At 45.3% G+C, this 56,446-nt stretch overlaps 1 protein-coding gene across 1 annotated transcript; it reads right to left on the reverse strand.

Annotated features, from left to right (window-relative positions):
* Nucleotides 1–4,353: 4,353 nt before the first annotated feature.
* reck (reversion-inducing-cysteine-rich protein with kazal motifs) lies at nt 4,354–55,020 on the reverse strand. Its single transcript, XM_068343852.1, has 21 exons — nt 54,296–55,020; nt 37,160–37,218; nt 32,277–32,351; nt 31,151–31,187; nt 30,069–30,154; nt 29,945–29,992; nt 29,347–29,380; nt 28,441–28,638; nt 27,529–27,793; nt 27,276–27,449; nt 19,644–19,856; nt 17,296–17,432; nt 16,777–16,920; nt 16,470–16,658; nt 15,176–15,298; nt 14,915–15,086; nt 12,345–12,534; nt 12,025–12,235; nt 11,835–11,908; nt 6,712–6,867; nt 4,354–4,843 (listed from the first exon to the last, which is right to left on the reverse strand). The coding sequence occupies exons 1-21, from the start codon at nt 54,366–54,368 to the stop codon at nt 4,634–4,636; spliced, it is 2,868 nt and encodes a 955-aa protein (XP_068199953.1). The 5' UTR covers nt 54,369–55,020; the 3' UTR covers nt 4,354–4,633.
* Nucleotides 55,021–56,446: the final 1,426 nt, after the last annotated feature.

Below are 56,446 nucleotides of genomic sequence, written 5' to 3' on the forward strand. Positions count from 1 at the left end.
TTCCTGCTGACCTTGAACGCTGCAAAAACACAACACAGTTCATATAAAGAAGCGCTGCTGCTGATTGGCCACCGAAATCTAAATTATCTTCTGACCGACCGCAGAAAGATAAAGTTGCACTTCACAGATAAGAGGTAGAGTCTGGAGCTCGGTGGAGATCAACACGTCCTTGAGGACTTTATCAAAAGATGAGCAATGTTTTCCTCACGCTGGAGGAAATGACGATGAGGAACGCAGCGTTTCACCGCCCGCCATTCCTCCGGATGGAGCAGCAAATATCAACGCTGCTGCATTCCAACATGTCGCCCACACAAAAAGGAAATAGTTTGTGTGAGCTATGCTAAGCTAAACGATATCGATCTTCTCATCTCATTCAGAGAAAACAAGCTGGACTGCTCACCTTCATGCTGGTGAAAACTATCTTGGAGTTTCTTAAAGAGTAAAATAAACTGTAAAAGACGTTGGAGACACAAGCTGGATCTAGAATCCTTTATGTGGCTCCAGAACGTCTCCAGAAGATCCAAAATGACATGGAGACATCTGGAACTGAAAGGGTTAATATGAGGCGACAGTGGAGATAAAACAAGACGCGAATAACATCTTCTAAAGTTCGTCTGAAATCATTTCATTTTTACATTTTAAAAGAAATCTCCGTCTGTTTGCTTTCTTTCTTTCTTTATTTCTCCTCTCTCAATTTTTTTTCTTGAATGCGTTGGTTTAGAAAGAATTAATCACTCTTTCCTGTAAATGTGCGAATTCTTACATCGTAACGTGACATAAAAAATAATTTATTACAACTAATAGCACTAATAATGATAATATATGGAGGAGCTGTGGAGGGCTCCCTGCTACAGAGCTGCCTAGCACAGTAATACTGTTAGACTGGAACACGTTGTGCTGTCGAGGCAGGAGGACACACACTATAATACATTCTGGAGTAAAAAACAACAAAAGACTTCATGATTGTAATAATGCCAGTTTGAAAACACGGCACAACTCATAATCAGATACATATCAAATATAGAGACATTTCTTAACAAATATAAAGTTATTGCATTTATATTATTACTTCATATAAGACACCAAACGCGAGGCGGAGGTGTGGAAACCTTCTCTGCCCACAGTGGGCAGCGAGCTGATTGTCCTTTCATGGCTTCTAGTTCATATGTACAGACAGGAAACGTCCCTTTTAGTCTTTAATCTACTGGCCTGGCGGCAGACGCAGCGGTGATCGAGGCTCTGGATCGAGGCTCTGGATCGAGGCTCTGGATCGAGGCCCTGGATCGAGGCTCTGGATCAAGGCCTTGGATCGAGGCTCTGGATCGAGGCTCTGGATCGAAGCTCTGGATCGAGGCTCTGGATCGAGGCTCTGGATCGAAGCTCTGGATCGAGGCTCTGGATCGAGGCTCTGGATCAAGGCCCTGGATCGAGGCTCTGGATCAAGGCCTTGGATCGAGGCTCTGGATCGAGGCTCTGGATCGAAGCTCTGGATCGAGGCTCTGGATCGAGGCTCTGGATCAAGGCCCTGGATCGAGGCTCTGGATCAAGGCCTTGGATCGAGGCTCTGGATCGAGGCTCTGGATCGAGGCTCTGGATCGAGGCTCTGGATCGAGGCTCTGGATCGAGGCTCTGGATCAAAGCTCTGGATCGAGGCCCTGGATCGAGGCCCTGGATCGAGGCTCTGGATCGAGGCCTTGGATCGAGGCTCTGGATCGAGGCTCTGGATCGAGGCTCTGGATCGAGGCCCTGAATCGAGGCTCTGGATCGAGGCCCTGAATCGAGGCCCTGGATCGAGGCTCTGGATCGAGGCTCTGGATCGAGGCTCTGGATCGAGGCTCTGGATCGAGGCTCTGGATCGAGGCTCTGGATCGAGGCTCTGGATCGAGGCTCTGATGGTACTTCATCTGGAGTGGTGCTCATTAGACACTCCTGTGGAGTGTTTCCCCAACCCACCAACACAGCAGGAAATGTCACCGCCAGGACTCTACTGATCACCGGACGGCATAACGGTTCAGCTAGCAGGAAGAAATGTGGCGTTATGGTCTGTTCCAGCCATTACAGAAAGCACTCTCCTCATTCTCTACGCACAATCAATGAGCGTCAGTCAGGCTGTGAACACAGGATCCCGTTTGTGGCTCTTAGGAAACAACCCTCATGACTTCAGGACGATTTATCGGACCAGAAGAACCCCAAAAAGGTTCTAATCGCGCACATTTATGGATCCGTGTCACAATAAGTCGGTTTATCCTTCACTTTTACAGCTCATTCTGAAGTTATTAATAAATCTTTGCGTCGGTGTCACAGGAAGTAGCGTCCGTCAGCGTCGTTAGAGCAGGTATCTGATTGGTCAAAGCAGCGCCGTATGAAACCTATTCTATCTAGCATTATTTCATGATGTGGGAATAAAAATCGGTGACAGTAGGCTGAGAATAGGAAGAGAACACCGACCAACCAGCAGCTGGTCGGCGTCCCTTCTGTGTTCCTATTGGCTGTGTGAGCGTCAGCTCCTCCCAGAACAGCCTGGCCTGAAAGCGTTCTCTGTTATCTATGAAACAGCTCCAGAGCGTCAGGTAGACGCACGCGTCACGGATCTGGGGAGTCGTGATGACACGCGGGGCGTGTGGCCTTCAAATGCATCACACGTTATGAGGAGCCTTTCACAATAAAGGCACGGGGAACAGAAGCCATGTATTTTTTATCTACATCTATCTTCTGACGCTCTGCGGCTCCCTGATGAAAAACTACTCTCCACTACCACTGCATATATTGAATTAGTAAACTGAAGAATAAAGATTAAAAGTGCTATTTTATACACTTATATACACTGATAACAGACTAATACTTCATGAACACCACAGCAGATGAAGTGCCACCAGGTTGGTACCACAGAACGGTTAAACGTCAGGAGAGCCTACGGAACATTATTCTGTAAACAGGAGTGACCGGAGAAAAGATGTGACTGATTAGGGTCTGATGAGGACAGCAGCTTTAACTTTGATCAGATTGTTTAAGATCTCATGTTCATGTTCAGGGGAAGCTGGGACACTGGGAAGCAGGTTTTGGGGTTTGTGTGCCTTGCTCAAGGGCACATCAGCAGTCCTCAAAAGCTGAACTGACAAGGATTAGGGATCCAGTCAGGGATCTAGTGAAGGATTAGGGATCCAGTCAGGGATCTAGTGAAGGATTAGGGATCCAGTCAGGGATCTAGTGAAGGATTAGGGATCCACTCAGGGATCTAGTGAAGGATTAGGGATCCAGTCAGGGATCTAGTGAAGGATTAGGGATCCAGTCAGGGATCTAGTGAAGGATTAGGGATCCAGTCAGGGATCTAGTGAAGGATTAGGGATCCAGTCAGGGATCTAGTCACAAAGGTGACCAGTCGGTCTCATACAGAGGAGGTCTGTTCTCATGACTATAAACTGTTTACGACAGACTTTACGACAGGCGTCCTCTTTTGGTTTCGTTCCATAAAACCTGACGTTTAATGAACCGTTTTGATCCTCCATCACCGTTTCCGCCGTCTGCTCGATCACTCCTCTGTACACACACACACACACACACACACACACACACACACACACACACACACACACACACACCACCTGTCTCCCTTCATATTTGGACTGTTGGACATGAGTTTGGTCAGTAGTTACAACCGACTTTGGAGGCTGGGTGGGTTTGGTCTGAGCGCGCTCAGTCCAGCAGCACAGAGTTAACACTGTTGAGGTCAGAGGTCAAACACCAGGTCCGTGCCCCTCACATGTCTGACAGCATGCTGGGGTACACTGGGGTACACCATGTGCAGTCTTTAACTACAGGCTTGACACGCGTCACAGAAATGCTGAGGCCTGTCTAGAACACGTCTAATACACACCGTTCACACGGCAACAAGAACTCTGGATCTAGTGACACCGAAGGTGTGAAAGTGTGTGTGTGTGTGTGTGTGTGTGTGTGTGTGTGTGTGTGAGAGAGAGAGAGAGTTAGGGGACGCGTCAGAGATAGATGCTTTGTCCTTGACTGTCTCCAAAATCCAAATGGACACACACACACTCACACACACACACACACACAGACACACACACACAGACACACACACACACACACACACACACACACACACACACACACACACACACACACACACAGACACACACACACAGACACACACACACACACACACACACACACACACACACACACACACACACACACACACACACACACACACACACCCTCTAAATGAGACAGAGTGAGTCATGAAATTTACAGTTTCACTAAACCGCTTTCAGAGGACGGCCTCATGGATGAACACTGTTGATACGAAGTCAAATGCTTCTTAAAGGTCAAACACACACACACACACACACACACACACACACACACACACACACACACACACACACACACACACACACACACACACACACACACACACAAAGCTTTCCATAGTAATGGCTTTTCCGCTGCCTTGATTGTTTACACGCAGGTGAGTCTTGGAATGATTGTCGGCCGCCGCCGCCGCCGCCGCCGCCGCTCCCTGACGAACTCACTCACCTCGTGACCCTCAGGACGAGGAGAGGACACTTTGGAACTCTAGGTTTGGTGAGGGAGAGGCTGGGTGAGGAAAGAACAGTTAGAGCTGGGTGAAGAAGATGATGAAGACCAGGATGAAGCTGAGGCCGGGGGGCAGAGGCGAGGGCGGGCCCCCGGCGGACGAACGGACGGAGGAGGTCTTGATCTCAGAGACGAGGAAGGCGGACAGCGGGACGTGAGACACCAGCGTGGGGCTGGCGTAGTTGATGAGGGAATCGATTTTCTCGGCCTCCTTACTGCAGGCTTCAATCTGAAAGCACAAGAGGACCCCAGCATGAGGCTGCCCTGTGAGCGCCTGACGGCTTGCCACAGACTCCTGTGTGGATCAACTTTATTAGCAGCGTCCTCGTAACGTCGCGCCGACATCAATCTGATCAGTACCAGATCTTATCTGGGACTGACGCTGTTTGTAACGGCTACACCTGGTTTCCTGGTTGTGAGACCTTCTCCTCGTCACTCTGAGGTCTTTCCTTCTAATCTCTACAAACGTTTCCTCTAAACCATGACAGAATATTCCACTCCTCCCAACACAAACGCTTCAGGTGGAGGTTTTTTTTCTTCAGGATGTCTGGTGTGGACGTGGGATGAATTCTAATCTGTCCTGATTCTCACCTAAAGAGCTTCTCCATGACAGGATGAAGACCAGAGAGGATGAGGTGTCACGGATTATCAGTAAAGGGGAAACATTTGGAATATCTGAATAACAATTCTTTATTTTATGTGATATTTGCACACATTAGTCACAGTAATGGCTTGAAAATATATATTTTTTAAAGTATAAATGTTGTATTTGATTAAAAAAAACCCAATAAATAATTAGAAGTGTGAATAATCCAGGTGGAAACGAGAGACAGCAGAGAAACAAACGAGTTCTCCAACTCTGTTTGGCACCGCGCTCACCTTCATCATGAATATTTACCACCACAAGGTGTGAGGCTGGCAATTAGCAGAGCAACTCAGTGTGTGTGTGTGTGTGTGTGTGTGTGTGTGTGTGTGTGTGTGTGTGTGTGTGCGTGCGAAGTGGGAGGTTAAAAGTGCTCCCATTGTGAGGCAGAAACTGTGCAACCTGGAAAATCAGCTCTGTGATGATAAAAAGAATAGTGAATTAACATTTATGCTGATGACACATTAATCACAGTTTAAACGTCGTCACCAGGCTGGGGGGGGCCGGCTGTGACTGGGAGCTGATTTTCACACAGATTTATTTATTCATGTCATCTGGTGTCAAATATGTGAACACACCTAAGATGGAAGATGAAAATCTCAGTAATCGCCCATTAATAAGAGGCTGGGGCCCCCGGGGGCCACTTGAGAACGGATGAGGAGAATCGTCCAGAAGCAGGAAGTGACTCGGAGCTGAAATGAGTGAAGGAACAACTTTGAACCACAACGGAGCTCCGTGCAGGAAGGACGCCGCCTTCTGATTGGTTTGTCTGCGGTCCCCAACACCCAGGACCACCGGGGGCTGCAGACGCTTCACTGCAGACTGGAGGTCCTGCAACGTGAATCCAATGTACCGACTGACCCACAGACCCAGCCCCCGGTGGTCCTGGGGGTTGGGTCTGTGGGTCAGTCGGTACCGGGTCACACAAAAAGAACCCAGAACTTCCATTATTTCTGTTTTCTTTCTGATCTGGTTCTGAACGATGGATTCTCTCCTCCACGTCTGTCTGTGAGCCCCTCTTCACGCTTGTGGAGATGCTTGCCTCGGTCACATGACTACCTTCTTAAAGGGGCCGCTCCGGCCGCTAAAACAGAACACGTTACCGCTAAACTGAAACCAACAAGAAACAACCGTTGGTGTGACGTAACGAGGACGCTGCTAATAAAGTTGATACAAACTGGTTTCATGTTTATTATCACAGGTAGAAAGAACAGTTTTTATGCTGGTTGTTTCATTTTATTTAGTTGTATTTTCCACACTTTGAAGGCCGAATATTCTAGGGACCAGAAATGGACCCTAGGGTCAGAGCAGTTATCTTCATCAAGTTATAAACTTTAGAACAACCCAAAGCTTTTCTGTCAACCCTTAAAGCTCCTTCACAAAGCTTCCAGATGGTCCAGCCGTGGCGGTTCTGGTGTGGGTACCGGTGTGAATAATGAGTGTGTGTCCGGTACCTGCAGAGCCGTGGGCTCCTGGTCCACCGGGGCGATCAGCACCACCAGCTCGTGGTCCAGGCTCAAGTAGCCGAAGACGTCACACTGTGGGACGGAGACGTGAAGACGTAGGATCTGCAGGACGTCGTGGACCGTCACCGGCTGGTTCTTATTCAGCTGCACACAAGGGTCAAAGGTCAAACAGAGGGGAGGGGGTGTTAAACATTCCTCTCCAAATCAAAACGGATTTTTACTGATGTTTTCAAGCGAATGTAAATTCATTCTGCATACCTGCTTCATTCCAGCAGAGATGGAAATATAAATTTATTTGGATTTACATTTATTTTAAAAATCCTTCAACTTACATAAGAAAAATGAAGAACTTTTCTGAATACAATCACTAATAACAGTCAAAGAAACCATGAGAAGAGGTTATAGAAACTGAGTTCGCTGCGTTCATGACATCTGATGCTGACTCGGCCGTCAGAACGCTGTTCACTGTCGCTGCATCACATGACCGAATCAAACACGACCTCCCTGACCTGCAGACTGAAGCTAACTGGAGGTATTTATCAGTATCTCTTGAAACGTTAGCGCCACCTGACAGCCCTGTCTGAAAAACTGTTGTGCACGTTTACAGTCACATATCTTCTGAGCAAGCAGAGTTCATGTTACCTCCAGAAAGCAGTGCATCCTGGGATGCGCTTCATGAAAAATGTGTGCATCCCAACATGATGTTTATGCATCCCAAAAGTAATAACAGAATATACGGTAGAAGCGTACGCATGGATTGAGTTGAACCAATAGTACAATATAAAAACTAAACAAACTGTTAATTTAATGTTTTATTAATAACATCATAACTGTTTGAGTAAAAAGAAAAAAAAAGTTTTATCAAAATGTTAAAACCTGTTAGTCATTAAAAAAACAGCTTTAGAAATGAAGACAGATGTAATACAGGGTTTTTTTCCACTTTTTCTTTTCTCTCAATAGTTTTCTTTGCCTTTAATTCATTTTTTCTCCTGTGGACACTGAACCAAGCTGACAGAACCTTCACACACATTTAGTAATATCTGTAGTTATATCTGTAGTAATAGCTGTAGTAATATCTGTAGTAATACCTGTAGTAATATCTGTACTAATATCTGTAGTTATATCTGTAGTAATAGCTGTAGTAATATCTGTAGTAATATCTGTAGTTATATCTGTAGTAATAGCTGTAGTAATATCTGTAGTAATACCTGTAGTAATATCTGTACTAATATCTGTAGTTATATCTGTAGTAATAGCTGTAGTAATATCTGTAGTAATATCTGTAGTTATATCTGTAGTAATAGCTGTAGTAATATCTGTAGTAATACCTGTAGTAATATCTGTACTAATATCTGTAGTTATATCTGTAGTAATAGCTGTAGTAATATCTGTAGTAATATCTGTAGTTATATCTGTAGTAATAGCTGTAGTAATATCTGTAGTAATATCTGTAGTAATATCTGTAGTAATACTTTTAGTAATATCTGTCTCTTTTTCTTCATTAAGTTTTGATTGTTTTTCATTCTAGAAAACACTCATTGTCACTTGGTTTTTCTCAAACTTTTGCATCTTTTTCGGAGGCATGGTGATAATCAATCAATCAATCAATCAATCAATCAATCAATCAATCAATCAATCAATCAATCAATCAATCAATCACCCTTTATTAGTCTATCTCTTAATCCCACCGGCAGACGTTCCAAAGCGTTTTAACAGACAGACAAACCCAACAGGACTCTTCTTGTTCTCTGGAGGGTCTAACTAACTCCTCTCTCACTGCAGCGTTAAAACCAGCAGACCTGTTGCTGATTGGTCGATTTTAATCAGGTAGAATCACACAGGTGAGTCTCCTGAGGAGAAACTTGGGCGAGATCAAAACGCAATGGCGATTTCTGGGTTTGAAATTTAAGTGGAGAAATTTAAAAACGATGAACATTTCTGTTGAATAGAGTACATTTAAAGCTTGTGTCCCAGAGACACACGCTGTCTGACGATCGTGCGTCAATCAGAAACTGTGCATCAAAGACACCGAGCGAGTCTTCTCTGTAATGAAGATCAATAACACAAAGCTGTGTTCAAGGCTCACACTAACGACACGTTGAAATGGGGCGTCAGGCAGGATTCGATGTCTTTTATTGATGCGCTGCTGAAGCTAAACGGTGTCTCAGGAGTAAAATAAACATGAAATAAAATTCTGTGTCAGACCACATGAAACAGAATGTCAGCAGTGATGTACTGGACTGTCAGTAACTTCAGTCACAAGTTTGGTTTGAGAAATCTGTTCTCAAGTTACAAACGTTTGGAGATACAAACAAACACCTGCCACCATATCTAACTATCATCCTGCAGTTCTCTTTTCTGCCACAACCCCCTCTGAGCAGTATTGCTCTGTTCACGCTGCTCCAACATCGTCTCCTCTTGTTGTTTATTGTTGTCTCTGTTAGCATCTCAGAGCGTCATAGTTTTGATTTATTGTACAGTAACATGCTATTATGTGGTTAGCAATTGTCTAGTGACGTTAAGAGTCCAGATGTTTAGTCGAGAGAAATGATGTGAACAGGATTTTTATTTTGCCGTGTATTTTTTGAAAACTGAGATATAATCGAGAACGATTTACCTCTAAACGACCTGTAGCTGTATTTTATTTTATTATGTGTTGTTTTTATGTACGGTTAATGTTTCTGGTGCTCTTAGGGAATAGTACTTCAGTATTTAGAGCAGTAACGACATTAAATGACCTGAAACGGTGATTATAAATTGGAATTTAATAAATAACACCTGAAAATAATTTTACTTAAAAACAACCTCTCAGGGCCAATTGTGTTTGTATGTAGAGGACTACCTGTAGACTGAAATGAAGCCTACCTTCCAGTCACTGAGGCGTTGTGTTCTTCACATGTGTACATATCAGAATGTATTTGTAATATTTTGGACCAAACTACAACAAAGGAAACAATCTGAAATGTTTCAGTTATTATTCAGGATCATTTTACTTTGGGATTAGATGTTCCTCCACGCGGCCCCCGAGCTGAGGCCCCTGCTTTAGACGGTTCACATGGAGCATTAACTGATACTGCTTTTATTATAATGAAAAGAAGCAGAGACACAGAGTAAGTAGAAACGTGGCTGAAGTCATCATGTGGGGAATGTGGGGCCCCACGGGGCCACTCAGCCCCGCACGCACCTGCAGAGCCACTGACCTCCAAGCTCCAAGCAAACCTTCAGTCATCTCATAAAACTACTAGTTTACATTGTTAGCTTAAGATGCTAACAATGTAGTGAGCAAATAACATGGAAACAAGTTCATTCTGAGGAACCGCAGTGCATTCTGGGTGTTTCTACTAAAATGATGAAGGATTACACAAAATCCATGAGTGTGCAGCTGCTGACTTCAAGTCAGAGCTTAAATGTGATGAGAAGTTATTCCTGGAGAAGAAATAAGTTTAATTCTATGAATTACTTAAGTTAAGGAAAAAAAGAAAAACCCACAGAGAGCCAATCAGCAGGCGGCTTGTGTTCGCTCCTCACACGCTTAATGCTCACTTTGACTCTGGTGGGCTCGTGCCGGGGGGGTTGACCGACAGCAGAGAGGCTTTAGTGGTATAATTAAGCTGATCAGGACGAGATGCCGGTGGGGCTGATTATCCACCAACACGTCAGGGTGCCGGCGCCAGCAGGCTGCAGCAGCCTGCTGTTTGACAGCCTGGGCAGACGTCCAGAGGGCGCCCTGGGGACGCCCCCGCCAGAGGACGCCCCCGAGAGGACGCCCCGGTTAGACCAGCGGGTCCCGGAGTCACCATCAGCATCACTGGAAACGCTTCAGGGCGTTTGACTGACTCATTGATCCCAAGAATAAGAATTACTGCTGGATTAACGCTACAGGATGAGACGGAGGTCGTTAGGTAACAGGAAGTGGTGACATGGTCATGTGATCAATACAGGAAGCAGACGTGAACAAAACGCCGACGCTGCAGAAAAAAGCAGCAAAAAGTTGCAGGAGTCAGAATGAGGAAGTGTCATGTCATGTCATGTCATGTCATGTCATGTCATGTCATGTCATGTCATGTAAAGCTACAGGTGAGGCTCACATTATGACACCTAGCTGTATGCTAGCTAACGTTAGCCTCAGGGGACAAAATGCTTACTGTTGCCTGGAAACTCCAGGATGCTTCTCTCGTCCCATTGGCTGACGTGGAAGACTCATGATGTCATCACATTACTGAATCATGAATATTAAAACTATGAACGTCAGTGGGGACGCCTTGATGGCGATCACATCATGAGTTAACAGTTTTTACTGGTCCCTGGATTTTTTTTCACATAACAGGTGATAAATAAAAAGTTTAGATGTCTGTTATACAAGCTGTAACCTGAACCACTGTAATATTATGGGATTTGTTGTCGACAGAGGTGGAAACTGTTGAGCAGTCTGAATGTTGCTGCATTAAGGAACTCTTCGGGCTTAGCGCGCCCCCTGGTGGCCAAACTCCTGTAACTACACCTCGTTGTGAAGGGCTTCACTGCAGACCTCACCTTTCATCTCAGAAACAAGTTCACACATCCTCACACACACACACACACACACACACACACACACACACACACACACACACGTATGTCTGAGTTACAAGACATACAAAACTGTATCTCGTTCTTTACCACGTGTTGGCGGATGGATACGACATCAGTGAGACCGGATCTCGTTCTTTACCACGTGTTGGCGGATGGATACGACATCAGTGAGACCGGATCTGGTTCTCGTTGGTGGGGTAAAGACGTAACTCGTGTGTTCTCCTGACTTCTGTGTTTATTTAGATCCTTTATCATTGTTATGTAACTAATATATAAGTACTTATACACAGGTCAAATCTGCGTGACTATTGGTTAATAAAAATGTGATTTTTAAACATAACTGAGGGTTTTGTGTGGGTTTTTACCAGGCTGGAACGGATAGAAAGGATTTATTTATGTTAAATGGAGAAACACTGTTTGACCTATGAACTCACTGAACTCGCATCTCGAGCGTCTCCTTTCTGTATAACAATAATATATAATAATATAATAATACTAATATAATGCTGTAATAATCTGTCTCCTCTGGGGGGTCCTACCTTGGAGAAGGTGTTCATCTGCTCTTTGTTCCAGAGGATCTGCAGCATGCTGGCACACACGGGACAACAGGCTCCTGTAACACACACACACCATTCACCGTGGAGCCACACCCACCAGGGGCCCCCCAGTGGGTCCCCCCCAGTGCTTAAACATTACATTACAGTGGTGGCTGTTGAGTGGGGCACTGACCCGGGGGGGTGACCGGCTCACAGCCTGGGGAGGACAGAGGCGGGCAGGGGATCACACTGCACGCGGAGTCAGGGGCCACGTCCGACACGGCCCCCACGGCGTGGCAGGGGCCCCGGTAGTCCACGGCGACGCGGTCGGAGAAGGCGTCACACACCGTGTTGTAGGTCTCCCCGTTGTGTCCACACACCTGCTGGGGCTTCCTGCAGGCGTCCTGGACACGGAACACACACAGGTAACGTGTGTGTGTGTGTGTGACACACACACAGCACCAAGCAGCCGCTAGCGGCCCCGGGCCCCCCGCTGCCTGCTGTGGGACATACCTGGCAGTGGCCCATGTAGGCCAGGGTTTTCCCCGCCTGCTGCAGCTGGCACAGGTTGGGGTGAACCCCCCCCTCGGTGTCGCAGGCCGGCTCCACGCTGCTCTTGTCGCACGGCGCCGAGCGGCTCACACACTCGTACTGGGGGCAGTCGGGCGAGTCGCTCAGACACACGCGGTAGTTTGGGACGCACCTGCAGACGGAACGTCCATTCATCAGGATTAGAACCCAGAACACCTGGTCACACAACGTTTACCATGGGAACTAAAATCCCTTCACTTCCCTGGTTTAACCCTTACAGCCCCGTGACCACGCCCCCGTGATCAGATCACATGACGTCTTTAAACCATTCTGAACCAATGACGTCTGTTACATGGATTGCTGAGCTCATGTTTTCGTGACAGTCAACATGAACGCTCTTCAGCTCCTCTGAAGAGCAGCACAAGGGACACAAACTGTATATAGTTATGTTAGAAGCCTGTGGAAACCTTTTTACAGCTCAAAATCAATTAGACGAGCGTGTTTTTGGTTTCTATGTGCAATAAAATAAAAATTTTCCATTTCCGAATTTGACTGCGTGTGTGTTTTGCCCCAATATGTCAGTACAGTAAGTTATAGGGAAATAGAAACGATCTCTTCATAGAGATGAAGTTGTGCTGATGATAAACATACCAAGCATGGGTCTGTTAACTCATTTTAAGGGCCAAAACAGGTCAGGGCTGTAAGGGTTAATATAATTGAACTGCTCCTGGTATGACACGCTAACACACGTGTGCACACGGGGTCTCCCTTCAGACATGAAATCTGTTTGACACACAACACGTGTCATTGGCTCAGGCCCACAGGATGGCTTCCTCTCATTGGCTGCCCTTTGTTGTCCTCCTCCAGTCGACTTTATCTGACTTTAATCTGTTTTCTTTCTTTCTTTCTTGTCATTTTGTAGAAACCAGATTCTAGTTTTAAGCGACGTCTGATGTTACAGCAGAAAACAGGAGCTGCTTCTGGAACAGTCCTGTTTTCAGTTCTCCTCTTCTCCTCTGGTCACAGAAATTGTGAGTTTTGCCTCTCCAGAGATAAAATTTAAAAGCTGCCACTTTCTCTGATTCCATCTATTGTACCCAGCACCGTAGATGAATTTCCTGATACTAAAATTTTCACAGAACAAATTAAAAACCTTCGTTAGAAGAGAGTGAAGAGCACTGAAGTCTCCCCCACTCACTGAAAGCAGGACAGACTGTCTCCTGAAGGGGACAGAAGGGACACTGGCTGGACACCGCAGGGTTAAAAACAGAGATAAAGCATTGGAACCGATGCACCATGTAAAATCCTCCACTGGAGGTCGGCTGGTTTTGTCTTGAGGGGGGGGTTTGTACAGAAGTCTCCACTGTGGGTCAGGTCCATTTCCCATCATCCTGTTGGCCCAGGTAGTGGGTGGACCTCAGGTAAAGGGTCTTTGCTGTCTGGTACAGTCCCTGTACTATAGTCCAGGAGGAGGCTTCTCTCCTTCCCGGAGAGTCTTTGCCTCCACAGTTGTAGCCCCCTCTGAGCCCCCCTGGTGGACTGGATGTTCAGCAGGGAGCTCACAGCCTGGGGGTCCCACCAGCCCTGGGGCGTTGTCCACCAGCTGCTGGAGGGTCCTGGTCCTGCTTCTACAAAGCGCTGCAGACAGCCCAGGTGTGGCTCCACTGCAGACGTCCAGCCTGGCCCCATACACTAGTGGTTCCTTCAGGAACCAGAACAGAGTCAGAACTTTTTCCTCGGCTGCTTCTAAACAGGACCCATGATTTAAAGACACCCTGATAAAACGGAGACAAACCGTTTAACTTTAGAAACTTGGAGTCCATTAAAAACAGAGCAGCATCCAGGTCCAAGTTACTCACTCGTCTGAACACGCAGCTGTCCACCTCTCTCCACGTCAGATCCGCTGGTCCGGTCAGAAACCTCTGGATGAACTGTAATCTGAACGTGGATGTTCTGCTAGCCAGGTGGATGGGGCCCTGTCCTCCCTCCTCTCTTGATAAAAACAACACTCCTTGAGGCACCCAATGCAGCCCATCCCAGAACAAGTTAACAGGTTTGGTCTGGATCTGGGCTAGAAACCCTGATGGGGGGTCCACACAGGCCAAGCGGTGCCACAGCTGTGAGGCCACCAGGTTGTTCATCACTAACACTCGACCTCTGTACGACATTCTGGGGAGCAACCGTTTCCATCTCTTTAGTTTCCCTTCTATTTTGTCAAAGACGCCCCCCCAGTTCTTCCTGGTTCTTGTCTCATTTCCCAGGAGAACACCGAGTTTTGAGGAAGAACCAGGAGGTTGCCATGCCAACAACAAGGGCTTCCCTTTGGCTCCAGTTGACTTTTGCATCAGTTAAAACACTGAATGAGTTTGTCAGACCCACCAGAACATCAGCATCGCTCTGGTTTCTGATCAGAACATCATCAGCACCATAGGCAGATGGAAGAACGCTCTCTGACACCAGGTGAAGTAGAACCGTCGATGCTTTTGTAGATTCTACAGATTTGGTTGAAAGTTGGATTTTTTCCCCCACAATCCCCCTGACCACAGACCCACCTCTGGTTTCTCTGGCAGGGTTTGCCAGCACACGGGTTGCTATGGCGACACAAGCCGAACACAAACTGATGGTCCTTCAGTCCCAAACAGCGAGCGACACACGCGCTGGGATAGGTGCGTCCGTTCGACGCACACACCGGGACAAAACGGTCGGGACAGCTGCAGGGAAGACCTGGAACAGGAGGGTCAGAGGGGTCACGATCCACACACCCCATCCAACCCCCCTCAGGGTGTAAAACACACACACACACACACACGGACCGGTGAAGTGTTGGCGGTCGTCCTCTGACGTGCCGAAGGCGAGACACGCCCTCGTGGAGCAGATGGTGTCACCGGCGAAACAGGAACACACCTGACAGCCCATCCTGAAGGACGTCCCGTGACCTGGAGACACACACACACACACACACACACACACACACACACACACACACACACACACACACACACACACACACACACACACGTGGTCAAAGATAAGTGATTTAAACTAAATTAGAGTTGGAAGTTATAAAATGCCGTCTTCTTAGAATCCCTTGGTACATCTTAATGACCTGTTGTCATGGTAACTGAAGCCAGGAGCGCGTCGATTTTAAACACTTTTCTGAAGCTTTATCCACATTTTCAATGTGATTTGGCATTGAGAGAAAAAACGATTAGAATTTAAATTAAAAACAGGCAGTTTGTTCACTTCCTGCCCAGGGATCCGCTTCTCAGGGAAGAACTCGTCTAAAATACTGAAATAGTCTGAAGCAGCACACCCTCACTGAAAACCCTCCTACAGTCCCTCTGTGTGAACACCTGAGCTGAGCCACCAGCTTTAACCTGAGGATGAAGGTGTTTCCACCGGGACATTTTAACCTGGTTGACTTCAACCTGTTTGGTTCCATTTGGTCTTCTGTGTGGCTTTAAAGCGGTTCTGGTTTGAATTTAAATGTGTGTTACAAACATCACACTTCATGGTCGGCACTATCTGCTAATCACACATCACCAGCTGTTATCACATGATCAGTTATCTAGATTTATCCTTCATTCTGGAACTCGTCTCCCTTAAAGTAGCTTCTAGACGTGTTCCAGGTGTCTCTATACATCTGAGGGGACGGAGTGAAAACCGGCTGTTTTCTGACGTCTGACAGCTCCACGTCGAAGACGCCTCCATGAACATGATGAGTTGGATATTTGTTTGTCTGTTTCTTTCTTTATGAGTCATAAAGTTTATATATTTATTTATTCATTCATTCTTTCACGTTCCTCGCCAAAGACCGGGACGCGCTGCCCCCTGGTGGAGAACTCCAGGAGGAACGGCGTGTATTCCCACACGTCCCGGTCCTCTCTCCTGTCGTTCTCCGAGTTGTTCTGCTTTTGAACGTGATGATCAACGCACTGATGCGGATCTGTTTGGAACAGAACCTTTTTTCTATGTTTCTGTTCCAAACAGATCCGTCCCCGCGTGGGTGTCTGACTCCACTGGTCCTGTATCACCATCATTATTACTATGAAGTTCATGTGGATGGTGTTAAGTGTGTCAGGACGACACACGGGACACATGTCTTACTCTTCTTCTGCCCCTCCACCACGCAGGCCTTGTGTGTGTCCACACAGGGCATCTCCACACAGTTCTCCAGGCGTCCACTGGGACCACAGCTGCACACCTCGAAGCAGCCAGCAGGACCAGTACGAGTCGGGACCTGGATCCGAGCGTCCTGCTGCACCAGGAACTCCGAGGCCTCTCCCAGCTTACACCCTGCGCGCACACACACACACACACACACACACACACACACACACACACACACACACACACACACACACTCACACTGATGTTCTTTCAGGTGGGGGTGCCGGTCGGTTGCTGGTCCTACCTGGAACGCAGACGTACGGCAGGCAGTCCAGCTCGTCCAGACAGCCCTTCCTGTTCACCTGACACAGGTGGTTGCTGGGGCAGGGGTTGGGGTTGCAGGGGTGGATGACCTCCTCCACAATGCTTTTACCCAGGGAACTGGGGGCTGCAGGGGGTGTGATGGGGTGGCGTTGTCGGAGGAGGGGGGAGTAATAGAAAATACTGTAATTACAGGTTATTCCTCACATTTTCCCCCATGTGACCTGGAACACAGTCATGTGACCTCATCCTACAGCGGGTCAGAAGGCGTGTGTTTCTATTAGTGGGGGTGTTTAGGTAGTAAATAATGATTAGGAGTTGACCTGACATAACCTTTTTTTAACATTAGCCTCGAATCAACAGGAAGTGCTGGAGACGGGGGGGATTCAAACCAGCATCCATCACCTCGCATGTGGAGCCCTGCCCCAGCCTCTGAGCAATCTGCTCAACACTGAAGCTTCAGAGACCCTGAAGGTCCCACTGGTGTGGGGGGGCGACTCACTGAGGTATCTGTGGAGGGGGATGCAGCGTTCGGGGTCATCGATGGGCGACAGCAGCTCACAGATCCTCTCTGGAGTTTGTCCTTCATGGAAACGGTTCCTGTCGCCGCACTGGGTCAGGATGTCCACGCAGTCGGACCTGAGACAGACACAACACTGCGTCACGTACGAGGGGAGCAACGTTTGGGTCCAAAAGTACCTTCACAGGCCACTTCCTTGTCTTATAGAATTAAAGTTAAGAAAAATGTGTGCACCATCCGCAGAGTTCATGTTACCTCCAGAAAGCAGTGCATCCTAGGATGCGCTTCAAGAAAAATGTGTGCATCCCACAAGTAATAACAGAATATACAGTAGAAGGGTACGGAGGGGTTTGGTTTAGCCAATAGTACGATATAAAAATTAAACTGTTGATTTAAATGATTTTATTAATAACATCATAACTGTTTACGTAAAAAGAAAAAAAGGTAAAATCATACATTAGTTTATCAAAGTGTTAAAGCCTGGTAGTCATTAAAAAAACAGCTTTAGAAATAAATAAAGATGTAATAGGTTTTTTTTTCACTTTTTCTTTTCTCTCAATATTTTTCTTTGCCTTTAATTCATATTTTCTCCTGTGGACACTGAACCAAGCTGACAGAACCTTCTGTAGTAATATCTGTAGTAATACCTGAAGTAATATCTGTAGTAATACCTGTAGTAATACCTGTAGTAATATCTGTAGTAATACCTGTAGTAATATCTGTAGTAATACTTGTAGTAATATCTGTAGTAATACCTGTAGTAATATCTGTAGTAATACTTGTAGTAATATCTGTAGTAATACCTGTAGTAATATCTGTAGTAATACCTGTAGTAATATCTGTAGTAATACCTGTAGTAATATCTGTAATAATACCTGTAGTAATACCTGTAGTAATACCTGTAGTAACATCTGTAGTAATACCTGTAGTAACATCTGTAGTAATACCTGTAGTAATACCTGTAGTAATACCTGTAGTAATATCTGTAGTAATACCTGTAGTAATATATGTAGTAATATCTGTAGTAATACCTGTAGTAATATCTGTAGTAATACCTGTAGTAATATCTGTAGTAATACTTGTAGTAATATCTGCAGTAATACCTGTAGTAATATCTGTAGTAATACCTGTAGTAATATCTGTAGTAACACCTGTAGTAATACCTGTAGTAATACCTGTAGTAATACCTGTAGTAATACCTGTAGTAACATGTGTAGTAATACCTGTAGTAATACCTATAGTAATACCTGTATTAATACCTGTAGTAATACCTGTAGTAACATCTGTAGTAATACCTGTAGTAATACCTGTAGTAACATCTGTAGTAATACCTGTAGTAATACCTGTAGTAATACCTGTAGTAACATCTGTAGTAATACCTGTAGTAATACCTGTAGTAATACCTGTAGTAATACCTGTAGTAACATCTGTAGTAATACCTGTAGTAACATCTGTAGTAGTACCTGTAGTAATACCTGTAGTAACATCTGTAGTAATACCTGTAGTAATACCTGTGTTAACATCTGTAGTAATACCTGTAGTAATACCTGTAGTAACACCTGTAGTAACATCTGTAGTAATACCTGTAGTAATACCTGTAGTAACACCTGTAGTAACATCTGTAGTAATACCTGTAGTAATACCTGTAGTAATATCGGTAGTAATACCTGTAGTAATACCTATAGTAATACCTGTAGTAATACCTGTAGTAATACCTATAGTAATACCTGTATTAATACCTATAGTAATACCTGTATTAATACCTGTAGTAATACCTGTAGTAATACCTGTATTAATACCTGTAGTAATACCTGTAGTAATACCTGTAGTAATACCTATAGTAACATCTGTAGTAATACCTGTAGTAATACCTGTATTAATACCTGTAGTAATACCTGTAGTAATACCTGTAGTAATACCTATAGTAACATCTGTAGTAATACCTGTAGTAATACCTATATTAATACCTGTAGTAATACCTGTAGTAACATCTGTAGTAATACCTGTAGTAATACCTGTATTAATACCTGTAGTAATACCTATAGTAACATCTGTAGTAATACCTGTAGTAATACCTGTATTAATACTTGTAGTAATACCTGTAGTAACATCTCTCTTTTTCTTCATTAACTTTGATCGTTTTTTATTAAACACGTGGTTTTTCTCCAACTTTTGCCACTTTTCTTCCACGGTTTGACGACCGTCTGTCAAAAGAAGTGCATCAGAGATGCAGGGATGTAACGTGTGTGTTGTCACCATGATGAGTGGGGCTTAGAGCGGGTCGGTGTCGTTCACCACCCTGAACGCTCGCAGGACGGCAGCAGACCTACTTGCAGATGACGCTCCCTCTGGACTTGCTGTGACAGGGTTTGATCTGCAGAGAGCACGCCACCGCCTTCCACGTGTCTGGAAGACACTTCCTGATGTCCAGCACCGGGATGTTCATGAACGGCATCTTGATCGTCCCGTTGGACCACAGCTTGATGTCGTTCATGGCGCCCTGGTCCGACTGGACGTTACAGCCGCGGAACAGTTCTGTGGGCCTGTGGGCAGACAGGAGGACACCAGGTGAGTAGAAGTTAGTTTGGGCCTCAAAGGAAGGAAAATGTAGAACAAGGCAGTCAGAGACTGCAGCACCCCTGAATTCATTTTACCCTGAACTACACGTTTTTGTGCCTCCGGATCCTGAAAATGTTGATTTTTGTTTAGTGATTATATCTCATTCATTGTCAGAGACGTGTACCTAAACGCCCTCGTTCCTCACGGTTAACGCGCTGCAGGAACCACAGGTGACCAACGAATTCCGCAATAGAACAACAAACTATTTATCTTATTATTTATGGTAATTTAAACGTTTCGGACCCCCCCCCCCCATCCTGATATTAAACCACCTTCTGTCTGTATCACCTTTAAAACACTGATAGACTGTTTAAAGCACTTTAGTGTCTCACGGAAGTCTGAGACCTACAGAACGTAGAACACTTCAGGTTGCCGTCAGCCAATAGGATGTGCGTACGGTATCATGTGACTGCCTACCAAAAATCTGCAAGGAGTAGAAAAGTTGAAATTTGACCTTAACCTGGTTTTTCAAGGTCAAGGTTGTGATCTAAATTTCATCCTCCTGCCTCCCTGAATACAACACCTTCTGTTTCGTCTTTCTATCTCATCCGGTACCTGAGATATGTGCAAAACATGTACAAAAGTTGAAATTTGACCTTTACCTAGTTTTCTCAAGGTCAAGGTCATCATCTCATTTTCACCCCCTTTGCTGCCGGAGTCATGTGCTTTTTGTTCCATCTTTCTATCTGCAGCGGTTGTTTAAGATATGTGGTGGACAGACGGACGGACACAAACACTGACATTACAACACCTCACCGCTTTATGGGATGTAAAAAAAACAGAAAACGATCTTCATCCAAACTTTGACGACAGCGTGATGGTAGAACACGCTGTGCCGCTAACCGGCAGCTAGCCTGGTAGCATCTGCCGTGCAGCCTGACACCAGGAGCCGCCGCCCCTCTGGGGAGCGTCTGAGTGAGTTCTCCTCCCACCAGGAAGTGGCTCTGATGTCTGATTGGTGGGTTGGTCTCCAGAGGCTCCGCTAATCTGTTGGTTAAATACAGACGTCCCCTCTGGATGTTTGGGTGCGGTCACATCATTCCATGTGTGTGTGTGTGTGTGTGTGTGTGTGTGTGTGTGTGTGTGTGTGTGTGTGTGTGTAAAATCGTGGCTACTTAAGCCGATCTTACCAACTAATACAAATTTTACACCAAAACTAAGCGAGCCAATCAGCTGGTTTAGTGGTCACTTTTGAGTTGAAATAAAAGACAGTCTTTATGTAGGTAAGTGGCCGTAAACAACGAGAATGAACCCTGTGTTTGAAAATGAGTGTCTGAACGCTCCGTCTTTGGGTCCTTGTGTTCTCGTAATGACCCGATCGAGAGACAGATGAGAGAACTACACACTGGGTTTGGACACAGCCACCAGACACACCACTCTGGGATGTGTTTAGAAGTAGAACAGATAACTCAACCACACCAGGACCTCCAGACACCAGCTGCTCCACATCCCAGCTTTTTAGATACGACATCAGTGAGACCGGATCTCGTTCTTTACCGCGTGTTGGTGGATGGATACGACATCAGTGAGACCGGATCTCGTTCTTTACCGCGTGTTGGTGGATGGATACGACATCACCGAGACCGGATCTCGTTCTTTACCGCGTGTTGGTGGATGGATACGACATCAGTGAGACCGGATCTCGTTCTTTACCACGTGTTGGTGGATGGATACGACATCAGTGAGACCGGATCTCGTTCTTTACCACGTGTTGGTGGATGGATACGACATCAGTGAGACCGGATCTCGTTCTTTACCATGTGTTGGTGGATGGATACGACATCACCGAGACCAGATCTCGTTCTTTACCGCGTGTTGGTGGATGGATACGACATCAGTGAGACCGGATCTCGTTCTTTACCGCGTGTTGGTGGATGGATACGACATCACCGAGACCGGATCTCGTTCTTTACCGCGTGTTGGTGGATGGATACGACATCAGTGAGACCGGATCTCGTTCTTTACCGCGTGTTGGTGGATGGATACGACATCAGTGAGACCGGATCTCGTTCTTTACCGCGTGTTGGTGGATGGATACGACATCAGTGAGACCGGATCTCGTTCTTTACCGCGTGTTGGTGGATGGATACGACATCAGTGAGACCGGATCTCGTTCTTTACCGCGCGTTGGTGGATGGATACGACATCAGTGAGACCGGATCTCGTTCTTTACCGCGTGTTGGTGGATGGATACGACATCAGTGAGACCGGATCTCGTTCTTTACCATGTGTTGGTGGATGGATACGACATCACCGAGACCAGATCTCGTTCTTTACCGCATGTTGGTGGATGGATACGACATCAGTGAGACCGGATCTCGTTCTTTACCGCGTGTTGGTGGATGGATACGACATCAGTGAGACCGGATCTCGTTCTTTACCGCGTGTTGGTGGATGGATACGACATCACCGAGACCGGATCTCGTTCTTTACCGCGTGTTGGTGGATGGATACGACATCAGTGAGACCGGATCTCGTTCTTTACCGCGTGTTGGTGGATGGATACGACATCAGTGAGACCGGATCTCGTTCTTTACCACGTGTTGGTGGATGGATACGACATCAGTGAGACCGGATCTCGTTCTTTACCATGTGTTGGTGGATGGATACGACATCACCGAGACCAGATCTCGTTCTTTACCGCGTGTTGGTGGATGGATACGACATCAGTGAGACCGGATCTCGTTCTTTACCGCGTGTTGGTGGATGGATACGACATCAGTGAGACCGGATCTCGTTCTTTACCGCGTGTTGGTGGATGGATACGACATCAGTGAGACCGGATCTCGTTCTTTACCGCGTGTTGGTGGATGGATACGACATCAGTGAGACCGGATCTCGTTCTTTACCACGTGGTGGTGGATGGATACGACATCAGTGAGACCAGATCTCGTTCTTTACCGCGTGTTGGTGGATGGATACGACATCAGTGAGACCGGATCTCGTTCTTTACCGCGTGTTGGTGGATGGATACGACATCAGTGAGACCGGATCTCGTTCTTTACCGCGTGTTGGTGGATGGATACGACATCAGTGAGACCGGATCTCGTTCTTTACCGCGTGTTGGTGGATGGATACGACATCAGTGAGACCGGATCTCGTTCTTTACCGCGTGTTGGTGGATGGATACGACATCAGTGAGACCGGATCTCGTTCTTTACCGCGTGTTGGTGGATGGATACGACATCAGTGAGACCGGATCTCGTTCTTTACCACGTGGTGGTGGATGGATACGACATCAGTGAGACCAGATCTCGTTCTTTACCACGTGTTGGTGGATGGATACGACATCAGTGAGACCGGATCTCGTTCTTTACCACGTGTTGGTGGATGGATACGACATCAGTGAGACCTAATCTCGTTCTCGTTGGTGGAGTTCAGACGTAACTCGTGTGTTCTCATGACTTTTTGATTCTTTTCATTCTTTACATAATTTATATATAATTAATTATACACAGGTAAAGTCTGTGTTTCTATTGGTTGAATTTTTTTTTCTCATAATTTCGAGTAGCGGTCCCAAACCAGCGGGTCTCGACCCATTACCCTTCCGCGGGCCATTAGGGACCAGGCGGCACAGAATGTTTGAATTTTTCTTTTTTTTAATATATAATCAGTCTACAGATGTTTTATTTTGAAAGGTGACTTCTGTGCTGAATGACGCCTGTCCCTCTTGACAGATTAACAGCTGTTACCCCTAAATTAAGCGCCCACACCTGGACCAGTGTTCTGGATTAAAGATCGCCCAGAAACCTGCTCCCATTTTCTACCTCCGGTCTTTGTGAAGACCAGATTAAAATGATTTTAGTTTATTTTAAAAGGGGAAAATTTTGTTTGTTTGAAAAGTTCAGTCACAGAACGGATTAAAGTCGGACCTTGAAGTTCTACTGAATCAGAGATTATGAATACAGGGTGTTACTGTTACTTTCTGACACAGTCCAGTATTGATCACACTAAGATTAATCTTTATTCTAAGGGCGTGTCAGGTTATTACTTGAGGACCATCTGTCTTTGCACCCAGTCAGAGATCCCCCCCCCCCAGAAGTCTTTGTCTTTCATGCTGCTTGCAGCAACACAATCCAGCGTTTGAACCCCCCAGGGTAGAAGAAACACCCCCAAAGCTCCCCAGGAGCCCACCAAAGGAAACTCAAACAGCCTCACAAACACTCTGCGTGTCTGGATATCCAACCCCACAGGGCCGCTGCAGGAGCCCCCCCGCCATCCAGATCTGAAGCCGTAGTGTGAGGAATAACACACAGCTCTGGGTAAACAAGAGGTTCTTCAGCGGTTGCGTCTGATTGGACATTTATTCTCCTCTAGAACAGGAGGCTGCTGTTTGAGCAACAAACACTCAACACTGTCAGCATCACACGGGACTGCGGACTCTAAATATATTATCTGGGGAAATGTGAAGTTTGTGACGCGCTGCCTTCACACCGACTCTAAGGAGCAACTAAGGAGAAATAAAACCGTCTTTGTGAACAGTAAAGGTGCTAGAAGTGAGTTACGTGAGCAGTAAATGGATCACCATCAACGCCGTTGACGACCAGAGCCTTCGTGACCCCGGTGCAACCGAGGGGCCCGTCAGACCGGCCCCCCTGTGGCCCCACAGGTACAGAGGAGCCACTGATAGCAGCTGATGGGTGAAACTGACTGCTAACGGCTCACAGGACGCTGTTCAGGTCCGTTTGGACACTCTGAAGCTGCTCTTTGTGTGGCTGTCTCCTGTTTTAGTCTGTTACCAATTACAGACTCTTACAACGTCTCTATTTCACATTTAGGTGAACCCCACCCTGGAGGAGAAAGTACATTTTTAACATGTGACTAATCAGAATTAATCATTGGCTATTATTGTGATTCATTGAATAAAAATCAAAGAAACTCTTTTGAAGTTCTGACACTATCGTCTGAATCTGGGCTAAAAAAAAAAGAGAAACAAAGAAATTCACATGTCGCTCCTGGTGAAAACAGTAAGACGTGAGTGTGAGCTCACACTGCAGGTGATGTACAGACCACTGTGTGTGTGTGTGTGTGTGTGTGTGTGTGTGTGTGTGTGCGGTGCAGCCTTTGAAGCGGCTCCACGTGACCTTTGACCCCATCTGTAGCCGGTGTGTAAACCACGCCGCAGCTCTGACGCCTCCCGGGTCGCTCTGGGTTCAGAGGAAATCTGTCTCTGGTTTTCACTCTCTTCCTCCTCCTCGCCATGAGGCTCTTCATCGGGGGTGTCCAAACCACGGCCCGCGGGCCACCTGCAGCCCGTTCACGAAGCATTCACTTGTCTGTGCTGTTTCATCGCTGCACTAGCCGATCCCTGCTGGCTCTGGGCGAGAGGCGGACACCCACTCCCCCTCACAGCCACTGACCCACCTGCAGCTCACGAGTCTGCTGGAGTCCATCCCAGCTGGATACACCCCGGACGTGACGCCAGCTCACCATGGGGCACAAACGAAAGACCAGCAAACACACATGCTTACACTGACCCCTACAGACAGTTTTAGGAATGACCAATTCACCAACAGTATTTTCTGCACACCTTCACTGAATGGCCTATTCTAAAACGTTTTCCATATATAAGGCACACCGTCGACTTATAAGAAAATCAAAGGCTTTTAGGTGTGGAAAATACTGTCATCTGCATGATTTTGGAGGTGGAATAAAGCTGGAGAACCTGGACAGAACCCACCAAAAGAACCCAAACAGACAAGAGCAGAAAGACTCCGTTCACAGTGAACAAAAATGTGCAAGAGGTGATCAAAAATAGCAGAATGAAAGAACCGCAAAAAATAGAAAGTACGCAGAAAAGATTCAGACACGGACAGAAAATGGATATCTCTTCATAGAAGTGCGTCTGTTTGATTTGCTGGGATAGTATTTAAATATAAGACGGCATCATGAGACAAAGCATCAGACCTACAGACCTACGGACCTACAGACCTACACCTGCTCTGAGACGGCTAGTGGCAGCTAGCCTGTGAGCGCAGCAACAGGAAGAGAACACTAACATCAGCAGCACATTACTAACAAATGTTGGTTGACATGTTTATAATACAAGTAACTTATTTGCCTAACATATACCCCCCCCCCATTCTCTCTTTTAAAGTTAGTGAAGGGGGGGGTCTCCATCTTGTCTAAGAACCAATCAGAGACTGCTATTTGAAGGATGAGCTTTTAACCCTTTTTACAAAATAATACATGAAAATCCATCCATGTAAATGTTTGATGTTGGATGTTTTTATGGAAGAATATTGAATCAGGTGACCCCCGTTTGACTGATCTCAGGAACCAACCAACCGACCAACCAACCAACCAACCAACCGACCAACCAACCAACCGACCAACCAACCAACCACCCAACCAACCAATCGACCAACCAACCGACCGACCAACCAACCAACCAACCAACCAACCACCCAACTGACCAACCAACCAATCAACCAACCAATCAACCAACCAACCGACCAACCAACCAACCAACCAACCAACCACCCACCCACCTAACCAATCAACCAACCAACCAACCAACCAACCACCCACCCACCCAACCAACCAACCAATCAACCACCCACCCAACCAACCACCCACCCACCAAACCAACCAACCAACCAACCAACCAACCTGGGTAATTACACATGTAGACCTAAACTCTAAAAGCTGATTCAAGGACCTCGTCAATGTGACAGTAATATATAGTTATACATGCTCAATAAAATTCTGAATATCATCATGATGAGTATTTGATTTGACTACATCAAAATTAATTAGTGAAACTCCAACAGGAATATTTGTGTGAAATAGACACATGTAAATTAAGTTTACTTACTTAAAATAAAGTATTTTTGACTCACAGATTACATGGTTTGAGTATTTGTAATAATAAGTGTATGTTTCACCACCTTTTTGAGAATATATTAACAAATATCAGTTTTAATACGTGCAATTATTAAACAAGTCAACTCAATGGTATTGGAGACGTAACGAACAACTTAAAAACATCAAGTAAACAGAAGGAACCGATTCCGCCCTTTTAGGATTTGGGGGCGCTGGTCCCTCACTCTGGCAATGTCTTGAAGAGGGATCGCCCAGCCATCGGGGGTTCAAATCCCGCTCCCCCCAGGACATCCCTCAGAGTGTGAGCTGACGGTGGGAGGTGTCAGCTCACCTCCCAGCCACTGCTGAGGTGCCCTTGAGCAAGGTGCCATCCCCCCTTGTTTTGGGGTTTGACATTCAGACGGAAAAGCTTCAGAATAAATAAAGGGTTAGAACCCTTTAAATATCTTTTTTAATTTAAAAAGAGAGAAAGTTTACACGACAGTACCTGAGCCGTTTGGGGCCCCCGGGGGTCTGACCTGTTGTTGAAGTTGGTGCAGTAGGAGAGGTCTTTGCAGCCCAGCTGGCAGGGCTCCCTCACGTCGGCCAGGCAGTTGATGAGCTCCGTCTCCACCGGGTTGTACTCACACAGCTGGTCGAAGTCCTGCCACGTCTGGCTGCCCCAGTTGGTGCTGATCTCCTGACACATGTCCCTGTGGGGGGGCACAGACAGGTCCACCTCAGCTTCACCTCTGAACACATCACTGACCACTGACCCCCTCTAGGCTCTACCTGCAGAGGGAGGTGTTCGCCTTGGAGCAGCAGTGCAGTTTGGCACAGTCCATTTTGGCAGGATGGGGGGTCTCCTCCTCAGGTGGGGATGGGGGGTGTGCGCTACCCAAAAAGCATTGCCACATGGGTTCCTGAGGGAGGGGCTGGGAACCACACTCCTGTATCAGACCCTCCATGATTTCATGCTCTGTGCTCATGGTGCGAAGGATTCGCCGGCATGCCACCTGGCAGTGGGGGGCCTCGGCCCGGTCGCAGCAGTACAGACCTGGAAGGAACAGGGGGGGGCTGGTGAGGGCTTGAGACGGCACTGACAGTGATGGATCGCACCCACCCATTGGACAATGAAACAGTGTGCATGACAGGAGATTTTATTAATGTACTGTATTTTCCGCACTATAAGGCGCACCTTCAATGAATGGCATATTTAACATAAATAAATAAATAAGTAAGTAAATAAAATAAAACAATAACAATAGAAAATAATAATAATATAAAAAACACATAAATGAAGCACACTGGATTATAAGGCGCACCTTCAACAAATGGCCTAATCAAAATAAATAATAAATAAATTTAAATTAATTAAAAAAACAAAACAAAAAAAACTCACACAAATGAGGCGCTCTGGATTATACAGCGCATCTGATTATAAGGCGCACTTTCAATGAATGGCTTATTTTAAAACTGTGATCTACTTCTTTTGGCGTGCAGAAATAGTGGTTGTGAGGTCCGGGCTTCAACGTCAGAACGAAGGTTCAGAGAGGAGATGGAGCGTGCCCACACTTCTCTTTAACACACTTTTCTCATAATGGGACAATAACCGTCTCTCTGAGTCATGACGAGTCATGACCCCGGTGTTCCTGTGGAAGCCGGCGTTGGACGGCGTCCTGCACAGAGAGCAGACTGACTTACTGTCGATGGGGCTACGGATGGGGTAGGACTTGGTGAAGTTGCTGACGCAGCTGAGCAGCTGTGCGCTGTGACTCTGACAGTACTCTTTGACGGCGTTGATCTGTGACACGGTGGGGGTGGAGTCCGTCCTGAAGATGGCCTGGCAGTACTCCCTACAGGTGGTGTGACGCCCTGCATAACTGCAGCATGTGGAGCCCACTGAACAAACAAGAAGACATGCAGAAAGGTCAACCACGCCACTCACAGAGGGGTTTCTGGGAATAAACATTTATCTAAGCCTCAGCCGATCAATACCCTTAATCAGATGAGACATGTTAAGTATAGTTTCCTTTAGATCAATTAATAATGCATTGACCTCTTGCAGGAAATTTCTTTGTCAGTGTGGCAGCCTGCATTCATACGAGACGGTCACCATACAACAACAACGTTAAGTACTTTAAAAGGGAGATTAGGTCCGGCAACGAAATCTAGTAATCTGGGTATTCTTTAGATGGAGCATGACTAACAAACAGCAGATGGCAGTGATTTCACCACAGCTTCTAGTCTGTCTTATCCAAAGAAAACAAACGTTAGCATTTACATGTGATCACTCTTGTATCTATGCCCAGGTTTCAGGAACAGAATCGAATCTATTATTAAAAATTAATATCGTGCGACACGGTGACGCAGTAGGTAGCGCTGTCGCCGCACAGCCAGGCGGTTCCGGGTTTGAGTTTGCTGTGTCAACCTAATTCTCTATATTCTATTAAAGGACAAGATTGTCACCTGAACAGGATAACCCAGACAGTATGGACATTACTGACAGTGACGGCTCCAGTCACCAAACGCTCTAGCAGATCAGTATTCATCTGTAACCCGTGTGGACGCAGAGACGACGGGCCAACGTGTGTGCGAGTATCAACTTACTCTCATTTTTGGTGATGCAGCTGTAGAGGGAGTTCTGGAATGAGAAGGAAAAAGCTCTTTTTTAACTGAACGCACTTTATAGCATTTAAATCAATTGCTCCATTATCTTTGGCTCACGACTGCTTAGAACGTCTCAAGAGAAAAAATTCCCTGACTATGGACTGGAGTGATGAGGAATTCAAGTCTGGTTTCATGTGAGGGATTTTTACAGCTGGACAATGGTTTAGTGTATAATTCAGTGCCTTCCCTCTATTTAAAGACCACATCGGCTCTGGCAACAGAAGGGTTAATGTTACACTCACTCTTGTGTTAACTGTATGTACAGAACATACAGTTGTTTCTGGGGTGTTCTGAGATAATGCCTGCAGGAGGACAGCTGCTTGTTTCCTCCGTTCCTGGACTGTGTGTGCTATCTTTGGTTAGGCTGCCGTGCCTTGTGCGTAAATGGCACAGGCGGCAGAAAGGAGCCTTCTTTCCTCCACTGGGTTTCAGTGACAGATAACATGTAGAATGTCATTAACACTGTGTTGTTTCCCTCTCTCACGTCTATGTGCTGCACATCTGGCTTTGAAGGGAATGGCTGATGACACTGACTTACCTCTGTGACCTTTTTGCATACTTTTGTAATGTCATTTTTAGATGAAGCCTGTAATGAAAAAAGAATAGTAAATACAATATTGATTGATTGAAAATGTAGACATACTAAATTTGCAGTATGTCACCTGTCGGCATTCCCTCCGACACTCAGCTGAGATGGCCAGCTCACAGCAGCCCAGCCCCACCCAGCCATCGGACTTCCTGGACACTCCTGGGGACAAATCAAACACATCAAGATCATCTACAGTACATTCATTTTACGGTTACGTCGGCCTGAGTTACGGTGTTCTCCCTTCTATGTTGGTTTTCAAAAAGTTTATGTCATTTTTATTCAACTTTATGTCTACCTGCCACAAATATCAGACTCCTAAAATCACTAGTAAACCATTAAAAGCACATAATACCGTGTTTCTGTACAACAAATCAGAATAAAAACATGATATAATATTTTTTGCCCCTGTTAACCACAATGAGGGGGAAGCTGAAGACGAGATGGCGACATTTTTTTGTACTACAGTATTTAACTGTTTGTCAGCTTCAAATAGATTCACATTAACCAAATATTATTAAAAAATGCATTCATATACATTCTAAAGTTCAGTACAGAACTGGGAATGGTTATTTTCAGTTTAGCCTGGTTAAAGTTAAATTGAAACGATTAAAAACGTAGGATGAGGTTTACCTGGATTAAATATTGAACTGTTTAATATTCTGTTGCGCAGAAGTGATTTGCTTTTGGTAAAAAAATAAAAATCATGGAGTCTGACTAATGGATTTACATAAATGCAACAGAGATGCAGATGGAGTCACATTAAACCCATCATAAAATCACAGGGCACATTCTGGTAAAGGTAGGACTGGAGCCTATCCCAGCTAACAGAGCTAACCCATTCACCTCTACTGCATGTTGTTCATGATGGATGGAACCCAGAGAAAACAGAGAGAACCCAGACAGACACACATGGGGAGAATGTGAAAACCCCCACAGAAGAGTCCCAGGTCCTCGGGTGGATTTAAACCCGGGACCTTGTGGGACAAAAGTGCTACCTTGCTCCAAAACAGGTTGAATGTTTCCAGACCAGTGAGACTATTCTGGCATTGAAGATGAAGTCATCAGAAAATAGTTCACACTTAACATTAACAATGAAAACACGTTCAAGTTAACAAGTCCCAGCGCCGCTGGGAGACGATAACGCTCTTCTCTCACCTGGAAGTGTGGAGTTGATGCACATCCAAAGTTCACTCTAAGAGACAAAGGAGATGGTTAAGTTCACTCGTTCACCAAAACCTTCCAGCTTTCATCAAATTTGCAGAAACAAAAATGTGAAACTCTCAACTGGACGATCTACAACCCCTGAAAAATGAAGTGTTCTGTCCTATGGGAGAATTATCAGAGCAGTATTTCATCTTCTCAAACATATTTATTGAAACACGTCTTCTGCGCAGCCAGAGTGTGATGGTGTTAGAAATGCTGTGGATGTGTTACCCATGGAGCCGTGGGGTTGACCTCATTATCCAGTAATCCCTTGTCTTAAATCTGTCTGAAAACTTACTGAACTTTGTAGTAGAAGTGAAGTGCCATCATTTTACACAGAACAAACATTACATTCCAGCAGTGCTGAAAACAGGAAATGTTGAATTGCTGTGGTATTATCCATCACAAACAAACTGGTCTGTCTCCTCTGGTTGAGGGACAGAAGACGTGCAGGGAGACGTGGCTGGAAGACAAGTGTTTCATGCTTGTGAGCGTTACGGGAGACTGGATTGTACAAAGGCAGGTCACTGTTAACACACTCCTTCATGTCTCCTGGCTGGGGAACAAAGCCTCCCATCAGTGGGTGTCAGAATCATTTATGAGGCGGGACGCAGAGCAGCAGCCTCTCACCGTGAGGATTAAACATGATTTCTAAAGGGGCAGGGGCCAGAAAGGCACCAACACGACAGGAAGACTAACACAGTTTAGACTAGCCAAAGCAAAGAGCCCTCCAGTCAGAACCACTGTTTCTGATAGGTTCTACCTTATTATGGTATGTTTAAAAATGACTGAATTCACAAGCAAAACAGAGTTTAAGGGCTGTTTTCCCACACAGAGACCCGAGGAACTGATATGTGTATAACATTGATGGACTTTTAGAATTAAGTCGAGGTAAAATAGATAGACTTCCTGTTAGACTTTGATCAAACTGTTTCAGGACATCTCCAGAGGGTGACATGAAGGCTCACTGCTCTCCTGTCTACATCACTGGTTTAGGGTGAGGACATTATTCAGGTTAAATGCACAGACTCAGTAAGTTCAACAGGGACCATCTGAACCTCACTGGACAGAGACTCACCATGGACTCTGGACAGTAACTGGGTAACCTCTGGAGGAGATGCTTCAGACGTGACTCACTCTTTATGGTGGTGAGCTGTAACACAGTCAAACATGGAATAGAGCACAGTTTTCATTCAGTTTTTACACACCAACACAACATTCTGCTCTACAGACCCAACCAACGGCCCTTTGGTTGGGTCTGTAGAGCAGAAATGAAAATGACCCAATCGCCTCTTTCCTTTAGCACCATTTCCTTGGTGTGATGACTTCAGGAGACCTGCCACAAACAGCAGCATGAAAACCATCCTGTTCTTCATTCTTCAGCTTCAGCTCTGCAAGGAGGCAGCACTGATAGTCCTGCTAATGCGTCAGGATCTGGTAACACAACTCTTCTTCACTCACAGAAGTGTTTTATTAATTCAAGTGAAGTGGAGAGAGCAGCCTTTACAACACGTCAGCCGTGAATATTACTCACAATCTTCTGGGTTTTTCATCAAGTTAAAGATGTTGAAAAAACAAAACTAATGCAATGTGGAAAGAAACACAGCAGAAGGGCTCGGGGGTGTACTAAGTCAGTGTCACTGAACTGGGCTGTTAATGCTCAGAAACAGAATTTGTTTTCAGTAATATTATGTACGCTTGTTGTAAACTATTGTTCAGAGTTGGAGACTTAACTGTCAGACGACCAACAATGAAAGTAGTTCAGAAAACTTAAACTTGACAAACTCTGATAGCTGGGGGCCTCTTGTTTTCAGGATGGTGTCACTGTCTTCTAAAAACAGATCGTCTTTTGTTGTGTTTGTCTCTCGTATCGAAACTACGACCTGTGGCTGAATTCCAACGCGCTAAAGACGTTCCAGGACACACATTCATCTTTCCCTCTGCACCGCCTCAGTGTTCCCAGAGGAGTACAGTAAGAGCTAACTACAACACGCCCTCGTGCAATCGCACGTCAACACTCATGACTTAACCTTGTTGCGGATTTTTAGTAGGAATGTGTGATACCGTACACACATTCCATTGGCTGACGATATCTGGAAGTGTGCTACGTTCTGTGAGTCTCAGGCCTCGTCCACATGATGCCGGAACTTTTGAAAAACGCAACTTTTTTTACATCGAAAATGATTTCCGTCCACACGACAGTGTTTTCAAAAAGATCTCCGTCCACACGTAAACGCGTTAGTGCGTTGATCAACGCGTGTATAAGCAGAACAACTCCGAGAACGACAGGAGAGAGGACCGGGACGTGCGGAAATTCATGCTGTTCTTCCTGAAGGACGACCTCCATCACAGAGTTCTCCACCAGGGGGCAGCACATCCCGGTCTGACCCAGAACTGGCGTTGGAACGTGAATGAATGAATGAATACATATATAAACGTTATGACTCATAAATAAAGAAACAGACATACAAATATTTAAGTGCAAACCATGTTTATCAACGCATCTTCGACATGGAGCTGTTTTACATCAGAAAATAGCTGGTTTTAGCTCCGTGTGTACATGTAGACAAGGGTCACATGCATGACGTCACAGCGGTTTTCGTTGCAGGGACACGCCCCCCTGATAGAAAAAGTTGCGGATACAGCGTCCACACGACAACGCAGACCCAGCGTTTCCAAAAAAATTCCACCTTGACCAGCGTTTTCAGAAAGTTCCAGATATCTGCGCTGTCGTGTGGACGGAAGGCGTAAACGCAACAAAAAAGTTGCGTTTTCAAAAAGTTCTGGCATCGTGGGGGCGGGGCCACAGAACGCAGCACACGTCCATGAGACACAAAAGTGTTTTAAACAGTCTATCAGAGTGTTTTAAAGGTAATACAGATAGAAGGTGGTTTAATGTCAGTATGGGGGGGGGGTTCAGAAACATTTAAATTACCATAAATAATCAATCAATCAATAATCAATCAACTTTCATTTATAAAGTGCTTAATCACATCTGAAGACATTTCAAAGCACTTTACAGACAGAAAGCCAACAATGCCCTCCAGAGCAGCATAAGCGACGGTGGCCGGGAAAAACTGCCTCATTGAGGAAGAAACTCCGGGCAGGACCCAGAAAAAGAAATGCACTGGGGACAGAGACAGGTCAAGGAAAAGAGACAGAGAGAGAGAGAGAGAGAGAGAGAGAGAGAGAGAGAGAGAGAGAGAGGGAGGGAGGGAGGGAGGGAGGGAGGGACAGAGAGAGAGAGAGAGAGGGAGAGAGAGAGAGAGAGAGAGGCAGATAGTTTGTCGCTCTATCGCAGAATTTGTTATTTGCGTGTGGTTCCTGGGCGCACTGTACACACTTTAAGGCCGACACACTGCAGGAATCACCCTCCAGCTGTACCTCTTCAACTTCTACTTCTTCTGTCATGCTTTTTCAAGGGGTTTCTGAGCATCGGTCCGAGCCTAGAGAAGAGTCTCTGTGAGGTCAGGGCTTTAGAGGACTGATGAAAGTCTCTGCTATTGTTGTGAGGCTCATCAGGTAACGATCAGGGCTTCATATTTGTCAGTCCGACAGGGAAGAGAACCAAGTCTTTGTTCACACTCACTCACATTTTTCCAAACAGTTTTCAGTGTTTGAACTCAGTGTGAAGCCTGGAAGGAAAGAGGTGTTTCCGTGTGAAGCTGTGAATGTCCCTCCCTTGGTTTCATGATGCCAACTACAGATCGCTGACTGTTGCTGTTGGGTCGTCTCCTAAGCTTTTCCTTACATTTTGTTCATACGTTTGGATGGGTTAGGGTGTGTGTGTGTGTGTGTGTGTGTGTGTGTGTGTGTGTGTGAGTGCGTGTGTGTGTGTGTGTGTGTGTGTGTGTACTAGTACTGAAGGACTGAATATTTTTGCACCTTAGGAGCAGGCAGTACCTTTGGCCACTGGTGAAGTTGCGTTGACCTAGCTGTTATAAAACTGTTGTGCTTGTGACGATGTCTAAATTTGGAGCTAACTCCTTTCCAGCGACACACAAACAGAAGTCAGTGTGAAAACGCTCAGAATGTGTTTATAATCTGGTGTTCTTGGACTTTGGGTTGTCGTCAGAACAAAGTGAATCAGAGAAATGAAATGCAGATTGAAGGCAACTGCTCTCCCAAATGCCTTTATCCTCTCCTCTGCTGAACTGACGGAAAAACACAACACTAAATGGAGCGTCAGTGATTTGTTGGCAGATTTTCAAAGAAGAAATCTCTGTAGTGCAACAAAAGACCACCTATGAAAACCACTGGGCCCAGCAGGCCATTTGTTTCACTCTCAATCTGCCTGAACTGTAAATGAGTGCTGGCTGCTAGACTGACGGGCGCTTTCTTGTGTGCCCAGCTATTCAACAGGTTCACACCGAAGGAGAGACGTTTGGTACAGTACAATCAGATGCCACCAAGACAGATTTCTGTAGTTTGGACTATTTATATTGAGCTGAAGGCTGGTAGACAGCCTGTGGATGTAACCGACCGATCTCTGGTGTGACTCTCCTCTTTCCAGGACATCTATAACGACCGCCCAGCCTGGAAAGCCAACACAGTGATCCCTCGTTACTCGTGGTTAACGCGTTCCAGGAACCACCTGCAAAAATGAATTTCCGCGATAGAGCGACAAAATATTTATCTTATTATTTACGGTAATTTAAACGTTTCTGAACCCCCCCATACTGATATTAAACCACCTTCTACCTGTATTACCTTTAAAACACTGATAGACTGTTTAAAACACTTTTGTTTCTCATGGAAGCCTGAGACTCACGGAACGTAGCACACTTCCTGATGCCGTCAGCCAATAGAATTGCGCGTACGGTATCATGTGGTTATATACTAAAAATCCAAGATGAGGTGAAGCTGCGAGTGTTCATGCGCAGATACACGAGGGATTACTGTAACATGATAGACGACTTCACCCACCCCTTACACATCCCCTTCACCCTGTTGCATTCTGGGAGAAGGAAACTGAACTCAGTCCCCTTCAGTTTCAGACGTTAGCACACAAATTGTATGTTTGGACCAATGATTCTCTGCACACCACAGGATATATTAAAATGTACTTTTTTATTATTAAAACCTTTTGAAGGACCCCCTTGGAGGTCGGAGGTCACTGCTTTCTTCGGTTTTGTCCCTTTTGTTTACAGAAAAATACCAAACCAACTGGTGTATGACATGAAATGTGAATCAGGTTGGTGTGTTTAGTCTACTTTAATATAATGTGCCAGAACAGCAGAATCAAACCGTTGGAACCACACACCATGGAGAAGTGCTCATTTCAGGGAGTAACCACGCATACGGCAGCTTCCATTAGAGCTAAAATAGTCCTGGTGATTACAGCGTATCCCTGACACCCACACCCGACACCCCCCATCACAGAACACACCCTGACACAGTCAGGACCTTCACCACAGCCCCCCGAGAGCATTCTGAGGCCAGTGGCTTTCAAAAGGGTCACATTCTTTTCTTCTCAACTGTCTTCTATTTGAAGACATCGCTTTAAATTCTCTACTTCTGCTTTACATCTTCTTCTCATCCATTGTCATTTCCCTCATTTGTCTACAGTATATCACTTCTGTTCCTTTGACTGGCTAAATGGTGACGTCAACCCACACGAGCACAACAAGTTCTGTTCTCTCCAGCGTTCCACCACTTCAAACGCAGACGGAAGGTTTGAAATCGGCTTTCTAAAAAGCTTCTTTTATATCTCCTTTGTGGCTCTGACATGAGGAAGAGTACACGGGGGCTTAAACGAGACAGAAAGACAGAGAGGGAGGGTGAGAGAGAGCATCACCTGCTCCCAATTGTGACGGGGTGGGAACTTTTATTCTGCACTTCAAAGCGCGAAGAGAAAAAACTTAACACCACTCCCCATCAAAAACATCTATTCATAGGCCGACTGTTACGGGCTGCTAAGTGGTCGTGTGTGTGTGTGTGTGTGTGTGTGTGTGTTTTTACCTGGTCACAAGCTTCCTTGCAAGGCGAGAACTCGGCAGCATGGTGGCAACAGGATGGATCTGCAGACAGAAGCACAGAGCTGACGTTACAATCAGGGTTTAACCGTTCGACGGCGTCTGTCTGCAGGAACACAGCGTCCTGTCGAGGCGACCGACACACGTGAACGTCATGCTGGAACCGGGACAGACACAGTACTCCTCCTGTTATCGTCATGCTCGTGTGAAACAAGTGCTCCCTGAAGCTCAGGTTATCTATGTGAACTCAGTGCAGGTTAACCTCATTCTCTATTATACAAACAAATAAAACAAGTTTACATCATTTTATTCCACTTCACATCTGTCCACCACAAATACTGGCATCGTAAATTCACTAGTAAACCGTTAAAAGCACACATTAATGTTTCTGTACAATAAATCAGAATAAAAACATATCATGAGTAGAGTAGATAGAGTAGGACTTTATTTATCCCTTGAGGAGGTTCCGTCAGGTAAATTAACTTCTCCGTCACACGCAGCACAGTGAGTACACAAAAACACAGAAAAAGTACACAGAAGGCATCAGCACATAGAAAGTAGTACAACACCAAATGGAAAGAGTAATAAATAACCCATTAAGAATATATAATCTCATGTTATTAGCCCGTAGCAACCCCCGTGACCCACGACGCAGAAGAGGCTGTTGAAGATAAAGCCGCAAGGTTTTTTCTGTACTATATAAAAAAATAACATTTAATTGTGTTAACTTAAAAGAGATTCATGAATATTACTGAAAATGCCCTCATAAATTAAATATGTTAAAGAACTGTGAATGATTATCTTCAGTCTAGCCTGTAAACAAGTTAATTCAACGTCATTTTTCAACTCTTGGAATCGATGAATGACGTAAACCGAGGTTTACCTGGACTAACATCCGCCCCAAATACTCTACTGAAAACCGGGCGACTCTAAGTGCACGGGTGAATGTACACATCTACATATCAACCCACATCCTCTGATACACAAACAGGGACTACAAGCTCTCTGAGCTCAGACATCTGTGAAAAACAGGCAAGAGAAACCTAAATACTGAGACAGAAATGTCTCCATCATTCAGGCCCTCCAGTCATTCTGGCTTCACTTCCCTCTTTGTAGACGATGTCTTGTCACAGGTTTGGAAAATTATCTACAGCAGGTTCTTTCTTTCTTCAAGGTAATAACATCAGGTTTTTAGGGGGCAGGGGTAAATTGAGATGATTACGAGACAGATATTACTACAGATATTACTACAGATATTACTACAGATATTACTACAGATATTACTACAGATATTACTACAGATATTACTAGTTATTACTGAAATGTGTGTGGAGAAGGTTCTGTCAGCTTGGTTCAGGGTTTAACATTTTGATAAAACTAATATATAATTTTCTGTTGTTTTCTTTTTACTCAAACAGTTATGATGTTATCAATAAAAACATTAAAATGAACAGTTTAGTCTTTATATTGTACTATTGATTAAACCCAATCCTTGCAGTTTCTACTGTACATTCTGTTATTACTTTTGGGATGCATAAACCTCATGTTAGGATGCACACATTTCGGTTGAAGCGCATCCCAGGGATGCACTACTTTCTGGAGGTAACATGAACTCTGCCCCAACCTGGAGCTGACTCCCCCAGTTCCTGCTGCCATGGCCACACCCACTTCTCCCATTCTGACCCCCACCAGCAGGAAGGTCAAGCAAGGTCAGAGAACTCGACATACGAAACACAGGGCGATGGAAACCACAACACTTGTTTATCACAACAGTGTGTGTGTGCTTGTGTGTGTCAGAGAGAGAGAAAGAGAGAGGGTGTGTGTGTGTGTGTGTGTGTGTGTGTGTGTGTGTGTGTGTGTGTGTGTGTGTGTGTGTGTGTGTGTGTGTGTGTGTGTGTGTGTGTGTGTGTCTTCAGCTGCCTGAAACTACAGTTTCTGGATCCTATCACGGGGTGTGTTGCACTCAACTTTGATTCTCTATAGAGAACTAGGCTACCACTATGTGTGTGCGAGTGTGTGTGTGTGTGTGTGTGTGTGTGTGTGTGTGTGTGTGTGTGCGTGTGTGTGAGAAAGACAGCGAGAACGAGAGAGCTCTGAAGAATGCATAATGAATAGAGTGAGACTAGTTGGTACCCTAAATTGAGCGTTTTAGGGCAGCAGAGTCCTTCATGTGGACAAACATGAACAGAGTCCTTCCATCCACAGGTCACTGGGTTTACTGTTCCCTGAACCCTTTTGATTTGTTAGCTGAGCTCAGGACGACTGTGAGATGGTGTAAAAATTACAGTCGTACCTCGAGATACGAGTTTTTTGAGATACAAGATACAAGTCTGTCCATATTTTTGTTCCACATACAGTAATACCTCAATTGTTCGCACTTCAAGATGTGCAGCTTCACTATATCGTGGATTTTTAAAATTATATATATATTATATATTGCCCCCGATGAGATGTAGGTTTCATCTCATCGATGACGAGAGAGACAGCGAGAGGCGAGGAGCAAACGTCTCCAATGAGTAGTCACATGATACCATACGTGGATGCTATTGGCTGACATGTCTACTGGTTGATAAAAATGTTGGTGTTTGGCTGTTTGGATGTGTTCTCCTGAAGTCTAGGCCACAAAACATGCAGAATGAGACCCTTCCCCAACTTTTTAACATTCCATTCAACTTTAATTTATTTTCATGAATGTCAAAGGTGTGTAAATATGCACTTACTCTTTATCTTTTCTCAGCAACGCATCTCAAAAAATCTTTAAACATGTTCAAATCCAATTATCAGTCTGTCCCCTACCATTGTTTGGAGGTGCAAAATTAAATTAAAATGAACAATTAATTCCATCACACATCTCGGAGTACTCGGACCAAATTCTGGAGAACTTGAAATGACAAATGAAGAGTTGTTCTCTCCATGTCTTCCCCTCTCAAAGAGTAGCTAACAGCTTATCCAAACAATGGCGGGTCACATAATAATGTGAAGCCTTTCAGTCATGTACAGTATGAGGCCCCCGGTTAGCTGCTAATGAGCACCGGCCCCATTCTAGCTCATGACATCCAGGACAGGAACAGAACCCTCAGCTACACGGTTCCATTCAGGGGCTCCATTAAAGCAGGAGGTACTCCTCAGCCGCTCCGGAGAACCTCCGGGTTTAACCCAAGTCCATTCAGCAAACTGAGGGTCCACGCTCACTCAAGCTGAATGTGAGAAGGACGACCCAAGCACACTAACAACAAATAGTTCCCAAACAAAGAGGCTCAGACTGGAAAAAAAATGCAGAATGTCGTTTCAGAACAAGACGAGCCTTTGTAGCTCAAACATCATCTGTGGACATAATGTACAGATCTGTCTGTGGACCACCTGCTGCATGCTGGGAAGTTTACCACTGTGAAGGAGACTGTTGATGGGCCAATATGCAGGCATTGGGTTGAATAGCCTGTCTCTTTGATTTGGGTTGATATACAAACAAGTTTTTTTGAGATACGACTCGTGGCTCTGTCCACATTTTTGTTCGACATACAAGCAAAAATACGAGTTACGAGTTGCCCTTCGGGACATCACCACTACTTGCTCTTTATTCTCTTACTTTATCATTGTTTATGTAACTTATATATTATTAATCATATACAGGTAAAGTCAGCATGTCTATTGGTGGATAAAAATGTGGGGGTTTTTTTCATAATTTAGGGGGTTTGGGGCTTTTGTTCGAGGCTGGAATGGATTAAAATCATTTTAAATGGGAAATTTTGTTACAGAACAGATTAAACCTGTATCTCAAGGTTTCACTGTACTCTAGTTGTCTGAGTTCAAATTGCATCATATGAGTTACGTCTCTGAGACGTAGGGGCAACAACAACTAAAACCTTTAAAAGTAAATTCCTATTTGTACATTTTGTATGAGAAAAATGAAGCAGTGAAACAAAGGTTTCATCATCTCCAAGTAGGCTGATAGTGGGAACAAACTGGTACCTCCCTGGGCCCCAGGGACATACGCAACATTGGAAGTAAATCAGATGAACAGTTTTCATGACAACTTCCAGACAACCAGACACGTCTGCGTGGAGGATGACGCCAAGCCGTCTGTGGATACAGCCTCTGACTTATACAGAAGGATCACCATGATGTCAGAAAGGTAACCAGTTCAGTTGTAACTGGGTTACTGAATGGTTCCTTCTGCATGACGTAACACAAGTAAATTATTGTGTACAAACAGTCATTTTACTAAACATCTAAATGATGAGCTCATCTTATATAAATGGTTGTGAAAGTCTGTTTCATGTCCAGTTAGATGGAATCGTGGACACTGTTGAGACTATCAGGTTATATCAGATCCAGAGAAGATAGTATGTAATAATGAAGATAGATTTAAAGAACCCCCCCCCCCCCACACACACACACACACACACACACACACACACAAACACACTGGAGATAAGAGTGTCAGCATGAGGTCTAAGATCTCTCTGTGGGGGGACCAAATGTTCTAGCTGGAGGGTTAACTCAAACCATCGTCTTCACAGTCCCAGCAGTAGATCACATTAACAGGATCATTTGTCACCAACTGATGAACAAACAGTTTGTTCTAAAGTAAATGCCATCAATGGCCCCACATACCTGATTCAGGGCCACATGGAGACAATACCACAGATAGACTATACTTCCTCCCAGGTGAAAAATACTGTCTGAACTCTTCACACAGAAAACTGAGAAAATTACTAAATTTAATAGAAATCCTTTTTTTGTGAAAAATTTTGTGAATTTTTATTTGTGTGTGTAGTTGTGGAACATGTACTGTCTGTCTGTCTGTCTGTCTGTCTGTCTGTCTGTCTGTCTGTCTGTCTGTCTGTCTGTCTGTCTGTCTCTCTCTCTCTCTCTCTCTCTATCTATCGATCTATCTATCCATCCATCCATATCCACGTTAACATTTGATGGGTTCTGTCCCGTCCCGGGCTGCGTCACTCCACCAAAGTTTCTAAATCCATTTAGTAGTTTTGTGTAATCCTGTTTCAGACCAACCAACCATCACACAACAACACACTACACTTACTGGTTGGATAAAAGTGAAAACAGAATTGCGACTACACGACTGTGACACAATGCTATTTATGTCAGCGTTGCTTTCCGGTCACGGTGGACTCGCTCACCAGAGCCAGAGGTCTGGCCCACTTCAAATGACCAGAATAAAAAAACATGATTTCCACCATGACAAACACACAGAAATAGCAGCTGTAGTCCTGACGGAGGGCCAGCTGCTACGATAAGGACAAATCCAGAGCGGCCCCTCTATTTAAGTGTAACATTACTCTGGGTTTCCTGCCAGCAGGTTTCCTGTTTATGTATGGAGGACAGAGCGGTCTGGTGTGGCACTCCGTTCAGGGCACTGGAAGCTCGTCCAATAATTCAATGATGGAAGTTCTTTTTCCAGTCCCTTCAATTGTTGATTTAATGGATGCTATAACAGTGTGCTGCATGTCAACCATTCTGAGATAGTGAAGGTTGGAATGATGCTCAGAAGTATCCAACACTGTTTGATCACATCATGAAGCAGCTTTAAAGTCTGTGGACATTCCATCATCTGTTCCCTTCTCCTGAGCAGTTGTACGGTACCACAGTGTCTTTCCTCACTGCTTGTATTTTAGACTACTGCTGGCCATCTTCCTTAGCATGAAGCACAGAAACACACTGTTGAACATTTGCATTCCTTACTTCTTGACATCTAATGGCTGAAATCCATTCCATTACAAGATCTCACCCAAACAAGGTCTTAACCCTCACAAAAAGAAATTCCTGCACACTGACTAACAGGCAAATATGATCTATTGTGACTTTTTGCTGTCTAGCACTGAAATGTAGTCAATGTGAAGGAATTTCTTCCTTAGATGTGCAAAGTATTTGTTTGGTCCAACAAATGCCCAGGGTTGGGTACTAGTACTAAAATTAATGTCACTAAAATTAAAAAAAAGGAATGTGAAACAATTTGTACAGCACTGTTAAGAAAAAAAGTCATGAATACAGACAAAAAAAACCATGACCAATAGTGTGTTCTCTGTCATGTCAATGCCAACAGACACAACAAAGAAGATGTACCTTGGAAAAGGACACAAGTTTACTCCACTTCTTATCCAGGGGGTCTAGAATCACTTTTACCAGCTACTTTCACCTTATTATCACATATTCATGAATGGAAAAGACCAAAAAAGAGAGCCCTCTGTGTGCTCCGCTGCGTTTTGACGGTGCTTCTTGAGCACAAATTCAGTCCAGCTGAACAACCAGTGATTCCTCTCATTCTCTGCGCTCTGCCCTCGTTGGTGGCCAAAGACTGAAAACTAATGCCCGACCACAGCAGTAGCACTACAGACGAGACACCAGCTGACTAGGACTGAAGAACACATACCAATAAAATGGTGAATTACAAAGCAACAGTAGAAAACAGCGTTTCCAGTATCAGGCTACTGTAGGCTGGATGATGCTACCAGGACCACCAGGAGCTTTGAGCACAGCCTTTAACTCTTCACCGGTTAATCATTGGATTTAGAGTTTAACTGATGTCAAATCTGACTATTACAACATGGGAGAATTAACAATTTAGCAGTGATGCTTGGTTAATCCGTTCTTCTACAAAACTGTTTGGCTTTCCTCCTGAACAAACAGAAAACTCACGTATCTCTAGGTCAATCATGACGGGAGAGAATTCCAGAAAAGAGGCTTGTTATTTATGAATTTAGAGGTGAGGTGATCAAACTCCCACTGAGTCCATTTGTTCTGCATTTCTGCAACTAAAATAATCAAATTAAAGGAACAGAGTCTGTAGAGTCAAACTGTACAGATGCAGATGAACACATCTGACAGCGCTGCGTGGATCAGTTCGGCTTTACATGTTTGCTGCTGGTGAATAAACATCGACCGTTAACACTGAACAGAATGAGCTGCAGTGACAGTTCCAGCGTAGGAGTCTACACAGGCCTACATCCCCTGAACCAAGAACCCCCTCGCATTCGCTCTCCTTCCTGCATTCCACAAGGCTGTAGTGGGATGGGGGGTGGAGGTAATGGATAGAGGTCAAAGGTCACTTCCTGAGCATTGATTAATTGAGATATTCCACACTGCTGAGCATTAATGGTTGAGAAGAGCATGTTGCGTAGAGAGAGTCATCGTTGGTTACGATGAAAGCCAAGCAGGTAAACCAGAAGTCTCATCAGTTTCTGAGCTAGAAAACAAAACATTTCTGGGCCCAAAACGCTCTGAATGTTCTGGAAACGGGAGTCTGACTCAGTGAGGCCCGTTGACAACAGTTAAGAAACCTATCTGTGCTGAAGAAAACACATGGATTCCTAAAGAAATGATTCCTAAAGAAAAACACTATAGTATGACATACTGCATGTAGTATAACATACTGTATGTAGTATGACATACTGCATGTAGTATAACATACTATATCTAATATGACATACTGTATGTAGAATGTAGTATTACGTATTGTATGTAGTATGACAGCAGTCCCCAACCTTTTTTGCCCACGGGCTGGTCTTCATTTGCTCGATAACCGGTAATGACGCCAGGACAGCAGTAGTCTAATAATAAATCATCCGCAGTGGTTTTATATAAAATGCAGACATTAACAGACAATATACAACCTTGTTTTCATAAATTTCTGATTAACATCTCTGTGAACGAAATAATTGTAAGACATAATTTTATTAAAAACTCGATTCAAGTGACGGTACTGATGTGGTTTAGGAGAAATACTGATCATTTCCAATGAAAGGGTGGACAAGTCAATCAAATAATAATAATTACAATAATGAGAATTACTGTTGGGGAATAGTGAATATGAGATAGTGAATATGTGAGATAGTGAATATGAGATAGTGAATATATTGGTAGAAGGATGCTGAGTTTTGAACTGCCAGGCAGGAGGCCTAGAGGAAGACCAAAGAGGAGGTTTATGGATGTAGTGAATGAGGACATGAAGGTAGTTCTGGACTTGCGCTAGCCATTCGCCACTTCGCCATAGGCGAAGTAAATTTCAGATTGGCTACAAGGTTTTTAGCCTGTGTAACCACAGTGGTGTTCTTATTTTTACGGAAGAAGGCTAAAACTTACAACTTTTTCGCTCGCTAGCGCCGCTATTTCCGCTAGCGCCGCTATTTCCGCTAGCGCCGCTATTTCCGCTAGCGCCGCTATTTCAGCTAGCGCCGCTATGTCCGCATGCCGACGGAAATAACCGAAGTGACCCGAATGCTCCCGATCATTAAATATGCACTCGAGTCATGACCTCCTTTTGTCCAATGACAAACAAAATGATTCTATTTTTACAAGCTGAACCCGTGAATTGGTGTACAACAAGGCGAGGTCGATTGATCTAAATCAATTAAGAATCCAGTGTTTTATAGTAGATTTTGCGTTAACATTCCAATTGAACAACAAATGGTGAATGCTGAGAGGGGAGGAGTGGTGACAGACCGATCAGAAGGTCAATGAAAGATATTATCAATACTTGTTTGTAGTCTTAGACTTTTGTTCCCTCTGACCAGCAGGAATAACCAGCGATGATGTAAATGTGTTTTCACCTCGCTTGATGTTTTATATGCGTTTTTAAATTGAAATGAAAAATCATTATCAAATTTTAAAAAAAAAAAACTATGTCATACCAATGGTGTTGGTGGTGGTCAAAGTTAAAATGTCTTCTAGTCTCAGTAAAACCAACAAGTAAAAATCGAGTAATATTTTGTATGACTGTATCTTCACAGAGTGAATGAAGTTTTCAATGGTTGAATCTCACATTCATTCCTGCATAAAGTAGGACAGAAATAAAGAGAGTTCAGCTTCAGCTGTTGGCTTTAGTGGATTTTTGGAGGTAAACTGAACACAAGATTTTGTCCTCAGAATGCAGGAAAACAAACCCATTTTCTAAAAAATTTCCCCCCGTACCCGCCCTGTGGGGGGGTATCCCCCCTACGCCCCACATTGGTTGTCAGTGTGCTGCGCCGCTGTCTTGGACACAGGATGTGGCTTTTTGTGGCTAACTCAATTCTTTTACACTGAGCCACAGTGGCTTGGTCTTACTACCTAGTGCAAGCCCAGTAGTTGGTGTGAGAGAAGAGGATGCAGAAGGCAGGGTTAGATGGAGGACACTGATTGGCTGTGGAGACCCCTGAAGGGAAAAGCCCAAAGGAGAAGAAGAATAATTACTGTTTGGGGATCACTGATCTAGGGGTAACAGGAGTTTGGTGTTCTTACGGTCACTGCAGAAAATCCCACTTCACAGAGACAGGAGGTTGGAAATGGAAGCACGGTTTAAGATTCTTTTTGGGTGATCTCAGGATAATCTGCCTTGACTGTAATCCAGAATACTGGAGGAGTTGTGGGTGCGTAATTTAGGGGTAACTGCTGGTAACCTGTCACGTGACCCAGACCTGTCTAGCGGGACAGACGCACACATTCGTCTGTGCGTCATTCAGCACAGACGTCACTTTTCAAAATAAAACATCTTTAGACTGGTGATCAATAAAAAAAAGAAAGTCAAACTTTCAATGCTGCCCCGTATCTAATGTCCCGTGACCAGGTTGTGACCCGGTGGTTGGGGACCACTGATGTAGACGGATGTAAGAGAGAATCAGGTAATAAAACAGATTCCGATATAAATAAAACGGAAGTAAGAAGAAGAAGAAGTACACTTTAATGATCCCCGTAGGGAAATTATTATGTTGTCACTCATTGTTAGTAATCATGTATATACACTATATATATGTTTTTTGTACAGTCCCCTGTAACAACCAAGCAATGTAAGGTATTTATTCTTTCTGTGCGGCCCGGCACCCAAGGATCAACTCTGGATGAGCGTTCACAAACTCAACAGTTGGTAACCCAAAGCGACAGCCAGCCATTGTTTCTCTACAGCTTCTGTCCGCTGGGATGAAACACAATAGGTTTGTTCACATGGGGCTGGGGCTGCCACAGCTGTTAACTTTGTGCTTTAATAATATTTAAGTTTGTCTTGTGGAGCCCACAAAATCAAAGTTTACCATTTAATGGAAGAGCGGTTGTCATGCCAACAGGCCTTGAGAGAGAGGACTATCTGGTGACTGAAGGTGAGACGACACCTTCCCATTCGTCTGTTAACGTTAGGTCCCTGAAGGCTTCACGCGCCGTCTCTGGACGTCTCAGGGGAAACGCTGGTGAATAAAACTCTGATTTGTTCCTGACAGAAGAATAACGTCAGCCAGCCGCTCACGCTGACATCAGCAACAGAGACGACAACGACATCCATCTCCAGTCAGTCTACAGCTGCTGAAGTGTGTCCTGACCAAACCTCTGTCTTTACTTATCGTGACTTACTGTGGAAATGAACAACCAGGCAAAGTAATGAAGAACAAAATCAATAAATCAATAATTCAGACGAACTAAACATTAGAATCAGAGCATTATTTAAATCTGAAACTGAACACACAACTTCAATTAAAAAAGAAGCCTCTAATCAAATTATCCATCACCACGCCCTCCATCACCACACCCTCCACCGACACACCCTCCACCTACACCCCTCCATCACCACACCCTCCATCACCACACCCTCCATCACCACACCCTCCATCACCACACCCTCCATCACCACACCCTCCATCACCACGCCCTCCATCACCACACCCTCCATCACCACACCCTCCACCTACACACCCCTCCATCACCACACCCTCCACCTACACCCCTCCATCACCACACCCTCCACCGACACCCCTCCATCACCACACCCTCCATCACCACACCCTCCATCACCACACCCTCCACCTACACACCCCTCCATCACCACACCCTCCATCACCACACCCTCCACCGACACCCCTCCATCACCACACCCTCCATCACCACACCCTCCATCACCACACCCTCCATCACCACACCCTCCATCACCACACCCTCCACCTACACACCCCTCCATCACCACACCCTCCACCTACACCCCTCCATCACCACACCCTCCACCGACACCCCTCCATCACCACACCCTCCATCACCACACCCTCCATCACCACACCCTCCACCTACACACCCTCCATCACCACACCCTCCACCGACACCCCTCCATCACCACACCCTCCATCACTACACCCTCCACCTACACCCCTCCATCACCACACCCTCCATCACCACACCCTCCATCACCACACCCTCCACCTACACCCCTCCATCACCACACCCTCCATCACCACACCCTCCATCACCACACCCTCCATCACCACACCCTCCATCACCACACCCTCCATCACCACACCCTGTGTTAGCGGCCGGAGCATCTCCTTTAAGAAGGTCATGTGACCAAGGCAAGCATCTCGACAAGCATCAAGAGTGGCTCATAGATAGATGTGGAGGAGAGAATCCAGTCATTTAAAACCAAACATCATTCAGAATCGGCACAGAAATAAAACAGATACTAGACAGTCAGAGACTGCAACATCCTGCGACACCCCTGAATTCAACATTTGACCCTGACCTACACATTTTTGTGCTTCTGGCTTCCTGAAATTGTTGCTATTTGTTTAGTGACTCTATCGCATTTCAGAGACGTGTAAATCAAAAGGTCTACAGTTCGCCCTCGTTTCTCGCGGTTAACGTGTTCCAGGAATCACACGTGATTAACAAATTCCACCATAAAGCAACAAACTGTATATCTTATTATTTATGGTAATTTAAACGTTTCTGAACCCCCCCCATGCTGATATTAAAGCACCTTCTATCTGTATTACCTCTAAAACACTCTGATAGACTGTTTAAAGCACTTTGTGTCTCACGGAAGTCCCAGACTCACAGAACGTAGCGCACTTCAGGAATCCGTCAGCCAATAGGATGCGTGTACGGTATCACATGACTGCCTACTAAAAATCCACGATGAGTACAAAAGTTGAAATTTGACCTTGACCCAGTTTTCTCAAGGTCATCATCTCATTTTCATCCCCTTTGCTGCCTGAATAATGTGCTTTTTGTTTCACGTTTTAATCTGCAACAGTTGTGAAGACATTTGGTGGACAGACGGACGTCAGTGGTATTATTATTATTATTATTATTATTATTATTATTATTATTGTTTTTACGTGTTTTTTATTTGAATTACATATTTAAGAAATAAGATCTAAATTTTTAAGTTTTTCCTCTGTAAAAATTGTACGCATTATTTCATGGCATGAAAAGTTAAAACACTTTCTGGTGTGTCTTTGAAAGAACCTGGAGACACTCAGCGAATCACACGATGATACACACACACACACACACACACACAGACACACACACAGACACACACACAGACACACAGACACACACACAGACACACACAGACACACACACACACAGACACACACAGTCACAGACACACACACAGACACACACACACACACACAGACACACACACACACAGACACACACACACACACACAGACACACACACACACACACACACATGTGCCTCCAGATGGTGGGGGGTCCTGCCCTTCACTTCATATTCGATTAGCAGCATCAGGAGGCTGAACAGCTGACCTACTGTATCCTGTGGGGGGGGGTGATGGGATATGACACAATAATGGTCAAAAAGAGGCATGAAAGGGGTTTGATTTGGAGCTTCAGTAAAAGTCATCTTGCATGTTGGGATCTGAGCATCAATCAATCAATCAATCAATCAATCAATACCAGAATATAAAACATAACTAGAACACAAGAAACACATCTGCTAATCCAGCAGAAACATTCCCTGAGCAACATCTTGACCCCCACCTGCCTCACATGTGAGCCAGTTTGTCGTGGTAAATCCAGCCTTAACCTGGAGGAGCGTTTAAAGAGACCTCTGATGAAACGTAACCCTGACAGCTTCCTCCTCCGTGATGGACGCCACCTCCGGACAAAGAGCGAAGGTTGTTGTGTGTGTTGTTGTGAAGTCGCTGTCAGATCACACGACCTCCACATTTGCAGCTTGTTACTCTGACTAACCATTTTAATGTGTTTACTATAAAAATGAACAAAAGTAACCTTAGAAACCGCCGGTTAAACAACGGGCGTGGCTTCTTTCCATATGGTCGCCATGTCGACCATCTCCGTCCTCAACAGCCCCGTCCTCCAGTCCTGTTCAACCCCCGAGCTGCAGACCAGTGTCTCCATAACCGTCAGCCTGTCTTCATGCCTCCACTGTGGCCCAGCCTGTCTTCATGTCTCCACTGTGGCCCAGCCTGTCTTCATGTCTCCACTGTGACCCAGCCTGTCTTCATGTCTCCACTGTGGCCCAGCCTGTCTTCATGTCTCCACTGGGGCCCAGCCTGTCTTCATGTCTCCACTGGGGCCCAGCCTGTCTTCATGTCTCCACTGTGGCCCAGCCTGTCTTCATGCCTCCACTGTGACCCAGCCTGTCTTCATGTCTCCACTGTGGCCCAGCCTGTCTTCATGCCTCCACTGTGGCCCAGCCTGTCTTCATGCCTCCACTGTGGCCCAGCCTGTCTTCATGTCTCCACTGTGGCCCAGCCTGTCTTCATGTCTCCACTGTGGCCCAGCCTGTCTTCATGCCTCCACTGTGACCCAGCCTGTCTTCATGTCTCCACTGTGGCCCAGCCTGTCTTCATGCCTCCACTGTGGCCCAGCCTGTCTTCATGCCTCCACTGTGGCCCAGCCTGTCTTCATGTCTCCAGTGTGGCCCAGCCTGTCTTCACTGTAGATGTTGTGTTCCTTCCCTTCCTTCACACTCTTTGATTTGTATGTTTATGAATGGGAGACGTTATCTGTTATCCATTAGACGCAGATGACATGGAACCATTGTAGATATACTGCAGATAATTACTGTCACAACGCAGCCTGGATGGAGGCGTGTTGCCCATGTGCCCTTCTAGTTCTTATTCACCCCAGAGGGGCAGTGAACATGTCTCCGGCGGGGCTGCTGGTGATGCTTCAGCCCCACAGTCAACCGCGCTGGGCGGTGATGGAAGGGTGAAGCTGCCGTCTCTGTTCCGTCACACTTATCTGTTTATCATCACTTTGAGACTCATTCTGTAAAGTTTACATTCTGTAAAGTTTACAACCTGTTGTGTTGTTCTCTACCTTCAACTCTCATTCACTGGATTCACAAAGCTCTCATGAAGAAGTCTTCACCTCTATGAACACGCCTACGTGGTTTAGTTCGTCAGTTGTTTAATTTTCGAGTATCAGCACGCGCGGCTTCACCTCATTGCTGATTTTTAGTAGGCAGTCATGTGATACCGTACTCGCATTCTATTGGCTGATAGCATCCTGAAGTGCACTACGTTCTGTGAGTCTCGGACTTCCATGAGACACCAAAGTGCTTTAAACAGTCTATCAGAGTGTTTTAGAGGTAATACAGATAGAAGGTGGTTTAATATCAGCATGGGGGGGGTGTCAGAAACTTTTAAATTATGTAAATAATAAAATAAATAGTTTGTCGCTATATAGCAGAATTCTGCTTTTGCGGGTGGTTCCTGGAACGCATTAACTGCTTTTGTTTGACAAAATACTTGAGTGTTCTCTCTTAATTTCCCTTCAACGATCACAATAGTATACATAACAAAACAAAAAAAGAAAACTAAAATATATAAGACTAATACACAACTAACAGTTAGCAGCTAAATCAAAGAAGGAAATACACAACAAAATAAAACTGTGAAGACAATAAAAAATGTTTTCAAGGATTTACATTTCCATGTCCGTTGCCCTCTAGATGGTGTTTTAGTCTAACCACTAAATCACTGTTCAGCTCTGTTGGCATTTAAAATGATGCCTAGCTCAAGCATTTGTTAGATTTTCAACAGGCCACTCCATAGACGCCAGACACCAGACAAGTAGCTCTGTCACGGCGTGATTCTTGGACCTTATTTTGATTATCTGATGTCTATCTAAACTGGGGTGTCGGCAGTCAACTCTCTCTCTAGACAAAGTTGGATTTACGTCTTGTTTGTTAGTGGACTCCTGTTTCAGCTGAGGGCGTGTCGGGATGAGGATTAGACTTCCTGCGGAGGAACGACAGTAATTCTATTTTTTTTCTGGAATGTTTCAAGCCCTTGGATTATGGAAAATTTTATTTCTTCTTGTTCTAGGGTGACCTTCTATTGTTTTTACCATTTTATATTACAAAAGCAAGACAAAACTGACCCCTAATTTTGCCTTTAAAACTATTACTGTGTAGAGAACTTTTCAATACATGTGACCAGTCCATTCAGAAGGAAGCATGAGGTCCTGTTGACTCGAGCCGTTGGGGGACCCGGGTCACACACACGTCTGCGGTTGGAGACTGCCCAGTAATGTTCCAGATAGAACCCATCTGTCCACAACGAGCCAAACTCTTCACAACCAACTCTCTTTCTTTCTTTATTTTTAGCCGAAACAAAACACTGGGAATGAGGAACCGGTTGGAAAACCATTATAAATTCAACCGGCGCTTCAGCGATGACCAACTAATTCAATTTCGTAAGCCGCACTTTAATCTTCTATTCGCAAAGCTGTAATTAGGATTGTGGGACTCAGACCCGTGGCTGCTCGCAGTGGACATGGAAACGCTGTTCGTTTCCCTCCTTCCCCTCCTCTTCCCCGTCTGCTTTGACGACTCAAATTGGTTCCAGATGCATTCTCTCACGGCTAGAACCAACAACCAACCCAACGAAACGACGGAGAAAAGGTTCAGGGAGACTTAACGGGGGAAAGAAAGGAGAGTTTGGGGCACCCTTTGGCACATGGGGCTATTAATATGTCCTTCAGGAATCTGTAGGACCTTTATTACTGTCCCCAGACTCTGGAGACAATGTGCACCCCAAATGGGGATCTGAGGGCCGGGCCCCTTTCATGTGCTGGCAGATGTGAGACAGAGAGAACTCCACAAAGCGATATTTAGGCCGAGCAAATCCACATCCTGAACCCATGTGGACGGAACATCAAAGACCTCCCCACCAGCGCGTTCGTCCGACTTCTACCCCTACCCATAATGCCTTGTGGAGGAGACACGGGACGCACAGAGTCCACGCATCATGCAAACCAGTGACAGCTGAAGGGCCCTGGAGGCAAATGGCCCCAGAATGTGGCAACAAGGTCCGAATGGCAGCTCTCACACAATTCACAAGTCCCTGCTGTTACACACACACACACACACACACACACACACACACACACACACACACACACACACACACACACACACACACACACACAGACTACACTCCATTAAAAACAATCATGATCACATACTAATAATTCTCCTATCAATAAGTCTCATGTAATTCAATAACTTTCAGTTCCTTTAGGTGTGAGCGCAGAGAACTCTGGGATATTGAGTCCTCCCTGCTGTTCCAGACCCGGACCGGTATGTCAGCTCCACCCTTCCTTTTCCCGGTCAAACCCGATCCGGTCCGGTCCCGGTCCGGTCCCGGTACCGGTGCACAGGCCAGACTCGTCCCCGCCGGATGAAACGGTTTCGTGGGTCAAACGCGTCACGCAGGGCGGCGGAGGCGCGTCGTGCTAACGTCCACCCCACTGACGGACTAGAACCGGGCTTCTCTGGGACCACTATGTCCTGAACGTCTCCATTAAAAATCCTCTGACATCTTTGAAGGCTCCTCTTTGATTCGGGGTGACCCGACAAACACAACCCGATCCGGTTCTAACTTTCCCGGGAGGTTTTCTCCTCCCGTCCCGCTGCGCCGCTGCGCGCTGGGCGGCAGAGAGCGCTCCGGTCGGGCTCCGGTCGGGCTCCGGTCGGGCTCCGGTCGGGCTCCGGTCGGGCTCCAACCCGGAGATTACACTGAAAATAATTCACATTTAAAGCAGCCGAATTCACCAGGAGACGTCGGTGTTACAGAAAAACGTGTCAGCGACGAGTTCGTAACGAGATGAAGGTTGTTCGGACGCAGGATGGGGAGAAGTGTGTTGATCCTGACCGGAGTCTGGTGGAGGGCACCAGCCTGACACCCACCCGACCAGACCGCCCCAAGGCCGGGGACGACCGACCCACACACGGATCCAGCTAGTTAGTGAGGACGGTAACCGAGTCTGTCACGGTAACCAGTTCCAGACCAGTTCCAGACCAGTTCCAGACCAGTTCCCCGGTTCCCCGGGACGCGTCGGAGGAGGACCGTCCGGAGACACTCACCCTGGGCTCGGAGCGGCTGGAAGGACAAGTCGGCGGCCAGGAAGACACAGACTATCTGGACACACACACGCATCTTATTGAAGTCCTAAAGTGCATCGTGGACAAGAAGACATGGAAGACAGTGGTGGGGGGACACACTCCATGGGCCCCCAGTTCCCTCTCTCTCTCTCTCTCTCTCTCTGGACTGAGCATGCGCAGAAGGCGTTGGTCACTAAAACTGTGTCAGAATATTTCCCTCTATTTTCAGTCTTCGGGCCAGTGCTTCCAAACTAAGGCCCGCGGGCCGGGTGTGGCCCGCCTCCTCATTTCACACGGCCCCTTAAACAGTACCTGAAAAATGCCCCCCCTCATACAGTCTCACTGACTTCTATGCCCCCTCCCAAATGACATACTAATCAGAAAGGTGATTAATATTTGGTTCTGGAAGAAAGAAAATAGTTTTTACACAGTTTTTCTGTTACAAGCTGACCCGGCCCCCCCATCACAGAAGGGGAAAGTTATGTAGCCCTTACAGGAAAAAGTTTGGAGAGCCCTGATGTTGGGTGTTCCTTTCTCTGTGGGTGGGGGGAGGATGTTCATGTTCATCTCTGAGTGATATGTCTGACATCAGTCTGAGGACAATGTCCTTCCTGACTCACATAAATGTTTAATTTTTTTAAAAATGTCATTTTAATTTTATACGCTGTTATAATCCCCAAAGGGAAATAGAGAATGTTACCAAAGGGAAATTAAATGTTACCAAAAAGAAAATTCTTACTTGAATATTTTGAAATTTTTAACAGAAAATTACGTCAATTTATTCCACTTTATGTCTGTCCTCCACAAATATTGGAATCAGTAAATCACTAGTAAATCATTAAAAACACATAATATCACGTTACTGTACAATAAGTCAAAATAAAAACATATAATATCATAATATCAGCTGGTAGGAACCCCCGTGACCCGCAATGTGGAAAAAGCAGCTGAAAACCAGACAAAAATTTTTAAAATTTTATTCGGCAATAATATTCAATAATTTGTAATCTTAAAATTGATTTATATTAACCGGATGTTATTGAAAATACTTTTATATTTAAAGTTGAGAACAGAACGGGGAAACTTTAACTTCACTTCAGCCTGGAGACGAGTTCATTCAACTCAAGCCGTTTTTTGTGACTTACGTCGCGTCTCCTGGAACCGATTCACAATGTGAGACGAGCCTTAGGTGTATTCAGATATAACCGATCAAAGCCGACATTTTCAGCGTGAAAAGTTAAGTCATGTAGGATTAGTGATGGTGATACGTCCCTGCACTACATCTTGTTTTCCACAGGGGCCCCCCAGTCCCCATTGTCCCTCCTAATGCCCATGTCAACGGGGCCAGGCGATGTTTTGTGGCGCCCAACTGTCAAACAGCAGGAGGATCTGTGTCCAGGGAGGCTGCGTCCTTTGTGAGGGTCAGAGGTCAGGAGGAGCAGGATGTCAACACTCTGGCCTGTGACGCTACATCACTCTGGTGACAGGCGTGAATAGTGAGGGTTTATTCACACAGATGCAGTGAGGTCCTCTGGGAGCGATGGGGACATGATAGGGTTCCATTGTGTGCAGCCTGAACCCTCATGCAGACCACTGTACCTCCATCTGTCGTCATGACAACGGTTGTTATAACAGAGCCTCTGTGATCCGACATTCACATTTTGAACTTTCTGTTTTTCTAGATATATTTTCAATAATATTAACATTCTAGTTATAAGATCATCGTTCATTTTTTTCATTTAATTCAGATGAGTTAAACATTCCAACTCAACACGTATGTCGGTTGAGACGTATTTACACAGTGAAAAGGACTAAAGGTGACTAAATACGTGTATTAGTATCACTGTTTGTAGTGATGTGTTAAAGCATTTGTGTGAAATTCAAGGCCCGGGGGCCAAATGTGGCCCTCCACATCATTTTATGTGGCCCACGAGAGCATAAAAGGTCAGAGTGTCTAAAATAAATAGGTCAAAAGTGTGCTTACAAAGTTAATGTCCTAACTTGTGTCTGATGTTATTTTTCTTTATTGATTGATAGTTTGATCCTTGATTGATGGAGTTCTGTGGGTTTAATAACCTGACAAATGAAAAGGATTTATGTTAGAACAGAGAAACAAACAAACATGTTTTTTCT

This window comes from Antennarius striatus, chromosome 20, assembly GCF_040054535.1.
Source record: "Antennarius striatus isolate MH-2024 chromosome 20, ASM4005453v1, whole genome shotgun sequence".
Taxonomy (NCBI): domain Eukaryota; kingdom Metazoa; phylum Chordata; class Actinopteri; order Lophiiformes; family Antennariidae; genus Antennarius; species Antennarius striatus.

Excerpts from the sequence above, each read along its gene's own strand:
- reck (XM_068343852.1), bottom strand. The coding sequence starts at position 54,368 with ATGCGTGTGTGTGTCCAGATAGTCTGTGTCTTCCTGGCCGCCGACTTG. Across the intron at positions 28,639-29,346 it reads CTGCATCACCAAAAATGAGA|TGGGCTCCACATGCTGCAGT; the intron begins GTAAGTTGATAC and ends TTGTTTGTTCAG. Across the intron at positions 12,236-12,344 it reads CCTACATGGGCCACTGCCAG|GACGCCTGCAGGAAGCCCCA; the intron begins GTATGTCCCACA and ends TTCCGTGTCCAG.